Genomic DNA, 72,089 nt, shown 5'->3' with positions numbered 1-72,089 from the left:
GTGAATTTTTAATATTAATTTTGAATTTTATATTTATGTTGTGTGAATTTAAAAACAAAAATTTACTTTATCTCATTAAGTTAAAAATATGATTTTAAAATTCGTCGTAAGTTGAAGACTAGGTCTTTGAACCGAAATTGCTTTACCCGAGGGAGGGACGAGAACTTTTATTATCATTATTTTTAATCTTATTGATTTAAAGTATGCCAAAAACATTAAAAAACCCAAAAATCTTAGCTTTTAAAACAATCGCTACAAAAAGACAAATTTTAAAATTTTGTCGAGGGACGGACTAGGACATCGATCCGAAACGACCTCGTCCTAAATAACAAGGGAAACAAAATTTTAAAATTAAATACTTGATTGTTTTATAAGTTAAAGATTATATAAAAAAAAAAAAAAAAAAAAAAAAGGGGTAAACTCCGCGACTCGCGGAGTTTACAGTGCAAACCTCCGCGACTCGCGGTGGTATGAAAATACAGAAAAAAAAAAATAAAAGGAACGAGCTGGAACAGAATAACACACACACACATACTGCACTTCGAAAAAACCCGAGAAAACCCACGAAAATCATCCCAAAAACTCGATTTTTCACCGTTAATCTTCAAATTTTTCACTACAATCATGTTGAGGAGGATCTTATCTAAGAATTACTCAAGAAAACAGGTACAATTACACCCCAAATCACCTTTAAATCCGAATTTTAGTGTGTTCTTGAGCATATTTTCATAATTTGAATTTTGTTAATTTTTATTGTAATTAGTGTTAAATTGTTAGTATATTATGCATGTATAACCTAGATTGATGCTTGTTAACATGATTTGAAGCCAAAAACTTCAAAATCTTTAGAATCTAGGGTTTGTGTTCTTGAGCAAATTTGGGGCTTTTTGATATAAACAGGTTATGGCCGATTTTTGTCATGAATTGTTGCTAAATTGAGTAGTGTAACATGTCTAGGTAGTTAAAAGATCCAAACTTTGAGCCTAAACATGATTTTGAGAATTAAAGTGGACTTTTTCAAGTCCAAAATTCATGAACTTGATTTTTGAAAGATAATGCCATTTGAGACTTGTTTATTTGCTAGTAATGATTATTTTGACATGTTATTTGAGTTGAATGCTTATGAACTTGGCGAAAATTTTCGTATATGCTTATTTGAAAAAGTGTAGATTTGATAAAAATGTGGAAATAAGCTTAAGTTTGATATAAATTGATAATGTCATTGTAATTATTTTGATTGATGATTTTGCTGACACTAATGCATATTTGGATGCACAAAATTTGTGTTTGATGTGTTTTGCAGAATGAAAGGGGTGAATCTTCATCCCAAGCCCGCCATGCTCCTGCTGAGAACTTGGAATAACAGGAGGTAGATAACTACTACAAGCAGGATGTACCTCATCCAGTCATGACCTTTTCAGATATGCACTTGGAACAGTTGCACCCGAACCTGAGATTTGACAGACTTTGGATAGATTATCCAAAATATCAACGGGGTTTGCATACTCTTCATTCCAAGGTTGTTGAGGTACCAAGGGTCATAGAATGGGGACCCTTGGAAGCTGTAGAATTGGCCGGGCCAATTAGGGAATTACTGGTACAGAGGTATGGTAATTCTTCTTTCAATGACTGGATATGTTTATTCACCATACGCAGACCTGCATATAAAGTATGGTGTGAAGAGTTGTTATGTAGTATAGAGTTGAATGATCGGGTAGCTAGTTTAACCGATCGTTCTTTTATTAGATTTTTGTTAGGCGGTTCGATGCGCCACATGTCTTTACTGGACATGGCTCAGGCTTTACGTATATATACGCCTGAGGAATTAGCGTCTGCCGATTGTAGAGGATTGATACTAAACGGTAGGAAAATAGATGAAAATTTTGATACACACGGTGTGTGGAGTCAAATGACAAGCCATCACCGTTTCAAAGGAGGAAACTACTCTTATTTGGATATAGATAGAGCCGAATTAAGAGTAATACATAGGTTTTTAGCTAACTCGATTACACAAAGGGGTAAAAACAAAGAAAAGGTAAATGAACAAGATTTGTTTTACCATATGTGTATTCGAGACCCACACAGCGCTGTAAGTATACCATATTGTGTGGGTTATTATTTATCAGCTATGGTTCGAGGGATGCGTCCACATAGCATAATAGGAGGTGGTATTTTTATTACTTTGATTGGTGAATATCTCGGTGTGGATATAAGTCGGGGGGATTATTAGTAGAAGAGCCGGAACCCCGCGACACTATAGGTTTAAATGTATACCATGGTGCGAAAGTGTTGAAGCGGCGAAATAACGCCGCAGTACGATACAATGGTAGACATCCACAGGTAGAGAGAAACCAGGAACAAGGTAATGTAGGAGGGGGGAATGAGATGCATAGGTTTATAGCTTCTCAGGAATACGAAAATGCTAGACAGAGAGCATTTGAAGATTGGCAAGTTCATCAGAACCAGATCATAGCGCATTGCCAACATATAGGTAGAAACTATATTCCTACACCGAAGCCCGTCTTCCCTCCTTGGTCGATAGAGATGCAGCCACCATATCCTACGTATGACCCTGCCGAAGCATTCTATAGCACTTATGGTTATGCGTGGAACCCCTATTGGTACCAATATCATCCTTAGTTTACTTATTTTTTTTTTATTATTATGTAATTTGTAATTATTGATGTATTTAATATTTTTGTTAATATTGTAATCATTTTTATAATTATCTAACTTTTATTCTTAGATTTTAATAATTTTTGAATGTGGGGTAATAAACCAAACTTCAAAAATATGTATATATGTTTGCAGTTTATCTTATGTAAACAACAGGGTAAAACAACGCATTTTCAAAGACTGGCATTAAGTTAAGCAAAAGCAAGTAATTTTGACGACAATGATGCAAAATATATGTGAAATAACAACAAGACGGAATGAACAAATGATGTGCACCATTTATCATTCAGCAAACAAACGCCAATATATTTGGAAACTTTGGTAAAAATTTACTCATTTTCACACAAATCACCCTCAATAATTTAAATTGTTACTGATTTCTTGCAAATGAGGGCATTGCAAGATCTTAAGTGTGGGAAGGGGTTAAATTCTTTCGGATTTTTTAAAAATTTTTATAAACACTTGGTTACCATTAAGAAAAAATACTAGTAAAGCAGTAGTTGTATTAGAATCTAGTGCTCTCTGATAAAAAAGAACAGCCCTAGTCTTATATACTGACTACCCAATTCTAGTAAAATTTTTCAAAATTTTCAATTAAATGAATTCAAATCATGTTTATACATATTTATGAACGATAAAACTAGGTTTTAACACCGAAATTATTGTTACCTAGGAAAGGACATAAATTGAGAAACAAACTAAAATGTTAAAATTCATTTAAAATGGAATAGAGGACGATAAAAAGAAAAATAAAAAGCCAAGTGTGGGAAAATTTACCAAGTTATTTTAAACATATGCCACATATATTTGTAACAAATAACTGAAAATACTTTTGCTTTGAACTAAACTAAACTGTTTTACCCAATGAAAGAAAAGAAGAGATGGATCTACACGATGAATCAATTCCATCATTAAAAGGAAGTAAAGTCTTCCGAAAAAGACACGCGCTTCTTGATTTAGGTCATGAAGTTGTCGTTCAGACCAGCTGTAGGTTGACGAAAAATCTAGAAAAATCATCACTAAAATCAGCAGGAAATCCACGGACCTCAGCATTAAACAGGGTCGTCAAGTGGTCAGATTTATCCTAACCATGAGAAGGATTTATCTCGTACAATGGGGAGGCACCGTGCAAATTAGCTGGATAAGACTAATGAATCAGATCCCCAGAAAGGATAATCTCCTTAAAGATTAAAAATCAGCTTTTAAGACTGATATTACTCAATCCTAGAGATTGACCTTAAAGATTGAGAATTCAAACTCATGGAATTCAATGATATCTAAACTCGAGCTTAAACGAAAAAATATTTTGATCAAAATTATAAACCGATTTGTTTTCTGAAAACCCTATTTTCAATGCGTTCATTACCATTGAACGTAAAATCCTAGGAATTCACCTGGAATTCATTAGGTCACCTGAATCAAATCGGGTGTCAACCGTAAGAACGGTGGTTGCATAGCATGGTCAAAGACAGGACCTTGTGCCAGACCGACAAATTATAAGGGTGAGCTTTACTATTGCTCCTACCAAGGATAGTAATTGCGTCCGACACGTTATAGACCATAATCAAAAGCATGTCACGGGACATTGCCTTAAACAGTTGCTTGTTCAACGCTTTCCTTTACAACCGGACGGTAGTTTGCCGAAAGGTAATATACGGAACAAGTAAACTGGACGTGTTGCTTTCCAAATACAAGGTTAGCAAGTGGGTGACACAAAACCGCAAGTTTTGAGCTAAAATTTTCAAATCTGAAACCCACCAAACCCACAAAAATATTTTGCAAACACCGGTAAAGGGTTATTCCGGAAAATTTATCTAGGGTAAAAACTAGATTTAATTTTCAAAAGATCAAATGTTTTCATAAAGATCCAATTTCCTTAATGGATCTAAATTTTTATAGTCATGTGGGACTGTAAACCATATCGTTACTACCATTGTTTATACCGCCGTATAGAAATCACTGATGTACAAAGTGTGAAGAATAAAAAAGTGATTCTAGTATTTCAAGACGATATTGCTTGAGGACAAGCAACGCTCAAGTGTGGGAATATTTGATAATGCTAAAAACGAACATATATTTCATAGCATTATTCCTCAAGAAAGACAAGCTTTTAGTTGCAATTGTTCTATTTACAAGTGATATTCGTTTAAATAATAAAAGGTGAAGACAAAAGACAGATTCGACGATTTGAAGACGCAAACGACCAAAAAGCTCAAAAGAACAAAAGACAATCAAAAAGGTTCCAATTATTGATAAGAAACGTCTCGAAATCACAAGAGTACAAGATTCAAAACGCAAAGTACAAGATATTAAATTGTACGCGAGGACGTTCGAAAATCCGGAACCGGGACTAGAGTCAACTCTTAACGCTCGACGCAACGGACTAAAAATTACAAGTTAACTATGTATATAAATATAATATAATATATAATTAATTATATTAATTATATATATATTATATATATATATTAAAAACTGTCGGCAGCCAGAAACTCCAAGGGTGTGAATTGAAAATACCTCTCCGCGACTCGCGGAGTTTGAAGGGCTTTTTGCCGCGAGTCGCGGAGCCCCAAATTTCACTTCTGGCTATAAAGCCAACCGAATTCTGATCGAATTTATCATCAATTTTTTTTTCTCTTCCTCTTCATACGTAAATATATTTATATTTATAATTTATATTTTAATTTTAATTATAATTCTAATAATAAGGGTATGTTAGCGAATGTTGTAAGGGTGTAAGTCGAAATTCTGCCCGTGTAACGCTACGCTATTTTTAATCATTGTAAGTTATGTTCAACCTTTTTATATTAATGTCTCGTAGCTAAGTTATTATTATGCTTATTTAAAACGAAGTAATCATGATGTTGGGCTAATTACTAAAATTGGGTAATTGGGCTTTGTACCATAATTGGGGTTTGGACAAAAGAACGACACTTGTGGAAACTAGACTATGGGTTATTAATGGGCTTTATATTTGTTTAACTAAATGAAAGTTTGTTAATGTTAATATAAAGATTTACAATTGGGCGTCCCTATAAATTACCATATACACTCGATCGGACACGATGGGCAGGGTATTTATATGTACGAATAATCGTTCATTTAACCGGACACGGGAATGGATTAATAGCCACTAGAATAATTAAAACAGGGGTGAAATTACATTCAAGGGTAATTGGTGTAATTGTTAACAAAGTAGTAAAACCTTGGTTTACACGCAGTCGATAACCTGGTGTATTCATTAAACAAAGTATTAAAACCTTGTTACAATTCGAATCCCCAATTAGTCGGAATATTTATCTTCGGGTATAATAATAATTTGACAAGGACACTTGCAATTTATATTTATGACTGATGGACTGTTATGGACAAAAACCAGACGGACATATTGAATAATCCAGGACAAAGGACAATTAACCCATGGGCATAAAACTAAAACCAACACGTCAAACATCATGATTACGGAAGTTTAAATAAGCATAATTCTTTTATATCATATTTTATTTCCTTTATTTTATATTTAATTGCACTTCTAATTATCGCACTTTTATTTATTGTTATTTCATTTTATCGCACTTTTAATTATCGTACTTTTTAATTATCGCAATTTAATTTTTATCGCATTTTTATTATTCGCAATTTCATTATCGTTATTTACTTTACGCTTTAATTTAAAGTCTTGTATTTATTTTATATTTTACATTAGGTTTTAACTGCGACTAAAGTTTTAAAATCGACAAACCGGTCATTAAACGGTAAAAACCCCTCTTTATAATAATAATATTACTTATATATATATTTGTATTTTTATAAAAGTAAACTAATATAGCGTTGAGCTTTGCTTAAAGATCTCCCTGTGGAACGAACCGGACTTACTAAAAACTACACTACTGTACGATTAGGTACACTGCCTATAAGTGTTGTAGCAAGGTTTAAGTATATCCATTCTATAAATAAATAAATATCTTGTGTAAAATTGTATCGTATTTAATAGTATTTTCTAGTAAAATAATAACTATTTTATATACTACCCCGCTGCACATCAGTTTTGTTGACAATGTTTTATGTCAACTTTGGGTATTAATATGTTGGGTTGTTTAAACTACATATTTTGGTATGTTTCTTTTTTGGAAAACTTTTGAAATAAAAGAATGCAATGTCATTTGTTAAATTCATTTAAGTTCGATCAAGCTGTGGGACCAAGTGACCGAGCCGTTAATTGTATTGACGGGGCCATCACAGTTGGTGAGTTCATAGGTTTATCATAAACAATAAAATTCATAATTTTGATAGACCACAAGATTTAAATGTGCATGGTACAAATGGGCCCGAATCCTACACTCACATGTAATGTACATGCGATTTCCTTTAAATACAGTACACATATCTCGTGTACGAAATCATTTTTCAAAATGCTTAATAACCGTACACATATCTCGTGTACAAAATATCATAACATAACATGTGTATAAAAATCATTCTCTCGATACATAACATTCACTTTGCTTTCTTTGCTTGGTAACCGACCTTAACATTTAATGCGCATCATAAATATCCCCAAAATAAACAGAACTTTCAGTCTGTAATAAATATATAAACCTCGAAGTACTAAACACCACGTCCACTAGCTCTTCTGTCTAGTGAACATTCTGGGTGGGGGTGTTAAACCCGGTAGCTACCTTTAGGATTCGCGTGAATTAGGGGCCATACCTGTTTCCTAATTCTTAGGTTACCAAGCTATAATAATCAAGGGGAAATATTCACATCAATTAGAAGCAATTATAACGTCAAACTAATTCAACAATAATCAACAGAACTTCTGTCTGTATAATAATTCATTCGAGGAATGTTTTGCTTGTGTCTATCTCGTCAAACATTTATAAAAGCATCTGATGTATTCTCAGTCCAAAAATATAGATTTCAAAGGCATTTAATAAAACAGTTGTAAAAATAGCGCATGTATTCTCAGTCCCAAAAATATAAAGAGTAAAAGGGAATCAAATGAACTCATGATACTGTATTTTGTAGTAAAAATACATATGACGACATTGAACAAATGTAGGGTTGGCCTTGGATTCACGAACCTATATCATTTGTACATATATATTAAAACATATACTTGTAATTTGAACAAATATATATATTATTATTAATGATATACTTGTTATATTATAGGTTATATAAATAAATTTAATATATTTAATTCATACATTTTATGTAATTTATACTTATCATTTCAATATAGTTTTAATTAATAACATTTTATGGATAAAATATAGTAATAAGTAATATTAATATATTTGTAATGTGTTTTCATATAAAGTTTTTATTTGTAATAATAACAATAATAATAATAATAATAATAATAATAATAATAATAATAATAATAATAATAATAATAATAATAATAATAATAATAATAATAATAATAATAATAATAATAATAATAATAATAATAATAATAATGATAATGATATTTCATTTTAACCCTATATTTAATTTTCATAGTAAAATTTATATTTATAGTTTTATATTTATAATCTTTATAACATTTTAAAAATTTTACTTTCATAATCATAATAGTTTGAATATTAATGATTTTGATAGTAATAATAATATAGTTGTAATAATTGTAGTGACCCGAACTTTTCCATGTTTATATATATTAATTGAGATTGATGTTTACATGATTAAATGTTTCCAACATGTTAAGCAATCAAACTTGTTAAGACTTGATTAATTGAAATAGGTTTCATATAGACAATTGACCACCCAAGTTGACCGGTGATTCACGAACGTTAAAACTTGTAAAAAAACTATATGATGACATATATATGGTTATATATATAGTTAACATGATATTATGATAAGTAAACATATCATTAATTATATTAACAATGAACTACATATGTAAAAACAAGACTACTAACTTAATGATTTTGAAACGAGACATATATGTAACGTTTATCGTTGTAACGACATTTAATGTATATATATCATATTAAGAGATATTCGTACATCATAATATCATGATAATATAATAATTTAAAATCTCTTTTGTTATTATAAACATTGGGTTAACAACATTTAACAAGATCGTTAACCTAAAGGTTTCAAAACAACACTTACATGTAACGACTAACGATGACTTAACGACTCAGTTAAAATGTATATACATGTAGTGTTTTAATATGTATTTATACACTTTTGAAAGACTTCAATACACTTATCAAAATACTTCTACTTAACAAAAATGCTTACAATTACATTCTCGTTCAGTTTCATCAACAATTCTACTCGTATGCACCCGTATTCGTACTCGTACAATACACAGCTTTTAGATGTATGTACTATTGGTATATACACTCCAATGATCAGCTCTTAGCAGCCCATGTGAGTCACCTAACACATGTGGGAACCATCATTGGGCAACTAGCATGAAATATCTCATAAGATTACAAAAATATGAGTAATCATTCATGACTTATTTACATGAAAACAAAATTACATATCCTTTATATCTAATCCATACACCAACGACCAAAAACACCTACAAACACTTTCATTCTTCAATTTTCTTCATCTAATTGAACTCTCTCAAGTTCTATCTTCAAGTTCTAAGTGTTCTTCATAAATTCCAAAAGTTCTAGTTTCATAAAATCAAGAATACTTTCAAGTTTGCTAGCTCACTTCCAATCTTGTAAGGTGATCATCCAACCTCAAGAAATCTTTGTTTCTTACAGTAGGTTATCATTCTAATACAAGGTAATAATCATATTCAAACTTTGGTTCAATTTCTATAACTATAACAATCTTATTTCAAGTGATGATCTTACTTGAACTTGTTTTCGTGTCATGATTTTGCTTCAAGAACTTTGAGCCATCCAAGGATCCATTGAAGCTAGATCCATTTTTTCTCTTTTCCAGTAGGTTCATCCAAGGAACTTAAGGTAGTAATGATGTTCATAACATCATTCGATTCATACATATAAAGCTATCTTATTCGAAGGTTTAAACTTGTAATCACTAGAACATAGTTTAGTTAATTCTAAACTTGTTCGCAAACAAAAGTTAATCCTTCTAACTTGACTTTTAAAATCAACTAAACACATGTTCTATATCTATATGATATGCTAACTTAATGATTTAAAACCTGGAAACACGAAAAACACCGTAAAACCGGATTTACGCCGTCGTAGTAACACCGCGGGCTGTTTTGGGTTAGTTAATTAAAAACTATGATAAACTTTGATTTAAAAGTTGTTATTCTGAGAAAATGATTTTTATTATGAACATGAAACTATATCCAAAAATTATGGTTAAACTCAAAGTGGAAGTATGTTTTCTAAAATGGTCATCTAGACGTCGTTCTTTCGACTGAAATGACTACCTTTACAAAAACGACTTGTAACTTATTTTTCCGACTAGAAACCTATACTTTTTTTGTTTAGATTCATAAAATAGAGTTCAATATGAAACCATAGCAATTTGATTCACTCAAAACGGATTTAAAATGAAGAAGTTATGGGTAAAACAAGATTGGATAATTTTTCTCATTTTAGCTACGTGAAAATTGGTAACAAATCTATTCCAACCATAACTTAATCAACTTGTATTATATATTATGTAATCTTGAGATACCATAGACACGTATACAATGTTTCGACCTATCATGTCGACACATCTATATATATTTCGGAACAACCATAGACACTCTATATGTGAATGTTGGAGTTAGCTATACAGGGTTGAGGTTGATTCCAAAATATATATAGTTTGAGTTGTGATCAATACTGAGATACGTATACACTGGGTCGTGGATTGATTCAAGATAATATTTATCGATTTATTTCTGTACATCTAACTATGGACAACTAGTTGTAGGTTACTAACGAGGACAGCTGACTTAATAAACTTAAAACATCAAAATATATTAAAAGTGTTGTAAATATATTTTGAACATACTTTGATATATATGTATATATTGTTATAGGTTCGTGAATCAACCAGTGGCCAAGTCTTACTTCCCGACGAAGTAAAAATCTGTGAAAGTGAGTTATAGTCCCACTTTTAAAATCTAATATTTTTGGGATGAGAATACATGCAGGTTTTATAAATGATTTACAAAATAGACACAAGTACGTGAAACTACATTCTATGGTTGAATTATCGAAATCGAATATGCCCCTTTTTATTAAGTCTGGTAATCTAAGAATTAGGGAACAGACACCCTAATTGACGCGAATCCTAAAGATAGATCTATTGGGCCTAACAAACCCCATCCAAAGTACCGGATGCTTTAGTACTTCGAAATTTATATCATATCCGAAGGGTGTCCCGGAATGATGGGGATATTCTTATATATGCATCTTGTTATTGTCGGTTACCAGGTGTTCACCATATGAATGATTTTTATCTCTATGTATGGGATGTGTATTGAAATATGAAATCTTGTGGTCTATTGTTACGATTTGATATATATAGGTTAAACCTATAACTCACCAACATTTTTGTTGACGTTTTAAGCATGTTTATTCTCAGGTGATTATTAAGAGCTTCCGCTGTCGCATACTTAAATAAGGACAAGATTTGGAGTCCATGCTTGTATGATATTGTGTAAAAACTGCATTCAAGAAACTTATTTTGTTGTAACATATTTGTATTGTAAACCATTATGTAATGGTCGTGTGTAAACAGGATATTTTAGATTATCATTATTTGATAATCTACGTAAAGCTTTTTAAACCTTTATTGATGAAATAAAGGTTATGGTTTGTTTAAAAATGAATGCAGTCTTTGAAAAACGTCTCATATAGAGGTCAAAACCTCGCAACGAAATCAATTAATATGGAACGTTTTTAATCAATAAGAACGGGACATTTCAGTTGGTATCAGAGCGTTGGTCTTAGAGAACCAGAAAATTTGCATTAGTGTGTCTTATCGAGTTTGTTAGGATGCATTAGTGAGTCTGGACTTCGACCGTGTTTTCTTTAAAAATGATTGCTTAACATTTTTGTTGGAAACTATATATTTTTAACATATGAATATTATGTGATATATTAATCTCTTAACGTGTTTGATATTATGTGATAGATGTCTACCTCTAGAACAAGTCCCATTGACTCACCTAATAATAATGAAGAGTCAAATGTAAATTGGAATGATTTGTGGACTGATTCACAAGTTCCCGAAGAGGAACCGGAAGAAGAGTCGGAACCGGAAGAAGAATCGGAACCGGATGAAGAAATAGAACCGGTGGGGGAAATAATAAAACGGTTAAGTAAAAGAAAATCCTCAACCAACCGACCAAAGTTAATTATGGTCAATGGTGTTTCCGCCAAGGAAGCAAAATATTGGGAGGATTACCAATTCTCCAATGAATCGGATTCCGACGAGAATTCCGATGATGTTATAGAAATTACCCCAACTGAATTTAAAAAGGCAAAAGAAAATAATAAGGGAAAGGGCATAAAAATAGAGAAATCTAATTCCAACCCCGATGAACTTTATATGTATCGTCAACCCCCGAAGTCCTTAAGTTGTAACAATGACCCGGGAACCTCTAAACCACCAGGTTTTTCTAAACCAATGTGGACAACGACGGCTCGTATTAGGGGAACATCATATATCCCTAGAAACTTGGCAAAACGAACCAAAACCGAAGAAGAAGAAACGAGCGAGTCGGAATAAGATAGTTGTATTCGTGTGGTGTAATATATGGAATATAGTGTTCTTATGCTTTATGATATATGTAAAAATTGCTTGTATTAATAAGTATTTTTTTTTATGAATCTAACTCTTGTCTATTTTACAGTTTAAAAACACAAAATGGATAGACAACCCAATATTTTAAGAGACCTACCCGGAGACATGATTGATGAAATCTTGTCTAGAGTCGGTCAGAATTCCTCGGCACAACTATTTAAGGCGAGATCAGTTTGTAAGACATTCGAAGAACGTTCCAAGAATGTCTTGGTTTATAAGAGACTTTCGTTTGAAAGATGGGGGATATCACATTGGGAAACCCATAAGTTACGATGTGTTTACTTTGACGCATATATTGCGGGGAACCCAAATGCTATTTTACGCAATGGGTTAAGAAATTATTTTGACTCAATATATCCGAATATTGGACTTCGTGATTTAGAAAAAGCGGCTAACATGCAACATAAAGAAGCATGTTATGCTTACGGATTAGTAATGTTCGCTTCTCACCAAAGTGAGAACAAGAACATCGGGCTACAACTATTAACCAAAACGTTCCCACAAGTGACGGAGTCGGTAATTGGGGTAAGAAATGAGGTTTTTAGATTGTTACGGGACTGTTGGACATTACGTAACCCTCGTCCCTTTGATGACGTTACAACACGCTGTCTTATCAACGGCCATAACGGTTATGTTGCACAAGACCAAGGATGGGAAGTAGTCCTAGTAAAACCAGAATGCATGACTTGTTTCTGGACGTATGAATTACGTGTCTTTATTGCCTTTGCTGAACGACTTGTGTACTAGCTAGAATTGTCTTCACAACTATCTTGTATCAAAGTTATTGTGTGCTATATTTCATGCTTTATGTAAAATAAGCGGTATTGTAAGTTTGTAAAATATTGTATAAAAGTTTGAACGCGAAATATTATTATAATCAGTTTTTCATATAGAATTGTAGTAGTTGAATTGTATATTAGCTACTAAGTATAAACTTAATGGGTAGGTACTACCCGAATTTAAACTTATAAAACGCTAATATGAAGAAAAAGCTTTTATAAATGAGTTCATATTATGCTACGAAATACTATTAACTACTCTTAATATTCTGTATGATTAACTTGTTCCATTTAACTATTTTGAAGGAAATGGCACCGACTACTCGACACACCGTGAATATGAATGAAGAGGAATTTCGTACTTTTCTAGCTTCAAACATAGCCGCAGTACAGGCTGCGCTACATACCAACAATAACCTTGGATCTAGCAGTACAGGAAATCGTGTAGGATGCACCTACAAAGAATTCACTGCCTGCAAACCTTTGGAATTTGATGGAACCGAAGGACCGATCGGATTGAAACGGTGGACCGAGAAGGTTGAATCGGTGTTTGCCATAAGTAAGTGTACTGAAGAGGACAAAGTGAAGTACGCTACGCATACCTTCACAGGTTCTGCGTTAACATGGTGGAATACCTATCTAGAGCAAGTGGGACAAGATGATGCGTACGCACTACCGTGGTCAGCATTCAAGCACTTGATGAACGAGAAGTACCGTCCCAGAACCGAGGTCAATAAGCTCAAGACAGAACTTAGAGGGTTACGAACCCAAGGATTTGATATTACCACGTACGAAAGACGATTCACAGAATTGTGCTTATTGTGTCCGGGAGCATTCGAAGATGAGGAAGAGAAGATCGACGCGTTTGTGAAAGGATTACCGGAAAGAATCCAAGAAGATATAAGTTCACACGAGCCCGCCTCCATACAACAGGCATGTAGAATGGCTCACAAACTAGTGAACCAGATTGAAGAAAGAATTAAAGAACAGACTGCTGAAGAGGCCAATGTGAAGCAAGTCAAAAGAAAGTGGGAGGAAAACGGTGATAAGAATCACCAATACAACAACAACAGCAATTACAACAATAATCGCAACAATTATCCCAACAATCGCAACATCAATCGCAACTACAACAAACGGCCCAACAACAACAACAACAACAACAGCAACTACAACAATCATCCCAACAACAATAATAACCGCAACAACAACAACAATCAGAAGCAGCTATGCCAAAGGTGTGAAAAGAATCACTCGGGGTTCTGCACCAAATTTTGCAACAAGTGTAAAAGAAATGGTCATAGCGCGGCGAAGTGTGAGGTCTACGGACCAGGGGTTAATAGATCGAAAGGAACAAATGGTGTCGGAACGAGTAATGGAGGAGCAAGTAGTGTCGGAGCAAGTTATGCCAATGTAGTTTGTTATAAATGTGGAAAACCAGGCCACATTATTAGAAATTGCCCGAACCAGGAGAACACGAATGGACAAGGCCGTGGAAGAGTTTTCAATATTAATGCGGTAGAGGCACAGGAAGACCCGGAGCTTGTTACGGGTACGTTTCTTATTGACAATAAATCTGCTTACGTTTTATTTGATTCGGGTGCGGATAGAAGCTATATGAGTAGAGATTTTTGTGCTAAATTAAGTTGTCCATTGACGCCTTTGGATAGTAAATTTTTACTCGAATTAGCAAATGGTAAATTAATTTCAGCAGATAATATATGTCGGAATCGAGAAATTAAACTGGTTAGCGAAACATTTAAGATTGATTTGATACCAGTAGAGTTAGGGAGTTTTGATGTGATAATCGGTATGGACTGGTTGAAAGAAGTGAAAGCGGAGATCGTTTGTTACAAAAATGCAATTCGCATTATACGAGAAAAAGGAAAACCCTTAATGGTGTACGGAGAAAAGGGCAACACGAAGCTACATCTTATTAGTAATTTGAAGGCACAAAAACTAATAAGAAAAGGTTGCTATGCTGTTCTAGCACACGTCGAGAAAGTACAAACTGAAGAAAAGAGCATCAATGATGTTCCCATTGCAAAAGAATTTCCCGATGTATTTCCGAAAGAATTACCGGGATTACCCCCACATCGATCCGTTGAATTTCAAATAGATCTTGTACCAGGAGCTGCACCAATAGCTCGTGCTCCTTACAGACTCGCACCCAGCGAGATGAAAGAACTGCAAAGCCAATTACAAGAACTTTTAGAGCGTGGTTTCATTCGACCAAGCACATCACCGTGGGGAGCTCCTGTTTTGTTTGTCAAGAAGAAAGATGGTACATTCAGGTTGTGTATCGACTACCGAGAGTTGAACAAACTTACCATCAAGAACCGCTACCCACTACCGAGAATCGACGACTTATTTGATCAACTACAAGGCTCGTCTGTTTATTCAAAGATTGACTTACGTTCCGGGTATCATCAAATGCGGGTGAAAGAAGATGATATTCCAAAGACTGCTTTCAGAACACGTTACGGTCATTACGAGTTTATGGTCATGCCGTTTGGTTTAACTAATGCACCAGCTGTGTTCATGGACCTTATGAACCGAGTGTGTGGACCATACCTTGACAAGTTTGTCATTGTTTTCATTGATGACATACTTATTTACTCAAAGAATGACCAAGAACACGGTGAACATTTGAGAAAGGTGTTAGAAGTATTGAGGAAGGAAGAATTGTACGCTAAGTTTTCAAAGTGTGCATTTTGGTTGGAAGAAGTTCAATTCCTCGGTCACATAGTGAACAAAGAAGGTATTAAGGTGGATCCGGCAAAGATAGAAACTGTTGAAAAGTGGGAAACCCCGAAAACTCCGAAACACATACGCCAGTTTTTAGGACTAGCTGGTTACTACAGAAGGTTCATCCAAGACTTTTCCAGAATAGCAAAACCCTTGACTGCATTAACGCATAAAGGGAAGAAATTTGAATGGAATGATGAACAAGAGAAAGCGTTTCAGTTATTGAAGAAAAAGCTAACTACGGCACCTATATTGTCATTGCCTGAAGGGAATGATGATTTTGTGATTTATTGTGACGCATCAAAGCAAGGTCTCGGTTGTGTATTAATGCAACGAACGAAGGTGATTGCTTATGCGTCTAGACAATTGAAGATTCACGAACAAAATTATACGACGCATGATTTGGAATTAGGCGCGGTTGTTTTTGCATTAAAGACTTGGAGGCACTACTTATATGGGGTCAAAAGTATTATATATACCGACCACAAAAGTCTTCAACACATATTTAATCAGAAACAACTGAATATGAGGCAGCGTAGGTGGATTGAATTATTGAATGATTACGATTTTGAGATTCGTTACCACCCGGGGAAGGCAAATGTGGTAGCCAATGCCTTGAGCAGGAAGGATAGAGAACCCATTCGAGTAAAATCTATGAATATAATGATTCATAATAACATTACTACTCAAATAAAGGAGGCGCAACAAGGAGTTTTAAAAGAGGGAAATTTAAAGGATGAAATACCCAAAGGATCGGAGAAGCATCTTAATATTCGGGAAGACGGAACCCGGTATAGGGCTGAAAGGATTTGGGTACCAAAATTTGGAGATATGAGAGAAATGGTACTTAGAGAAGCTCATAAAACCAGATACTCAATACATCCTGGAACGGGGAAGATGTACAAGGATCTCAAGAAACATTTTTGGTGGCCGGGTATGAAAGCCGATGTTGCTAAATACGTAGGAGAATGTTTGACGTGTTCTAAGGTCAAAGCTGAGCATCAGAAACCATCAGGTCTACTTCAACAACCCGAAATCCCGGAATGGAAATGGGAAAACATTACCATGGATTTCATCACTAAATTGCCAAGGACTGCAAGTGGTTTTGATACTATTTGGGTAATAGTTGATCGTCTCACCAAATCAGCACACTTCCTACCAATAAGAGAAGATGACAAGATGGAGAAGTTAGCACGACTGTATTTGAAGGAAGTCGTCTCCAGACATGGAATACCAATCTCTATTATCTCTGATAGGGATGGCAGATTTATTTCAAGATTCTGGCAGACATTACAGCAAGCATTAGGAACTCGTCTAGACATGAGTACTGCCTATCATCCACAAACTGATGGGCAGAGCGAAAGGACGATACAAACGCTTGAAGACATGCTACGAGCATGTGTTATTGATTTCGGAAACAGTTGGGATCGACATCTACCGTTAGCAGAATTTTCCTACAACAACAGCTACCATTCAAGCATTGAGATGGCGCCGTTTGAAGCACTTTATGGTAGAAAGTGCAGGTCTCCGATTTGTTGGAGTGAGGTGGGGGATAGACAGATTACGGGTCCGGAAATTATACAAGAAACTACCGAGAAGATCATCCAAATTCAACAACGGTTGAAAACTGCCCAAAGTCGACAAAAGAGCTACGCTGACATTAAAAGAAAAGATATAGAATTTGAAATTGGAGAGATGGTCATGCTTAAAGTTTCACCTTGGAAAGGCGTTGTTCGATTTGGTAAACGAGGGAAATTAAATCCAAGGTATATTGGACCATTCAAGATTATTGATCGTGTCGGACCAGTAGCTTACCGACTTGAGTTACCTCAACAACTCGCGGCTGTACATAACACTTTCCACGTCTCGAATTTGAAGAAATGTTTTGCTAAAGAAGATCTCACTATTCCGTTAGATGAAATCCAAATCAACGAAAAACTCCAATTCATCGAAGAACCCGTCGAAATAATGGATCGTGAGGTTAAAAGACTTAAGCAAAACAAGATACCAATTGTTAAGGTTCGATGGAATGCTCGTAGAGGACCCGAGTTCACCTGGGAGCGTGAAGATCAGATGAAGAAGAAATACCCGCACCTATTTCCAGAAGATTCGTCAACACCTTCAACAGCTTAAAATTTCGGGACGAAATTTATTTAACGGGTAGGTACTGTAGTGACCCGAACTTTTCCATGTTTATATATATTAATTGAGATTGATGTTTACATGATTAAATGTTTCCAACATGTTAAGCAATCAAACTTGTTAAGACTTGATTAATTGAAATAGGTTTCATATAGACAATTGACCACCCAAGTTGACCGGTGATTCACGAACGTTAAAACTTGTAAAAAAACTATATGATGACATATATATGGTTATATATATAGTTAACATGATATTATGATAAGTAAACATATCATTAATTATATTAACAATGAACTACATATGTAAAAACAAGACTACTAACTTAATGATTTTGAAACGAGACATATATGTAACGTTTATCGTTGTAACGACATTTAATGTATATATATCATATTAAGAGATATTCGTACATCATAATATCATGATAATATAATAATTTAAAATCTCTTTTGTTATTATAAACATTGGGTTAACAACATTTAACAAGATCGTTAACCTAAAGGTTTCAAAACAACACTTACATGTAACGACTAACGATGACTTAACGACTCAGTTAAAATGTATATACATGTAGTGTTTTAATATGTATTTATACACTTTTGAAAGACTTCAATACACTTATCAAAATACTTCTACTTAACAAAAATGCTTACAATTACATTCTCGTTCAGTTTCATCAACAATTCTACTCGTATGCACCCGTATTCGTACTCGTACAATACACAGCTTTTAGATGTATGTACTATTGGTATATACACTCCAATGATCAGCTCTTAGCAGCCCATGTGAGTCACCTAACACATGTGGGAACCATCATTTGGCAACTAGCATGAAATATCTCATAAGATTACAAAAATATGAGTAATCATTCATGACTTATTTACATGAAAACAAAATTACATATCCTTTATATCTAATCCATACACCAACGACCAAAAACACCTACAAACACTTTCATTCTTCAATTTTCTTCATCTAATTGAACTCTCTCAAGTTCTATCTTCAAGTTCTAAGTGTTCTTCATAAATTCCAAAAGTTCTAGTTTCATAAAATCAAGAATACTTTCAAGTTTGCTAGCTCACTTCCAATCTTGTAAGGTGATCATCCAACCTCAAGAAATCTTTGTTTCTTACAGTAGGTTATCATTCTAATACAAGGTAATAATCATATTCAAACTTTAGTTCAATTTCTATAACTATAACAATCTTATTTCAAGTGATGATCTTACTTGAACTTGTTTTCGTGTCATGATTTTGCTTCAAGAACTTTGAGCCATCCAAGGATCCATTGAAGCTAGATCCATTTTTCTCTTTTCCAGTAGGTTCATCCAAGGAACTTAAGGTAGTAATGATGTTCATAACATCATTCGATTCATACATATAAAGCTATCTTATTCGAAGGTTTAAACTTGTAATCACTAGAACATAGTTTAGTTAATTCTAAACTTGTTCGCAAACAAAAGTTAATCCTTCTAACTTGACTTTTAAAATCAACTAAACACATGTTCTATATCTATATGATATGCTAACTTAATGATTTAAAACCTGGAAACACGAAAAACACCGTAAAACCGGATTTACGCCGTCGTAGTAACACCGCGGGCTGTTTTGGGTTAGTTAATTAAAAACTATGATAAACTTTGATTTAAAAGTTGTTATTCTGAGAAAATGATTTTTATTATGAACATGAAACTATATCCAAAAATTATGGTTAAACTCAAAGTGGAAGTATGTTTTCTAAAATGGTCATCTAGACGTCGTTCTTTCGACTGAAATGACTACCTTTACAAAAACGACTTGTAACTTATTTTTCCGACTAGAAACCTATACTTTTTTTGTTTAGATTCATAAAATAGAGTTCAATATGAAACCATAGCAATTTGATTCACTCAAAACGGATTTAAAATGAAGAAGTTATGGGTAAAACAAGATTGGATAATTTTTCTCATTTTAGCTACGTGAAAATTGGTAACAAATCTATTCCAACCATAACTTAATCAACTTGTATTATATATTATGTAATCTTGAGATACCATAGACACGTATACAATGTTTCGACCTATCATGTCGACACATCTATATATATTTCGGAACAACCATAGACACTCTATATGTGAATGTTGGAGTTAGCTATACAGGGTTGAGGTTGATTCCAAAATATATATAGTTTGAGTTGTGATCAATACTGAGATACGTATACACTGGGTCGTGGATTGATTCAAGATAATATTTATCGATTTATTTCTGTACATCTAACTATGGACAACTAGTTGTAGGTTACTAACGAGGACAGCTGACTTAATAAACTTAAAACATCAAAATATATTAAAAGTGTTGTAAATATATTTTGAACATACTTTGATATATATGTATATATTGTTATAGGTTCGTGAATCAACCAGTGGCCAAGTCTTACTTCCCGACGAAGTAAAAATCTGTGAAAGTGAGTTATAGTCCCACTTTTAAAATCTAATATTTTTGGGATGAGAATACATGCAGGTTTTATAAATGATTTACAAAATAGACACAAGTACGTGAAACTACATTCTATGGTTGAATTATCGAAATCGAATATGCCCCTTTTTATTAAGTCTGGTAATCTAAGAATTAGGGAACAGACACCCTAATTGACGCGAATCCTAAAGATAGATCTATTGGGCCTAACAAACCCCATCCAAAGTACCGGATGCTTTAGTACTTCGAAATTTATATCATATCCGAAGGGTGTCCCGGAATGATGGGGATATTCTTATATATGCATCTTGTTATTGTCGGTTACCAGGTGTTCACCATATGAATGATTTTTATCTCTATGTATGGGATGTGTATTGAAATATGAAATCTTGTGGTCTATTGTTACGATTTGATATATATAGGTTAAACCTATAACTCACCAACATTTTTGTTGACGTTTTAAGCATGTTTATTCTCAGGTGATTATTAAGAGCTTCCGCTGTCGCATACTTAAATAAGGACAAGATTTGGAGTCCATGCTTGTATGATATTGTGTAAAAACTGCATTCAAGAAACTTATTTTGTTGTAACATATTTGTATTGTAAACCATTATGTAATGGTCGTGTGTAAACAGGATATTTTAGATTATCATTATTTGATAATCTACGTAAAGCTTTTTAAACCTTTATTGATGAAATAAAGGTTATGGTTTGTTTAAAAATGAATGCAGTCTTTGAAAAACGTCTCATATAGAGGTCAAAACCTCGCAACGAAATCAATTAATATGGAACGTTTTTAATCAATAAGAACGGGACATTTCAATAATGATAATGGTAAAAGTAATAATAATGATACTAATAATTATAAAATGGTTCAAATATTCATATAAATGATAATAATGATCACAATCATAACACTTATTAATAATAATAATTCTAATACTTAATAATAATAATTGTAATAATATTAGTAATCCTAATACTTATATTAATATTAGTAATAATAGTAATCATAATATTAAATGATAATACTTAGTAATGGTAATAATATTAGTAATAACAATATTAATAATAATTATACTTTCTATAATTATAATAATAATAATAAATAATAATAATAATTATAATACTAATAATAATAATAGTAATAATAATAATAATAATTTTGGTAATGATATATACCTTCCAAAGCTTATATAAAAAGAAACGTCTCAAACCGGGCTCAAACTCGCGACCTCCCAATTATACGCAAACCCTCTAAACCATTCTTCCATTTCATTATTTCCTGAAATTATTACATTCGATTTATATTTATCCCCTATTATTTATTCTTCTTCTTCTTCTTTAATTTATTATTCAATCAGGGATCAATACCCTCTCAACTCGTTTATTTAACTTATTTTGATTATTCTTTAGGATATATAAATAACCATTGATATGTATTTACAGAAAAACAATTTTTAAAAGAAAAAAATAACAGTAGCACAGCTTGCTGTACGAAGAAAAAAAATAAAACTCAAAAATTTATTTCGGGTTTAAGGTTGTTTTAGAGAATGCTCATAACATAAATTGTGTTACAAATGATTCATATAAACATTATAAATTATCAATTCGACTTCATTTGTAATAGATATTTCAAATTTAATCAAAGAACAAATTTTGACTTTTTGATTTATAAACTTTGACTCAAAAATTACAACTCAACAAAATGAATTGAAACTTAAATTTTTGCAGAAAGTTTGAGTGAAAGATTCTCAACAACACTACATTAGTAGATTCTTAAAATTCATTCGAATTGAAGTAAATGCTTTTCACAGTTAAGAACACAATAAACTTGAAATTAAATTTTGAGTTTTTGAACGTTTTAGATAATAATTATAACATGAAATATGCTCTAATTCATTCCTAGAAACTTTTTGAATCCTTAATTGATCCAGAAACATCAATATGAATTCGAATTTTAAGATGTGTGACGACCCGGAAATTTTCAACTAAATTTAAACTTTATCTTTATATTATTCTGACACGATAAGCAATGTTTGTTAAGTTAAATCTCAAGGATTTTAAACTATGTTTATACATTCATTTAAACCTCGACCAAATTCTAATGATTCACGAACCATTAAATGAACATATATGAATATGTATGTATATGTGTATATGTTATAAATTGAAAATGTCAACAAAGTATTTAAACGTATAATGCTTTATATGAACGTATTTATTTCAATATGATTATCGACGAAATTAAAAAAAATATATATATAAAATGATTGAATTATCAGAAACATTGAATTATGATTACAAGTCTCTGTTGAGAGGTCCACTATGATTTGAGAAAATCTATTCCTCTTAACGATATTCGGAATAATTTGTAAAGATATTTATAAATAAAAATAAAAAGTGTCATTTACGAAAGTTAGACAAAAGCTAGTGGAGAATTGGTTTCCATAATATTCTATTAATCTATTTTCAAACGTACAAAAACGTTTTCAGTTTAAAAAGAACTTTATTATTAAAACGTATATAACTTTTATAAATATCTAGAATCACTTTTGATAACTCATTATTTAACCAGTATAATAAATATAACGATATTTATATTTTATTTCATTAAATATATATAACGATTTAAATTAATATTATATATATTTATACGCGTATTATACATACATACTTTTTATACTTTTACTATACTTTAACTTTACCTTTACTTTACTTTAACTTTAATAATTCACTTTAATAATTCATACTTTAATAATTCACTTTAATAATTCATACTTTAATAATTCACTTTAATAATTCATACTTTAATAATTCACTTTAATAATTCATACTTTAATAATTCATACTTTAATAATTCACTTTAATAATTCATACTTTAATAGTTCACTTTAATAATTCAAAAATATATTATAAATAGAATTCAATAGGTTTCATTATTTCATAGAAACTTGAAAATATATTTCTCTAAACTCTCTCAATCGATTTACATATATATATATATATATATATATATATATATATATATATATATATATATATATATATATATATATATATATATATATATATTTGCTCTGTATTATTTCAAGATATTATTAGTATACATAAAATATTACGACGGAGTGATGTCCGAGTGATTTCAAAATAGTTTTTTTTTTTAATGAGTCGAAGCTAAGGAAATTATGGGTTATAGCTATGGAGGTGATGGGTATGGTTCATGGGTATGCTCGTGAGGTCAATCTAGTGTTTATCATCTCCGTTGCGTCTACGTACTTTCCTGCAATATTGAATCTCAATATTGATACGTGAGCACTCATAACTTAACTTTTATATATCAATAGTGTATCCCTGACTAGTGCTCGAGTATATAGGATTATGCATGCTTGTACATTTGATATTGTCCTTAGATAGGTTTGTTGAATCCTGAATTAGATACATATGCTACTGAGATAGGGTATATGATATGCATGTCATTGGAAAGCTAGCGAAAAATTAAGAACTTTTCATTTAGATATCGAATGGTTTCGATGAACGGATTAGAAGTTATAGTCAACTGAATTTTAGTATTATTGTTAAAATGATTATTATTACTATCGTCGTTATTATTTTAATAGAAATATCATTGTTATTATAAAATATCATTATTACTATTATGTTAGTATTATCATTTTATCATAATACCATTTTTAGTAAATATAAATATTGTTATTTTTTTTATAAAATAATAATAATTATTATTACAAAATAATAAAACTTTTACTTATTATTATTATGATCAATATTATTTTATCAAATAAATAGGGGATACAAAGATATTTTTCACCACGCGTAATATAATTACATTAATAATACTTACCACTGTAGTTTTACAATATTAAGTGAACTTTATAAATTTTAATACTTAAGATATATAAAAGTATATTTTATCATATATAAACGTTAATATAAATTTTTATTAATAAATGACTTTTATTATTATAAAATCTAATAAATATATTTAAATATATAAAACGACTATAGTTAAGTTATATAATAAACACGTATAAATTTTAGAAGTCATTTTGGGTTAAGTTGACTTTTGTTGACTTTTGCATATTAGTCTCGAGCATTAGGATTGTGGTACACTATGACTTGACCAAAAATTGTTAGACAAATATTGACCAACATATAAATATATATAATTAATATAGGTTCGTGAATCCGAGGCCAACCTTGCACTTGTTAAATGACGTTATATGTATTTTTACTATGAAATACAGTATGGTGAGTTTCATTTGCTCCCTTTTACTCTTTACATTTTTGGGCTGAGAATACATGCAAATGCTTTATTAACTGTTTTACAATAATTATATGTGTGAGTTTCATTTGCTCCCTTTTACTCTTTACATTTTTGGGCTGAGAATACATGCAAATGCTTTATTAACTGTTTTACAATAATTATATGTGTGAGTTTCATTTGCTCCCTTTTACTCTTTACATTTTTGGGCTGAGAATACATGCAAATGCTTTATTAACTGTTTTACAATAATTATATGTGTGAGTTTCATTTGCTCCCTTTTATATATATTTTTGGGACTGAGAATACATGCGCTGTTTTTATAAATGTTTTACGAAATAGGCACAAGTACTAAAACTAATTCTACGTGGGTTTAAACCAGTAATATACCCTTAGCTTGGTAACATTAAACTACTTGTCTATGTACAGTAGGCGCGAATCCTAAAGATAGATCTATTGGGCCTAACAAACCCCATCCTGACTATGGGATGCTTTAGTACTTCGAGGTTATTTTAAACACACCTGATCTGGTGTACTTCAGAGGGTAAAACATGAACGTTAAGGCTTGTTACCGGGTGCCTACAACTTATAGAATACTTTTATACACTTGCGAGTGTACATATATTTATAAACGGAAATCTTGTGATCTATTAATATATTGAAATGATTGATATGATAAACCTATGAACTCACCAACCTTTTGGTTGACACTTTAAAGCATGTTTATTCTCAGGTATTAAAGAAATCTTCCGCTGTGCATTAGCTCATTTTAAGGATATTACTTGGAGTCATTCATGGCATATTTTGAAAGACGTTGCATTCGAGTCATTGAGTTCATCAAGATTATTATTATGTCAATTATAGTTGGATGTATTATGAAATGGTGTGCATGCCGTCAACTTTCGTTGTAAAGAAAGTTTGTCTTTTAAAAACGAATGAAATGTTTGTAAAATGTATCATATAAAGGTCAAATACCTCGCGATGTAATCAACTTTTGTGAATCGTTTATAATGTATATGAACGAGTCCTTTCAGTTGGTATCAGAGCGGTGGTCTTAGCGAACCAGGTCTGCATTAGTGTGTCTAACTGATAGTCATTAGAATGCATTAGTGAGCCTGGACTTCGACCGTGTCTGCATGTCAAAAGTTTTGCTTATCATTTTTGTCGGAAATTGCCTGCTTATCATTCTTAGTCTAGACACGTCTTACTGCATTGATTGCATGAATAGTGTATAGACAAAATTCATATCTTAGCGTATCTGCTAATCCATATCTAAGCGTATCTGTTACTGTAAACTTTGCCTGACATATCCCGTAAATTCCTCCGTAATCTATGAAATCTTTTGCGCTATATATATATAGATATTCTATGTAATTAGAATACCACCCGATAGCCGAAAAATCATTTCATATAAAAAATCCTTTATTCAATCGAACGAAATGGAATTCGTCATTAGTTCAAGTCCCTCGAATTCCGATATGGAATCCCACTCAAGCTCCGAAAGCAGTGTGACCAGAATGGATCAACCAATTAGCCATCATCTATTCTGGATGAATTGGGGATAGGTTCGTAGCATCCTCAATAATTGGAGACAAGAAGAAGGTGATCTCTTCCATCCACCACATTGCCCTCTTGGCGATGAACCTGAAAGCACTTACCGGCGAACCGGTCCGAAACACCATTTTCTCTCCCATTTCCAGAGTATCTCGTCACGATTATATACTACATCAAATTCTAGATTTTATTTATCCGTTCGTCCGAACCGACAATCACCCCGGTGTAATAGAAGAAGTCAACGCGCTTCACGCTCGAGTAGTGACTTTAGAGAATATGGTGCAAGGGTTACAAACACCAACAAATAACGAAGTATTAATTCATAATTTCAATTTTATTGAATAAATACTCCGTAAAAGTTATGTAATTTCTAAAGTCTTTAGGGATTATTCAGTTCTAGTTTCAACCGTAAATCAAATGAGTTTAATTTAATATTAACTCATTAAATCTATGTTACATCTGAAGAAAATATGCACATATATATTTTCATAAAGACTGTAATAAAACTCCGTTGTACAAAATATTAATTGTGAAAAAAAAAATTTAACGGGTAGGTAATACCCGAGAGATATATAAATTCACAATTAATATGTTACATTTTTCGAATCTGATTAAGCAAATCATCAACTATACTCCCAAAATCTCACAACAATATACATTCTTGTATAGTAATCAAAGCAACCATTCTCACCCAAATTTGATTACGCATTCTGATTTTGACAAATCAAAATCCAAGTCATGATTTAACAGAAGACATCACTCTTAGATTCCTACATCTTTCAAAGCTATACTTTGACTTCAAAACTGTGTTAGAACATCATATGTATATTAACGATTACAAACTGTGTTCAAACTCTCCGAAGTTTTCGAAGATACTTCAAACAATGAACAATCGAGATGATGATCCAACCACATATTACCCACATTTATGTACCTAAAAAGCTCTCGAAGCCAAAGTCATAGTTCGATGCGTATCCGTGTCAGACCCTTTGGCATTTATTAGCTAAAATGACTTTTCAATTCCTTTTCAAAGTAGACAGTTTTGTCACAGCTCCAGCAAGTCAACTTCGACTTTTCAGTTAGACTAGTCTTATTATAACCTCGATAGATACATTGCCCTTTCGTCATCGTTACTGGGGACCTTTCATATCTCGCCACCTTAGAAATAAACTTACCAACAACTTCAATTATCTTTGACTTTTCGAAAAATCATTATATTTATTGAAATCACATCATTTACTCATTCGCATCTTGTAACGAGAATTGTCATACGAATCATCGGAAAACAGTAACCAATATTTTGAAATCTCACAGCATGTCTACGCCAACAGTTATATGTGTACGTAAAACGTCTATCTCCTGGACTTACATAATTTGAATGTGAAGTTCTGAAAAATATTTTGAACTGCAAACTAGTTCTTGAAATGCTGATGAAGCATCAAAAACTGTAAACGATCTTAACAGTAAAAAGTTTGATGACAAAGAATAGTAAGGTGGTAAAGCTGAGAAAAAGAGAAGGTTTGGAACTGGAAAATGGATTGAACAGACTATGAAGGAGGCTGTGGACAAATCACAAAGACTAAATCTGACTTCAAAGAATCCAAATGATTCAGTGCCTGCTAAAGTCATTAACGAATACCTTACTCTTTATTCTAAACCTTTACAGACAAATCTTCATCATCATCCATCAATATTAGAAATTCTAAGATATTATCATATCTTTCATTATAAATATTCGCGATATTTCTGAAGATATTTTCACAACTAATCTTATCTGAAGTCATTTATCTCTTTGCGCTATCAGTGTTACATCATATAAGAAACTATTAGTTTTTATATTCTATAAACTTTCGAGTTTAAATTATGAATGTTTTGAAGTAGTGTTGGGAACTGAAGCATAAGTTAGTATAATATAATGACACTTGATCAACGTGATTATATTACAGTAAGTCATGCTGAGTTTCTAATGGGACATGACGATTCACAGATCATGCCGTCATCATGTTCCATGTTACACGACTCTTGTATTCTATTTAATCTCTAAAAATATCAAGAATATATTTTCTTGATGATTCAGTCTTTTCAGGGTATTCTGGTAAATTAACAAATCAAGATCGTGCCATTACCATTTCCTTCTTAGAACATTAACTATGTTCATTCTGAAATTCATATCTGCGAATACTGGACCATTACAAACGTTGCTTAATCGCAAGAAGAAGAAACGAACGGACAAAACTCCAAAATAGAAATTGGAGTATAAATCGCAGCAAATAGAAGGGAGCATTAACTATGGATGTCAATGATTATAGAAGACAAAAGCAGGGGCTTTGAAATATAAGGGAATATATAAAACCCAATAACCACCCAAAAATTATAAACCGTATATATCGATGCATATAGCAATATAAAGACACGGAAGAACTAAAAACACTATAAACCCGAGAGTATAGTAGAAGTAAATAGATTCTTCCAGAGACAGATGAAAAAGAAGAATGACAGATATGAAAGTGAGGAGTATATCGAGAATCAGTACTGGATGAAGCATATTGACAAATACTTTAAAATATGAGTTGAGGGAGTAAGAATAGAAGGTGTGAGTTGTAAGGAAACGAAGGAGGTGGATTTATAGTGAAATACCCGATAGAGAAATCAAGATGGATTATCGTATTAATTCCAAGAGAATCATAATCTCCTTAATCACCGAAGCATCAAATCCAACATAGATTACAAAGATTTTCTTTAAATTCGGAGATCAATTGTGATGACGTCAAAAGATATGACGAATCACTATAATCTTATTTCCTTCATGTACGATAACTTCCCTCATACGCTTCGAGTAATCGAATTATTTTATCCATACTTCTTAGACATGATAAAACTTCATAATCGTTACGTCATAATAACATTCTCATTGTTAGCCATAACGACCTCTATCAAATTTCGGGGACGAAATTTCTTTAACGGGTAGGTACTGTGACGACCCGGAAATTTTCAACTAAATTTAAACTTTATCTTTATATTATTCTGACACGATAAGCAATGTTTGTTAAGTTAAATCTCAAGGATTTTAAACTATGTTTATACATTCATTTAAACCTCGACCAAATTCTAATGATTCACGAACCATTAAATGAACATATATGAATATGTATGTATATGTTATAAATTGAAAATGTCAACAAAGTATTTAAACGTATAATGCTTTATATGAACGTATTTGTTTCAATATGATTATCGACGAAATTAAAAAAAAATATATTAAATGATTGAATTATTAGAAACATTGAATTATGATTACAAGTCTCTGTTGAGAGGTCCACTATGATTTGAGAAAATCTATTCCTCTTAACGATATTCGGAATAATTTGTAAAGATATTTATAAATAAAAATAAAAGTGTCATTTACGAAAGTTAGACAAAAGCTAGTGGAGAATTGGTTTCCATAATATTCTATTAATCTATTTTCAAACGTACAAAAACGTTTTCAGTTTAAAAAGAACTTTATTATTAAAACGTATATAACTTTTATAAATATCTAGAATCACTTTTGATAACTCATTATTTAACCAGTATAATAAATATAACGATATTTATATTTTATTTCATTAAATATATATAACGATTTAAATTAATATTATATATATTTATACGCGTATTATACATACATAGTTTTTATACTTTTACTATACTTTAACTTTACCTTTACTTTACTTTTACTTTACTTTAACTTTAATAATTCACTTTAATAATTCATACTTTAATAATTCACTTTAATAATTCATACTTTAATAATTCACTTTAATAATTCATACTTTAATAATTCACTTTAATAATTCATACTTTAATAATTCATACTTTAATAATTCACTTTAATAATTCATACTTTAATAGTTCACTTTAATAATTCAAAAATATATTATAAATAGAATTCAATAGGTTTCATTATTTCATAGAAACTTGAAAATATATTTCTCTAAACTCTCTCAATCGATTTACATATATATATATATATATATATATATATATATATATATATATATATATATATATATATATATATATATATATATATATATATATATATATATATATATATATATATATATATATATATATATATTTGCTCTGTATTATTTCAAGATATTATTAGTATACATAAAATATTACGACGGAGTGATGTCCGAGTGATTTCAAAATAGTTTTTTTTTTTAATGAGTCGAAGCTAAGGAAATTATGGGTTATAGCTATGGAGGTGATGGGTATGGTTCATGGGTATGCTCGTGAGGTCAATCTAGTGTTTATCATCTCCGTTGCGTCTACGTACTTTCCTGCAATATTGAATCTCAATATTGATACGTGAGCACTCATAACTTAACTTTTATATATCAATAGTGTATCCCTGACTAGTGCTCGAGTATATAGGATTATGCATGCTTGTACATTTGATATTGTCCTTAGATAGGTTTGTTGAATCCTGAATTAGATACATATGCTACTGAGATAGGGTATATGATATGCATGTCATTGGAAAGCTAGCGAAAAATTAAGAACTTTTCATTTAGATATCGAATGGTTTCGATGAACGGATTAGAAGTTATAGTCAACTGAATTTTAGTATTATTGTTAAAATGATTATTATTACTATCGTCGTTATTATTTTAATAGAAATATCATTGTTATTATAAAATATCATTATTACTATTATGTTAGTATTATCATTTTATCATAATACCATTTTTAGTAAATATAAATATTGTTATTTTTTTTATAGAATAATAATAATTATTATTACAAAATAATAAAACTTTTACTTATTATTATTATGATCAATATTATTTTATCAAATAAATAGGGGATACAAAGATATTTTTCACCACGCGTAATATAATTACATTAATAATACTTACCACTATAGTTTTACAATATTAAGTGAACTTTATAAATTTTAATACTTAAGATATATAAAAGTATATTTTATCATATATAAACGTTAATATAAATTTTTATTAATAAATGACTTTTATTATTATAAAATCTAATAAATATATTTAAATATATAAAACGACTATAGTTAAGTTATATAATAAACACGTATAAATTTTAGAAGTCATTTTGGGTCAAGTTGACTTTTGTTGACTTTTGCATATTAGTCTCGAGCATTAGGATTGTGGTACACTATGACTTGACCAAAAATTGTTAGACAAATATTGACCAACATATAAATATATATAATTAATATAGGTTCGTGAATCCGAGGCCAACCTTGCACTTGTTAAATGACGTTATATGTATTTTTACTATGAAATACAGTATGGTGAGTTTCATTTGCTCCCTTTTACTCTTTACATTTTTGGGCTGAGAATACATGCAAATGCTTTATTAACTGTTTTACAATAATTATATGTGTGAGTTTCATTTGCTCCCTTTTACTCTTTACATTTTTGGGCTGAGAATACATGCAAATGCTTTATTAACTGTTTTACAATAATTATATGTGTGAGTTTCATTTGCTCCCTTTTACTCTTTACATTTTTGGGCTGAGAATACATGCAAATGCTTTATTAACTGTTTTACAATAATTATATGTGTGAGTTTCATTTGCTCCCTTTTACTCTTTACATTTTTGGGCTGAGAATACATGCAAATGCTTTATTAACTGTTTTACAATAATTATATGTGTGAGTTTCATTTGCTCCCTTTTATATATATTTTTGGGACTGAGAATACATGCGCTGTTTTTATAAATGTTTTACGAAATAGGCACAAGTACTAAAACTAATTCTACGTGGGTTTAAACCAGTAATATACCCTTAGCTTGGTAACATTAAACTACTTGTCTATGTACAGTAGGCGCGAATCCTAAAGATAGATCTATTGGGCCTAACAAACCCCATCCTGACTATGGGATGCTTTAGTACTTCGAGGTTATTTTAAACACACCTGATCTGGTGTACTTCAGAGGGTAAAACATGAACGTTAAGGCTTGTTACCGGGTGCCTACAACTTATAGAATACTTTTATACACTTGCGAGTGTACATATATTTATAAACGGAAATCTTGTGATCTATTAATATATTGAAATGATTGATATGATAAACCTATGAACTCACCAACCTTTTGGTTGACACTTTAAAGCATGTTTATTCTCAGGTATTAAAGAAATCTTTCGCTGTGCATTAGCTCATTTTAAGGATATTACTTGGAGTCATTCATGGCATATTTTGAAAGACGTTGCATTCGAGTCATTGAGTTCATCAAGATTATTATTATGTCAATTATAGTTGGATGTATTATGAAATGGTGTGCATGCCGTCAACTTTCGTTTTAAAGAAAGTTTGTCTTTTAAAAACGAATGAAATATTTGTAAAATGTATCATATAAAGGTCAAATACCTCGCGATGTAATCAACTATTGTGAATCGTTTATAATGTATATGAACGAGTCCTTTCAAGATGAACAATTTAGTTGACTTTTTGGAATTAAACTATGACTTCCAAATTCGAAATAATTAGAAAGAATTGACGATTAGAAACTTACAGATAGTTTAATTAGATGATTCCTAACATCCTTGCATTTATAGATTTTGAAATGGAATTCGAATTTGAGGTTTTGATAATATTACCCAAGAACAGAGAAGTGGTGATGTGTTCTTCAAATGAATTTTTGATTTTGCTGTTTTTAATCTCGAATTGTATAAATAGAGGATTATATAGAGGTTGAGTAATATTATTACAGTTATATTCGCTCAATTATAGATTGTTTTGTAGCTTAACAGACTCGACAAGAAATCAATCAGAAACAGAAACATGAATAAAAAAAATAAAACGGAATAAGATGGGTAACTGAATTTGGATACATCTGTGTTTGATTTCGAATCTTATTACAGAATTGGAGACAAGAAACAAGTTAGAAAAAAGTGTGATGGTGAGATGAAACAGAATACGTACTATATATCTGTGTTTATATTTATATATAATCAATATTTATGTATATATATATTATGTATATGTATTTATATATGTATACTTGTACTTCGTATATGTATGTGTATATATCTGTATCTGCATCATCATATATCGCTATATATATATATATATATATATATATATATATATATATATATATATATATATATATATATATATATATATATATTTTTGTATATTAATTATATAAAGGAACAAAATAATATTAATTATATAAACATTAGTATTTATTATTAATTTTATTAATAATAAAGAAACTAATAATAATAATAATAACAATAGAGATAATAGTGATAATAATATCAATAATATTAACAATACTTGTACATATCAAATATTTATATATATATTTTATATTAAAAATATTAATATCAATAATAAAAATATTAATATTATCATTTATAATGAAAGTATTGTTAATAATATTAATATAACAACTTTATTCAAACTTGTAATTAAATTTAATTATTAATATTATATGATAACATATATTATTTATTTATTATTTATACATTTTATATATATTACATTATATATAATATTACTTATGCATATTATTCATATGTATGTGTGTGTGTATATATATATATATATATATATATATATATATATATATATATATATAATATCCTTTATTTATATATTCAATTTAAATAATAACTTAATTATTCTGTTTATTATTTTACATTTTTAATTTCAAATTGATTAAAGTGTATTTTATTAATTCAAAATATTATATATACACTTATATATATATATATATATATATATATATATATATATATATATATATATATATATATATAATATCCTTTATTTATATATTCAATTTAAATAATAACTTAATTATTCTGTTTATTATTTTACATTTTTAATTTCAAATTGATTAAAGTGTATTTTATTAATTCAAAATATTATATATATATATATATATATATATATATATATATATATATATATATATATATATATATATATATATATATATATATATATATATATATATATATATATATATATATTTACATATTTATTTACACACAACAGTTCGTGAATCGTCGGGGATGGTCAAAGGTTAAATGTATCCATAAAAAATAGTTCAAATATTTTGGGACTCGGTTTAATAGACTTTGCTTATCGTGTCAGAATCTTATAAAGATCAAGTTTAAATTTGGTCGAAAATTTCCGGGTCGTCACAATTGTGACGAAATTTGAAGAAGGTCATTGGAGAATAAATGTGGTTTATTTATTCTGACCAAGTTAAGTATATCAATATATTTATAGAAATAACGATAAGTTTCTAAGTCAGAATCCGTGGTTCCTAGGCTCATTAAGCTAAATGAATTTAGTATTTAAGTTCACTAAATATCTAAAACTTATCGTTAAACTGTTTCATTAAAACAAACTCGTGGTTTCACGGGTTATTTCACTAATGTGATTGTAAAACCCTATTACATGTGATTCTGCATGTGAAATGACATGCTAAATTTAAAAAAAACAAAAAAAAAATTGGAAAAAAAATAAAAAAAACAAAAAAAAATTTAAATTTTTTTTCAATCACATGTGATTGTCGCGTCACATTGCGCGCTCTGATTGATCCGTTGGATTTTAAGCAAATTATTGGATTCAAGGGATTACAACTGACAAATCAAACTAGAATATTTTCTCTCAATGTAAAACTGAGTGAATAAATAATGGCTTAAGAAATATTTGAAAATAAGTTTGTACTAACATAACTGAATCGTTCAATTACATAATTCTTATGTTTTTAAGAGTTTCCAGAAAAGAAATTGTTTTCTACGTAATAGCTACATACGTGAAAACCATTTTTCAAGATTGTCTCGTTAGTTTTAGATGCTCCTATTTAAAACATAAAAAGTGGATCCTTATAGATTTATTTAAAAAACTTTTATCTGGGGAATATTATTAAAAAAATAATGAAAGTATAAATAATAATAACGATTACAAGCGCGCCTTGCGACTTCACAAACAACCGAAGACCAAGCTAGAACCTACACATATAACTAGGACTATCAAAACCAAAAAATCTAACGACCCATCTAAATAAGGACAAAAAACTACAACCAGTCCCACTTCATTCCAAACGAAGTCGATGCCTTAGTAACCCTTTTCCCCTCCGTAAACTCGACCGTTTCCTCTTTATCAAATTTCACATCGCCCGATTCATCAACTAGGTTATTGATTCATTATGTAGTGCTCCGAATGAATTTGAGTCTTAACTTGTGAACCCTTACTTGTCCCATCTTCTAACCTTCTTTTATCCACCTGTACAACCTTCGACAAGCCATTATTTTTAATTCTTTGGGCCAATTCTTCTTGAGATTATATACCAATTTTTGCTTTTCTCTTCCCACATTAAACCCATTTGTCCGCCTTCTCGTTTGATCATGACTCGACGTCTTTCCTTTAGTTTAACTATTTGAAAACCATAACTATCCATTATTATTGTGACCACTCGAGTAATATGCATTGTACTTAGTTCATGTTGGTGATCAAAAAAATTACTTCCCGAGTAACGTGAAGGTTTCCATTTATACTCTATCTTAACCGTATCTACCATGCTTCGTTAACCATAAATTCCAAGAGTTGCTACCCTGCGACTTCAGCTCATGTTCTGCCATTATTTTGATCATTACACGAGCTTAGTTTGGCCAACTTCATGCCTCAACACACATGTGATGGTACTAGTATAAGAATCTAACATAATAGAATTTTCAATGTTGGATGCAATCATACTCAGACCATCAGTTGTGTAACTTGTTAATGATGTTTTGAATGAAATTTTAAGCAATGGTAATATTCAAATCAATAGTTAAAAATATGAGATAGACAATATTACATCATTACCCAAATTAATGATAAAAAAATACGAGTATGATTTAAAATGATAATATAACGGTTGTCGTTGAATACGTTTACCTAATTACTAATTTCTTTTTTTATATAGTTAGATTAGATATATTAGATTAGATTAAATTAGATAAATTAAATGGATTAAATTAGAAAGAAATAGAGATAATTGAATTTGTTACAAATTAATAATTGAAAATCAAATTAATTGTTAGATTTCAAATCAATTAATGATCAATGGTTGATATGAAAAATGGAGACAATTATAACATCATCTCAATGAATGATTAATAATCATAGTGATATAAAGGCCATTTTTTTAATTTTTTGATGAAAGATCACACAATTGTAACTTTCCTTAAAAGAAGATTCAACAAGTTTTTTAATATTAAAATAATCAATGATCACTCACATTAGTACCCGGTAGAATTAAAAACATAATACTCCATATATAATTATGTAATAATTAATCATATAATATCATAATTAATGGAATAATCAGTAATTACAGAATTAAAACATAAGGAATAATCAGTAATTAATCATATAATATCATAATTAATGATTGATTGATTCTTTATTAATTAATTACCATTACATTACATTACAATAGTAATTCAATCACATTCTAAAATATTTGTGATTGAATATATATTTCAATTTCAAATTATTATTTTAGTTTCAAGAAATAGAGCATGCATTTGGATTCTCATCAGAGAACAATTGAGGTGGTGGGATTCTTTCCATAACATACAAAGGTGGATACTGATGATAATACATCATTCTTTGCATCTCCATCAACTCCATTCTTTCTACTCCAACTTCCTTCCTTACTTCCTCTTTTGCCACTTCATCACTTTCGCCTTCTTTCTTCTCTTCTTCCGCGGCTGCTGATTTCTCTTCGGGTTTTGGTTCTTCTGCGGGCTTCTCTTCGGGTTTTGCCTCTTCTTCTTTGGGCTTCTCGGCCGATTCCGGTTCCGGTGCTGGTGCTGGTTCAGGCTCGGGCTGTGGCACAATCTTGGCCTGCTTTTTTGTACGCCTATACACGTACTCTACGAGCTTCTCGCCATCCATACTTCCTGTTACTATAACTTTACTTGCATTTACTTCTGTTTCCACTGTTCTTACCCCTACAAATTGTACATATACATTCCACATTATTTATTAAATGTTCACACTTGTAAACTTGTAAATGATGTATTTTTCCTTCTTTTTTATAGAAAAGATGTATGTATGTATGTGTGTATTCATAATTACAATTACAAATATAATGTATAAAATAATATATATATATATATATATATATAATATGGGAGATGATTCTAATACACCCTTTTTTGATCCTCACACACCTATTTTAACCTTTTACTCCTCTAATAATACTCCATTTCTTTAAATTGGTGTGTGAGAATCAAAAAAGTGTGTGTGAGAATCATCCCCATATAATATATATTACTCCGTAGTAAAATAATATTACTATAAAAATGTCACTAGAGTTATGATGCTTATAGTGATGCATAATATGTCCATACCTATAAACATGCAAGAAAGATAAATAATAAATAATTACATTATTAGAGATCACATAATTTGCCTCCTTTTGTATTTAAGTGTAAAATATTTTGTGACTTTTACTGTTATCAGTACGCATCATTTTCTGTGTACTTTTGAACAGTGTCATTTTTTTCGCCGAGGATAAAATGTTAAAAAATGGAAAGAAAAAAAAAAACAATTTGAGAGATTAAGATGTCGAACTTTAACAAATAAATATAGAAATGATCATTCGTTTGGGGCGGCTGACGCAGTTGCTCTACAATAGATCCACCCCTTAGTGTAAAACTGTAATCGTCATTTACAATTTGATAGAAAATGACACAGTTCTTTCAAAAGTGTTGAAAACTTGTGTAAATCATAGTGAGATTGGATGTATATGTATTGTATACCTTTCATTCGAAGGATTTTGCGTTTGAGTTGTAGAGCACAGGCTTCACAGTGCATATTAACGTTTAACTCGACCGTAATAACTCCAGGAACATCGGAGGTGACAATTTGAGGGATGGGTTCTCCTTCAGCAGCAGGAAGAGGTGACAAAACTTTAGCAACTCTTTTTGTTTTCTTTGTTATTTTGTCACAAACTGCTTGTGGTTCCACCACTCCTTTTATTGTCACTTGGTTCTTTCCCATATCAAAGTCCACTCCTACAACCCCTATGAAAATATCACACAACTCATCAAATGATATGACAATGTATATATTATAATATTATATACTTTTTGTTAACAACTAATTATAAGATGCTTTATTTTCTTACTATCAATTACAATGTATGTATCATATTTACTTATAAGTACTCTATATTTTTATCATTATCATGATCACATTGAACTAGAAAAAAGTGAATATATAGATTAATATATATATACCTGGAATTCTCATAAGTGATTTCTCAATTTTTTTGGCACAACCAACACAATGCAAATCTATAAACAAAACAAATGGAGGTGGTGGTGGTGGTGGTGGTTGTGGTTCTTCTTTTTTCTCTTCAACAGGAGGTTTCTCTTCACCATTTTCTGTCTTTTCTTCTTCTGGTATAACTTCCTCTGCTTTTGGTTCTTCCTATAAAAAAAATAAATAAATAATAAGACAATTTTTAAAAAGGACTAAACAAAAACCACATTAAACATCAAAGATCACACACTCACACACACACTGTCCCATCCAATAAATATGACTAAAACAAAAAGTTAATTCTAAATTAGTAATAGTTACCACTTTCTGTTCTTCACCCATTGTGAATAATTAAAATAAAGAGAAGGGAAGTTGGTGTAACAAGAGAGAAATATAAAGAGAGAGTATAAGGGAATGAGAGTTAGAAAATAAAAGAGTTGAAATATATAAGAAAATAATATTGAGAATCTTAAGGATGGACGGTGAGTTATTATCCTATAAAGGCAAAACATTGACATGGCAGAGCACATGCAGAGCCACTAACTTCTATTTTTTATATAAAAATAATATCATCTTTTTGGGTTTGGATCCATGGCCACAAAACTTAACCAAACGGAATTCCAAAGATTCAGGGTACACTAGTTTATTGGGAATACTAACTGAATTATGATCAGCGCACAAGGTTTACTTTAAGGCTTGGTATTTTCTTAAGTGTTAGTTAATCACAGGTCTATCTGGACGTGTTTTATCTTAAACAGGTCAAAGAGTAATATCAAATTAATTTAATTAGTAATACTAAAACGGGTCAAATGGCTACCAACGTATTTTGGCGTGAATACTAAGTGTTATCTTAGAAGTCCAGACCCATTATGTGGAAGGGTAAATGTGATCAGCGTGAGTTCAAGCCTCATTTGTGTCAATAATTTGCACCTCTTACCACAGTACGCGGGTCTAGTCTCGTTCCCATCACACATGCATGGGCGAAATTAGAGTGGTAGAGCGGGCCAGGGGCACCGGACCCTTGGATTTGAAATTTTTAAGTTTGAATTTTGAACTTTTTTTTTTTATTTTGACCCAACCCAAAAGTTCATGACCCAAAATCACCCATCTTTTTCATTCTTGGACTCTTTAAGGAAATGCAAAATAGTTCCACGTCAGAAACTGATATAAAGAAATGTATGCATATAAACTTAGACAAACCTCTCTCTATCACCAATTGGATTTTGAGTACTGTGGAACTCATGAACTTATATGTTATAAATGTTGGTGGACCTGAAACGATCCTACACGTGGTATCAGAGCCGCAAACGGGATGCAAGATGGTGATATTCGGTGATCGATAGCATTAAACAAGTAGCATGTAGAAAGAAGTAGCAAGTAGTAAGAGCAAGGATGATCACTGATGTTCGTCAAGCAGCATGGATTAACCGATTAAGGGGTGATTGTTGGAGATAATCGGTTATGAAATGCAAATAATACCACATCGGAAACTGATAGAATGAAATGTATGCATATAAGCTTAGGGGAATCTCTCTATCACAAGCTGGTTTTAGAGTACTTTGGTGGGTTCTCATACGAACCACGTTTTGGTGTTTTGCTGATCTACACATTTTTTTTTAAAAAAAAACGGGTCAAATGGGTTAAAAATCATTTACGATTGTACCAAAACTGTCTTATTAAAAGATTTGGATTATTATTGTAACTATGATTAACGTACTTACTAATTATGTTAAAAAAATATTGATTAACATAATTAACCAAATGAATGTATGTGATTTTGACCCGTTATTCAACATGTCATGCTCCTATCTCTAGACAACTCTGAACAATGTACATTAGAATCATGATAGATTTTATCATTCTTGAAGCTTTTTTCAGATTTTGTGTTAGTTAGTGGTTCCTGAAGAGTCTTGTCTTCTATTCTTTACGTATACCGCTCAAAAAACGACAAACTTTGTAACTGTTTATGATCAAAAAAGCTCGGTATGACCACGAAGCTAGTCGAACCATTCTGAAAAACCGATGGTTGATGTATATATGAATAGATTAGTCAGGCAAAAGTTAAAAACTTTAGTTTGAGTTTTGGGAGTATGCAAAAAGGAATAAAAGTTTACGTGTAAAGATCTGCGTACTAGAAACTTGGTATCACATGCCTCAATATTCAATATTTCTTTTTAAGCTTTTTCATTTTGTAATTACCTAACCTGTCATGCATCTATTCTTTGTTTTTTGGTTTTTTTCATTCATGTAACTAACTTGATTGAATCTCTACATGACCAAAATAGTGATAAAAGATGAGGCTCTGCATCAAAATTTCAACTTTGTTACGTGGGGATGAATGTTAAACACATAGACATTGCATTTGGATCTATATAACTAATTATGTAACTTAGTCTATAAGAGCAAGTAAAGTTTATTTGGGCTTAAAAGGGCCAGATCAAGTACCAAATATAGAAACATTTAAACATGTGGACATGAGTCAGCATGGGCCCATAAGGTTTCCTCTCATACAAGTTTTATTTGTAATTTTCTAACCTAGCTTTCATACTTTATAAACTGTAAAAACTACTAAACTGAAAAATATACAAATATGATTAAATTATTTAGTGTAACTTCTATACTTTCTAGTGAGAATATTCTTGTTAATAATGTTGATTATAAAGATTGTGTGTGAGATTAGTGTGGGGGCCATAAAATTGGAATAAGAGGTTAGTATTAGCGTAATGTATGTAGGCATTATTGCTTTGTTTAGTTGTTAAGCAATCAAACTTGACCCAACCACCATACACTAAACTTTTTGGCTAATGTATATGGGTCCAAGTGTACAGTTTTTAAGGTTAACATGATCAACTAACTACTTATGGTTGTTTGGTTTTGAGTCAAGAAAGCTAACAAATCATCAAGAAGACATAATAAAGCAATAATCAAAGTATATAATTATAAAAATCATAATTAACAAAATGAGAAAATAGAAACATTAATTGAACCACCACATAAACTTTGCCAAATAGCACCTGCCAGATTGTAAAGCTACAATGGTATGGTCATCAAAAAAAGTTTCTATATACATTTACATATGTAGAAATTGTAAAACCATCTTTTATCTTTATACAAGTACTTTTGCTAAATATATACATTTACATCGTCACAATACATAGAAAAGTGAGTGTTTTTTAAACGTAAATCATTGTTTTGCGAAAAAAACGTAATAACATTAAATGGATCCGAAGATCAATAAGTACAACTGTTGCAAAAGAAAATTCAAACCTAGCCAAACAAGTGCCAAATCTACGGACCTAAACCAAACGGTTCCACAAACTGGGTGAAAACATGCCTAACACACTAACAAAGGATAAATTATTTTTTATTACATGTCACAATTGAAAGTATGGTTAATTGCATAAACATGTAACCAATTTTGGCATAATTTCTAATTCAGGTAACCAACTTTGTTTTAAACTCAAACTTTCCAAAGGACACGATTTATTACACGTACGAAAACAAAGTAAACATTGCCACAAGTAACCACGCATCATCCACCACATTAGAAATCCTGCCGGGTTAAGTTAATAATATTGACGTTTAGAGGGTTTTTACGTACGAAAAATGAAAACAAAATTGGCTATACGAAATACAAAATGGACCTCACTAGTTACCTTTTTATGCAATTAACCATTAAAAGTATGTTGTACCTTTTTTAAACTGTGAAAGAAGGTTGATGCTGATTAAGATATAATTCTGCAATAGCGGTGTGTAACGCCGCACCAATAGGAAGAACATCTTCATCAAGAAAGAAATAAGGAGAGTGTGGTGAGTGAACCGCACCAACGTCTTCATTACGTATTCCGATTCCAAACATGACTCCAGGGATCACTTGCTGATAGAACGCAAAATCTTCACCAGCCATCACCTTTTCGGAAATTTTAACTGCCTGTGGACCGAGCAACATTGAACCCACTTGATCCACATGATCATTCATGGTCTTGTCGTTAATCGTAGCTGGATAAGCTGGGAATTCATCGTCTTTCATGTCAACTGAACCTGTACATCTATGAACAGCTGCCTGTCCTTCAACCACCTGATAAAAATGAAGTTAATATAAATTTATTTAAGATTAATGAGATAAAATTCTTCTAGTTACTATTAAGTCTCTCAACAAATTTGCGTTGCGATTTCACAGTCCCCTTATATTGAAATCTAGAATTTGAAACCTAAGGTGGTTTAGAGGGGCATTTGATTGTGTCTTTTTAATTTAACTAGTTTTAACCCGCGACTTCGCAGAATAAATGATCCGTAGTAATAATTAATAATTAATTTTAATTATTATTAATTGATATATAATATATAATAGTAATGAATAAGAGTAGTTTTTATTTGAATCATCAAATTAATGGTTGAAATTCAAGATAATGGTTGAACTCGAAATCAATCAATGGTAAAAACATAGAGACAATTATGACATCATCCTTTAAATCAATGGTTGAAATTCAAAGTTATAAACTCGCCTAAAGGTTGAAATCCCATCATTTAAAAAAAGATGACATAATTATCACTTTCTTTTATCTATAATATAGGACGAAAGAAGATTTTAAATGTTAATTGTTAATATGACATGATTAATGAGAACCAGCAGTTGTTATACAAATGGGCTGTAAAAATAGTCTTTAAATAGACATAAGCTGTTAGTGTTATGCAAATTCTGAATGTTTAAGGAATCAATGGATAATATGACCAAACAAGACAGTATTGTAAAGAACTAAAGATGGTTTGTGAATGGACATAAAAGTGTCACAAATTCAATTAAACTATAGGGGGTTCATAATAATCATATTTTGTTAGGCCTCAGACGTGGCAACTCTTCAATTTCCTTAGCCAATATGGCAAATTTGGTAGTTTCTTAACTAGGGGTCTTTTATGTAAGTATAGCAGGAGATACTATGCCAATATGCTTGATTTACTAATGAATTTTGGTCCATTATGGATTGTTAGGAGAGAACCTACAGCTCAAATTTAGGCAAGTTTGGCGAGACACCAGACCTCTAAAACGTCATCCAACCATTTTCTTCGTACTCTATCTTAAATATAAGTGAACGTTCCTATCATTTTAAATTTTTATAATCAGTTTTATTGCACATGCAGATGGTATGAAACTGATTATCCAAACAGAAGTCATCATCTCCCATCATAATGATAACAATGAGAGTTTAGCGTTCAAACTATGGGTCAGGAATTTGACACGACTAGTCGGTCTAGAAAAAAATGAATTAAATAAATTAAAGTACTTCTTTTGGCCTATTTATCGATTAGAAGATTTAGCTTGTATGAATCGCTATTGGTTTGCTAACAATAATGGGAGACGCTTAAGTATGTTAAGGATATATATGTATCCCTGATTAAAAATTAGAGTTTCCTATATATAATATTCTATATTCTATTCTATATTTCTATTTTATGCTCTATCAATGATATTTTTTATTTTTTTTCTTCTATCCGTGACCATGTTATATGCAAGCAACCTGATGCGAATATGCGATGTCTTACACCCCAGTCTAGGATACGTGAATATTAAGTAGTCAGGGTTGAGTCCGGGGACTAGCCGGATGTTGACTAACATTGACTTTTAGTAATATATATTACACACATAAATCAAACATAAATATTTCAAACGTAAAATTTTCAAACATATGTATATGGCACAAAATATCTGAGTATAAAATTTATTTTTAATTTTGACCCGACTTTGAACAACACTGACTTTGACCGACTCACACCGACTTTGACTGACTTTGATCTTATTTTTTTACAGTTGCTCGACTAATTAGACGCTTTGGACGAAACGGGTCGGGCTAGTCAACAAACCGACTAGTCGGTCGAGACGGCTGCCGTTTACAACATTGCTAAGGGTTGTCATATTTTTTCATCTATTTATTTACTTTTATTATTTAGAGCAGCAGAGAGGGTCATCATACTACAACAGGCTTTATAATGATAAGCAAACGAAGTGAAAATAGAATAAATGAATAGAAGATACCTCTTTTACCCTCTGCTGAAGACGCTGCAATCCTTGAGTGGTAAGACTCCTAAGGGTTCCCCCTATTTCAACATATGATGGAATAACATTTAACGCGCTTCCGCCCTTAACATAAGTCACTGATAGCACCTTCATACAATAACAAGTATTAGCATCGCCAAACAAATAACTATAAACAGGTCATACATCATGAAATCAACTTGGCGTCAAGTATCTGATAAAGTACAGTAACATATCCAAATTTTCTTATTGCTTACTTGTTCTATTCTATTAGTTAGTAATTGAAGATGGTGAGCAACAAACTTCACCACTCCATAATTATTAAGTGCCATCATGTTTAGTCTTGAGGAATATCCAAAATGAGTACGGGCAGGCCCGGCCCGAAGAGGGATCAACGTGATCACCCGCTCAGGGCCCAATATTTTAAGGGGCCATTATCCATTACTACTGCTCTGGCCCAATATTTTTAGAAGGGAGGAGATATATCAGGCCCTAAGGAGTCAGGTACAAATTCTTTTTTATTCTATTACTACCAAGAGCTTTGGCATTTATAGAGTATAATTCCTTTAATTTGTACTTTACCGATGTGGGTTAAAAACTAATGTTTCCTCTTTGTTTTTTTCTCAGGGAAAATCACTCTGCATTTCACACATGTTCTTTAAAGAACACGTATCTCATTTGTATTAAAATTATATCATATATACTTGGACTTCAGGATATATTTCGGTAAAAATCCTAAAACTTTGACATATTCAACGTTTGAAGTTTTTTTAATCTAATATTAATAAATTTAAACTTACACGATGTACATCTTTTAACTCTGATATTAACTTTCTTATATTATTTTTTAGCATGTTACTCGTTATAAGAATAGATGTGGTAGTTTATTATAAGTGGTTGAATTATTCTTAGATAAATAAATGGGATGAATGCATAAGTGTCAAGTCTACTACTTTCTTAGAATATTAGTTTTCATGTTTGATAGAAGTCGTAGTTGTTTCTTTCCAATTGCTATAATTATGTAATCCTATGTCCACTAGTGATATGAATGAAAAAGTTTGTCACAAAAGACTCTTCTTAACCTATTATTCTTGAGAGTCTTGAATCGACCTATTAAAAGCCTTTTTTTCCGACTCGCTCAGGGCACTAAAAATGTAGGACCGGCCTGAGTACGGGTCAAACAGGTTATAAGTGCCCAAAGTTTTTTCTGGAATGCATAAAACCTCCTAGGTTGTAATTCGAAGAATTAGGTCATTAGTGTAAAAAAAAGTGTGTTTATAATTACAAATAACATGCTAGTTATTCTTAACAAAGTATTTTTTTAAAAATGCTTGCAGGTTAAACCAACCAACTCCACAAATAAAAGACCCCTTTCAACCTAACCATGTTGACCCATAACGAAACTTGTGAAACCCACCCATCCTGCCACCTGTACTTTTAGATACAACGACTGCTAGACTCTATTTTATTTTACATTTCATGAAACATAGATGTTACATTAGACATTGTTCTTTTATATATAAGTTTGTATATATACAACAACACCAACAACAAAACCCAATAACACATAGATGGTGTATGGGGGAGGTGAGATGTAGACAATCCTTCCCCTATCCGAGAATAAAGACAAGTCATTTCTCCACCCAAAGTGGAAACACTCTCAAAAGTAGAGAAAGTCATCCCTCTCCCTATTCGACGGATAGAGAGATTGCTTCCGAGTGGACCTCCGGCCAATAAGTAGGGAAAAAAATTTTAAAAAATAAATAAAATTCAGACGCCATGAAAATGGTAAAATCAAATTTTCATGGGTTTTAAATCCTGCCTGAAATTTACTTTAGGCTCTAAGGGTCAGTCAAGTCGTCAATAAATCGACGCTTGCTGTCGACTCAATAACTAGAGCCCACAGTTTTAATATATACTTGTTTTTATATCCTTTACCTACATAGCTTTAATTCTGTTCAATACCTACATTTATTATTCTGTACTTTTTACTATTTCTTGTGGTGTATTTGCTTAATATATTAACTAATTACAGTTTTAAAGTTTAACATCATTCAATTTAACGTGTTAAAATATCTTTTCGCTTATGAAAACAAGAAATCATAGTGAGACATACTTGACTCTGTAAGGGATCTAGTTCTCTTGAGATCAGTTGTTGCAAAGCCAATATTGTAGATGATGCAGCAAGTACAGGGTCCACACTATTGTGCGGTTCAGCCGCATGACCACCTTTTCCTTCAATTCGAGCCACAAAAAAGCAAACGGCAGCCAACATAGGTCCAGGAAGGGTTGCAATGGTTCCTGTTGGAATTCCAAAATCAACATGCATTCCAAATATAGCCTCTGCACCACCTAGTGCACCTTGTTTTATCATATACGATGCACCCGCACCTCCCTCCTCAGCTGGTTGGAAAATCAGTCGAACCGTACCCTTAATGAAAAACAAAATATGTTTATCAGAATACTAAAAACTGGCTATTGCAACATCAGATTACCGTTTCGAAACACAAATCGAAAAACCGGATTCAGTAACAATAGTGAATTTTTACTTAAAAACATACCTTGAGGTTATCCTTTCTCTGATTAAGCAACTTAGCAGCACCAAGAAGCATAGATGTATGAGCATCATGCCCACATCCATGCATAACACCATCACTTTTACTCTTGTGTTCCCATTCAACTAACTCCTATATTTTCACCCCAAAAGTAGTTAACTTTTCAAACATCTCAAAGTAACTTCGGAAATAAAATTACACCAGAATGTATCCAACTACATAAGTGATAAGTGATGAAGTTTTCCCTGTTTGGGTTATCTCGGAGAACGAGTGTGTTTACTCTTGTGTATGCAGCCTATCTGGATTAATCCGTGACCGTTTTCAAACCCTTTCTTGACCACCACAAGATTTGAGTCCAAGGTTGGGGCCCTAAGATCCTTGCAAGAGATCTCCAGTTTAAATCTTGTGGCGGCCAGAAAAGGGTTTGGAAACGGTCACGTATTAATCCGGATAGGCCACGTAAACTAGAGTAAAAATACTCGTCCTCCCGAGTAACCCAAACCTTATCACTAATAATGTATCCAGCTGTAGTACTATAACAAAGTGTTACTTTCCCAACACGTGCTATTGTATGTATCTTAACTCCTTGAGAAGAAGTGAAGTCGCTATCACAGTAGCACGGGACTAGTCGGTGGGGACCTTGTAAGGACCACTCGACAATATTAAGAGATTAGTCGGACTAGTTGGACATTGACCACTGTGACTGCATTTGACTTACTTAGACCGATTTGGACCAAATATATCCGAACTAATAAATCTGACTTTGACGGAATAACTTTCACTTTTGATTTTTTTTAGAACGGCTTGGTTGGTCCCCCTCCCATTACCCCCCACTGGAAACCCACTTTCGAAACATCGCACTTACGTGAACCCGCTCGATTTTATTGTGTACTGCTCCCGCCATAGGACAACTTACGTGAACCCGCTCGATTTTATTGTGTACTGCTCCCGCCATAGGACAAGGACACAGGACCCCACCAACATGACGGCTAATGGGTTTATGCACAATATGTGGGAAAACCAGCCCCATTCGAGAATCAAACCTGTGACCAGGCGGATCTCTACTAAGGAATTGTACCACTCAGCCAGAGAAGCTCGGTGGTAACTTTCACTTTTGATACATACCATATAACCATTTCATAGAAAAGAATTTAAAGTTGAAAACTTTATGATGTTTTTTTAGCCCTAAAAATTTTTACCTGCAAAGGAAGGGCATCCATGTCAGCTCTAAGAGCAACAATAGGAGGTGATCCAGTACCAATTTCAGCAACAAAACCAGTATGTGCAATTGGGTATGTGTAAGAAATATTAAGCTTCTGAAGCTCATATCTAATAAGGTCACTGGTTTTAAATTCTTGAAAACGAAGTTCAGGGTACTCATGAATTTGCCTTCTGATTGAAATTAACCAATCTTTATCTTGTTTTGCTGAGCTTAAAAGCTGTGTTTTGTAGTCATCTTCTTCATTCTTGTATGCAATTTCAGTTGATGAAGGAAGTGAAATGCATAAAAAGAAGAGAATTAACGAAAGTTTGATCATTTTGAATAGCAGTTGTTTAGGGTTTATTACTTAAGTGCTAAAAGTCCCAAATTTGATACTCTTGGTACATATTTATTTATAAAAAGGAAATTTAATTTATTAGTGTTAAAGAAATCAAAACTACTTGATTTCATATTTTTATTACCTCCTTCCACTAGCATTTTCTTGTTTGTAACGAACCTTCCAGTTATAAGTTCTTCTCTGGTGTCCTCAGTTAAGTTGACTTTGATGGAGCTACTTAAAAGTCAAAACAGATAAAGTTTAGCTACTTAAAAAAATAATGCAGTACTATTAACGAAAAACATGTTTATTTTCCTATTCGCTTATTAAAATTAATTTTATATTAATTTAGTATTAAGGGATCAAAGTCAAGCTTGTGAACTTATGATGTTGACGCTCTAAGTGTCTGTTCACGGTTTATTTTTGGGGAGAAAAAAAGTAGGTGAGGGAAAAATAAAACGATTAGGCGTTCCAGAGTACTTTTGTGGAAGGGAAGCGAAGGGAAGGAAAGGAATTAGAAGGATGCCTTTCCTTCCTCTTCATCCACTTTCTTTTCATTTCTTTTCTTTTATAAACAAACTCTGGAACAAATCCTAACGATTTTTCCTTTAAAGTATATAGTTCTGATATAATATGTAGCTTTGAACTTTATTAGAAATGGAGGAAATGGATATTGTCATGTTTTCAATCGGCTTCTATTTCAATCCTGGTTAATGGATCACCAACAAGTGAATTCAAATTAGAACGTGGGGTACGACAAAGGGATCAACTCTCCCCGTTTCCTTTTTTTTTGCTGCGGAAGGGTTGAATGTGCTAACGAAAAAAGCCGTGAGAAATAGGTGCTTCTCGGGGGTGGAAATTGGTCGTGATAAAATTCCCATTTTACATCTTCAATACGCGGACGACACAATCTTCCTTGGGTCTTGGAGTGAAAGGAATATTCGAAATCTTATGAAGCTTCTAAAATGTTTTGAATTAACGTCGGGTCTTAAGGTTAACTTTCACAAAAGTAACCTTATTGGGATTGGGGTAGATAGGAGTGAACTGGAGAACTCGTTTGTTTGGTTGTAATATTGGTACTACACCGTTTACTTATCTTGAATTACTGGTTGGTGGTAACATGAATAAGGAAGAATCTTGGAAATCGATCGTAAACAAGTTTGAAAAGAGACTTTCGGATTGGAGGGCTAGATCGATTTCATTTGGTGAACGCTTGACCCTTGTTAAATCGGTGCTAAATAGTCTTCCGTGTGAGTTTCATTTGCTCCCTTTTTAAATGCTTTTGCAATTATATATTTTTGGGACTGAGAATACATGCGATGCTTTTATAAATGTTTTACGAAATAGACACAAGTAATCGGAAACTACATTCTATGATTGGATTATCGAATCGAATATCACCCTTTTTAGTCGGGTAATCTAAGAATTAGGGAATAGAAACCCTAATTGACGCGAATCCTAAAGATAGATCTATTGGGCCTAACAAACCCCATCCGGGTTACGGATGCTTTAGTACTTCGATTTTATCATGTCCGATGAGAGTCCCGGAATGATGGGGATATTCTAGACGCGTTTTGTTAATATCGATTACCAGGTGTTCACCATATGAATGATTTTTATCTCTATGCAGTTTGTGCGAAATGCCTGATATGAGATGATGTTTATGAAAAATGAAAATTGAAATCTTGTGGTCTATTAAAATTATGGAAATGATTGATTACGATAAACTAATGAACTCACCAACCTTTTGGTTGACACTTGAAAGCATGTTTATTCTCATGTATTAAAGAAATCTTCCGCTGTGCATTTGCTCATTTTAAAGATATTACTTGGAATCATTCATGGCATATTTCAAAAGACTTTGCATTCAAGTCGTTGAGTTCAATCAGGATTATTATTAAGTAAATGACAGATTAGGTCATTTATAGTTTGAATATTATGAAATGGTATGCATGCCTGTCAACTTTCGATGTAATGAAAGTTTGTCTTTTAAAAACGAATGCAATGTTTGTAAAATGTATCATATAGAGGTCAAATACCTCGTAATGAAATCAGCTATTATGTAACGTTTATAATCGATATGAACGGAGCATTTCAGTTGGTATCAGAGCGGTGGTCTTAGCGAACCAGGTCTGCATTAGTGTGTCTAACTGATAGTCGTTAGGATGCATTAGTGAGTCTGGACTTCGACCTTAGTTGCATGTCAAAATTTTTGTTTATCATTTCTTGTCAGAAATTACATGCTTATCATTCTTAGTCTAGACACATCTTATTGCATTGACTGCATGAATAGTGTATAGACAAAATTCATATCTTAACGTATCTGCTAATTCATATCTTAGCGTATCTGTTACTGTAAATTTTGCCTGACATATCCCACAAATTCCTCCGTAATCTACGAAATCTTTTGTTCTATATATATTGATATTCTATGTAATTAGAATACCATCTGATAACCGGAAATCATTTCATATCGAAAACCCTTTACTAAATCGTACGAAATGGAACTCGCCACTAGTTCAAGTTCTTCGGAATCCGACAGCTATTCCGACATGGATGTTCACCTAAGCTCCGAAAGCAGTGTGACCGGAATGGATCAACCAATTAGCCATCATCTATTCTGGATGAATTGGGGATGAGTTCGTAGTTTACTGAGTCATTGGAGACAAGAAGAAGGTGATCCCTTCCATCCACCACATTGCCCTCTTGGCGAAGAACCTGAAGCACTTACCGACGAACCTGTTCGTAATACCATTTTCTCTCTCATTTCCAGAGTAGCTCGTCATGATTATATCCTATCTCAAATTCTAGATCTTATTCATCCGTTCGTCCGAACTGACAATCACCCCGGTGTAATAGAAGAAATTAACGAACTTCGCGCTCGAATAGTGACTCTGGAGAATATGGTGCAATATCCACGAGCATCAGCAGCACCAGCAGCATAACCAGTACCACCAACAACCCAAGTTTCAACATCACATGCCTCAACATCTCATTCTGTACCTCGAGTATAATCATCGTTCTACATGACGTTCTACATCATTTATCTTCGTTCGACATGATGATTATGTAATCTCTAATGTTTTAGAGATTATGTGTTCTAGTTCTAACGATAAATCAAATGAGATTAATATCATATTAACTCATTAAATCCATGATTACATCTGAAGAAAATATATATGTATATATGTTTTCATAAAGATTGTAATTAAAAAAATTCTTTCATACAAACTGTTAATGGTGAAAATATTTTAACGGGTAGGTAATACCCGAGGAATATTTAGATTTCACATTAATAAGTTACACTGTACATTTTTCGAATCTGATTTAACAGTCATTTACTATCCTACTTACATCCACAGATATACGAATCCGTTCAAAGCAGATTACCCATTTTCATTCAATTTCATATTTGGATTTTGACCTATCAGAATCCAACAAGTGGCATAATGAAGAAAACATTGGACAAAAATAAAATTTGTTAGAAACAAACAAATTAACTATGAGAAATTTTGTTAAGAATCCACGCTAACAAAATCCTAGCTAACTGTTAATTCCTTATTACATTTAATTATCGTAATTTATTTATCGCAATTTATTTATCGCAATTTTAATTCTCGCAATTTTATTTATCGTCATTTAATTTCTGTTATTTATTTTACGCACTTTAAATATCCTCGGATAAATCGGGACACGTATACAATGTTTTGACATATCATGTCGACGTCATCTATATATATTATTTGGAATAACCATAGACACTCTATATGCGGTAATGCTCGAGTTAGCTATACAAGGTTGAGGTTGATTCTCAAATAATATATATACTTTGAGTTGTGATCGAGTCTGGGACTTGTATACAATGGGTCACGACACGTATTAATTAATTCGAATATACCATATTAAACTATATATGAATTATTACTAACTGTGGACTACTAACTGTGGACAACCAATATTGGACAATTAAAAATGAATTAAAATATTGATTATAACATATGAAACTAAACATTTCTTCAAGTTTGCCACTTGATTTCATCTTAAACCTCATTTATATCTTGACGATTACAATCAGCGTTCAAAATTTTCATGATTCTTGAAAACACCTCAATCGAGAGGATGAACCAACCGCACTTCATCTACGGAAGAAAAGATTGATGCATATAGTCATGTACCTGAAAACACTTGGAACCTGAGTAAACGTTTAACACGTATCTGTGCTAGCTCCTTTGGCATTATTATTACTGAAAATAACATTGCAATTCCTTTTCAAAATAGCCAATTTTGTCACAGCTCCAACAAATCAACTTCGACTTTTCATTCGAATAAACTCTATTATAACTTTGATATATAAGTTTGTCCTTTGTCATCATTATCAGAGAACCTTTTATATCCCACCACATTAGTAGTAAGCTTACCAACAACTTTATTTCTCATTGGCTAAAGTCTCTCAGCAGAACCATTATATTTGTTCGTTAAAACCTATTCATATACTCATCCACATCTTATAACGAGAATTACCACATCAATTACCGGGAATTAGCAATCAGTATTTTGAAATCTCGCAGCATGTCTACATAAACAGTTATATGTATACATATAACCTTTATCTCTTAGAATTATGATCTTCCATTCTGAAATTTTGAAAAGCACCCAGTCCACGAATCAATACCCTGAATTTTGAAAACGCTTAATGAAGCAGCAGAAACTATAGATAACTGTAAACGACCTTAACCGTCAGAATATTGATGATAAAGAATAATATGTTGGCAAAGCTCAGAAAAGTTGGAACTGGAAAACAGATTGAGCAAACCATGAAGGAGGCTGTAGACAAATCCCAAAGACTAAACCTGCCTCCAAAGAATCCAAATGACTCAGTGTCTGCTGAAGTTATTAACGAATACCTTACTTCTGACTCTTCACTTTACGGACAAAACTTCCTCATCCCTCTTGAAATCAGAAATTCTAAAATATCATCGTATCTTTCATTATAAATATCCTCGATATTTCTGAAGATATTTTCATAACTATTCTTACCTGAAATCATTAATCTCTTCGCACTATCAGTGTTACATCAGAAAGGAAACTGTTTTAGTTCATAAATTCTGCAAAATTCGAACTTAAAATATGAATGTTATTGAAGTAGTATTGGGAACTGAAGCATAAGTGTAACAACCTAAACCAAACCACGTTCGAACCCACTTAAAGTATCACAAAAATTTTTTTATTTTTGTTGCACAGCTATTGGCGCGGCGTGCCAACCTTCTGCGCGGCGCGCAAAAAGGCCTGGACAGGCTGCTGTCCCAAAAAGTCAAAAACATGAAAATGTTTGACCACTTCCCGACGTATTTAGACAAAACGCTTTTCACAACATATTATATTAGTTAAAACTAACACGTTCCAATAATAAAACGAGTTTTATGAGACCGGGCCCACATCGGCCGTTTTACGACTTTCGTACAAAATTCAAGTTTTCAACCACATGATTTTTAACACAAAATAAAGCCGAGCATGGCGATTGGGGATACGCTACCCAATCCTAATCAAATCCAAAAGCAAGCCTTCTAAAGTAACTACGCAAGTCCACTAGTCCCCGCACTTACCCGAGCCACCTCATCCAAGCAAATCTATAAAAAAAAATAAACAACGAGAGGGTAAGCTAACGCTTAGTGAGTGAGAATATACTACATACATATATATGCATAAAATGGACACGCCACACAAATAATCAAATACCGCATATCGGAGCATCCAAGCATAAAGGCAAGCTAAGCTAAGCATACCGTATAATCACTAAGCAACAAGCTAGTAACAACAACCATAAAGTAAGTCACCAACGACGATGTGAACAACGCCAATAAGCTACACCCGGAGGGTTAGCTACATCACAACAATACATTAATATATATATATAACAGAGCGTAAAACCGCGCAAGGTTAACCAATCGTACAAAGGAATGGTACTCGAATTTCCCATCGGTGTTCATAACAACCGTTAGTGTACAACACATATATCACTAACCCTTGGACAACACATATCCGTTCATGAAACCGTTAACGTACAATGCATATATCACTAACTTGGACAACATATATCCTTTCATAAAACCGTTAGCGTACAACACATATATCATGAACTTGGACAACACATATCCATTCATAAAGTCGTTAGCGTACAACACATATATCACTAACTTGGACACAACATATCCATTCGTAAAGTTGTTAGCATACAACACATATATCACTAACTTGGACAACACATATCCATTCATAAAGTCGTTAGCGTAGAACACATATATCACTAACTTGGACAGCACATATCCATTCATAAAAATAAACACATCACAATTCAATATCAACCCTTCGCCATTGGGGTTATCCAATTCACAATCACGTGTGATAATGTACACACAAAATGTGTACCTCGCCAAAGGTGGTCAACCAAAACGCACATTCGTGCTAATTGGACCTATACACAAGTCCATCAAATCCACCTATATGTGAAGTGAGCTCTATAACCGAGAACCACTTCACCCGACCCGCACCCATCCTACATATAAATATGCACATAGGATATTAACACTCACCTTGTCGCCTTGATGAATGCTTCCAAGTAATCCGCGACTCGTCAATGGAAAGTACCTATTCCATTATTACGAAACAAGCAACACAATTAGGGTTGACTTACAAACCAACCCAATTCGACACTTAGTGCCATTTTGACCCAAATGCACTTCCAAGTACAAATCGCGCCCAAAATTAACCAATAATCACTAACACAAGTGAGAATGGTCCTAATACGCCAATTAAACCCAATCATAGGTGTTAAACAACTATCTTGCCCAAAATGACACTTAAACCCTAATTTGACCCATAAGAAGTCAATATCACGCCATTAGCAAGTTTTGACACCAAAACATATTTAACTCAGTTTTATACTTCAACTTAATCCATTTTGAGTTTATAAACCTTATTAAATCGACAATTGGGTCATAATCATCACCAAACCCTAATTTTGACTCTAGTCAAAATTAGTCAACCCAAATTCACCTAAAGTGGTTCCAACACTTCCGTAATCACTAAACCTAGTGATTAAACTCAAGATTAAAGCCTAATCAAGGCCAAATCATCAACCAACCCAAAACCCGCCAAGTGACAAGAATAACTAGTCACCATAAACTCATTTCATCATCTAAGAGGGTTTCACTACAAATCAACTCAAACCCTAACTTGAATATCAAATCTAACAAATGTAATTCGGAGTTTGAACTTACCAATACCACCAAAATGATGTCGTTGACGAGTAGAACAACTTTAAAACCCGAGCTTTGGTAAGAATCCAACTCCTTCTTCTCCAATTCAAGCTCTCTCACTTTAGAACCCTTCCTCTCTCTCTAGATATGGATGAGAGTGTTTGTGTGGGTGAGAAATGAGCTCCAATGGAGTTCTAGATCAGTTTTGGTGACCCTAAACCGACCCTAAATGAAAAGACCAAAGTACCCCTCATTTAAACCTTTTAAAAAAAGCTGAAAATTGCATCAGACGGGATCGGAGCGCCGCTCCAAATGGTGGAGCGCCGCTCCAACCTACAGGTCAGTTTTCAGAAACTTGTTTTGGCCATAACTTTTTGACCGTAGCTCCGTTTTCGATGAATCAAATATCGTTGGAAACGTAATAAGATTTTCTTTCCAATGGTAAGACTTTGAAACATCAACACAAACTTTATTTGGGGTTAAAAAGATACGTACACACCTTGTCACTTCAGACAATGTCCAGTTTCCTTCGACGTTCGAACAAGCAACACGTACATGCTGCGTACACTTCATACACGCATCGTACACCATAAATACATTATGTACAATAAATATTTGGGTCTTACAACTCTCCCCCACTTAAACTCGATCACGTCCTCGTGATCTTCTCCACTTAACCAATCCGGAACTACTCAACGGCCCTCAATCATAAGTTCCAATCCGAACTTTCCTAGACAATTCTTCCCAATGAATCGCCTTTAACAACTAAAATTGCCACCCACGATTTATCAAAACCGCTATCCGAGCACTAAAACCTGCTCTTTTCCCCATACCGGGAAAAAATCAACCAGTCTCGAACCGAGATATCAACCCCTAGCATACCATACCAAGTACATCGCTAGTAACCACCGCACATCAAAATAAAGTCAACCATCTAAACCGACGAAGACCGAAAAGAAGCGAATCCTTACGGATTACCCTTAACACTAAACATCTCTTGTAGTGCGCAATACGACCAATACGCAACTACCGTAACATCATAATCCAACGGTTAAAACCGATAGCGCCCAGAACGATTATGGCAACGCTAGATCCCAAGGTGTACAAAATCGACTATTATCACACCCGTAACAACATGTGAGCGAAACACGGCTATCGCATCACTAAACATACAACATGGTCCTCACGATCCCACCATTGGTGTATAAAACAACCGATAGATCACACCGCACGGTCCTTACGACCCCAACATCGGTGTATAAGACAACCGATAGATCACTCAACACCGGATGAAGTCAGCGGACCCCGTCAACGGTCATGCTTCACCGATATATCACTACTCCCATGATGAAGTTAGCGAACCCCGAAGGTCATGCTCCACCAATCAACGATCCCATGATGAAGTCAGCGGACCCCGAAGGTCATGCTCCACCAATCAACGATCCCATGATGAAATCAGCGGACCCCGAAGGTCATGCTCCACCAATCAACGATCCCATGATGAAGTCAGCGGACCCTGAAAGTCATGCTTCATCAAACACATACGCACTTTTGGCCTCAAACAACGAGTAGTGCAACATCGCGCTCTGCTACGCCATAGTGAATCCTAACGGACGCCACTAACCATTCACACAATTGAGCAAGAACCACCTATATCGAACATATGCACAAAACAACAATTCCCCAAGAGAGAACCTGACACGCACATCCCTTAACCGAGGGATTTCACCTTGCTCGCCATACCCGTCCATTATCTCTCAACGAGATTTACCACTTTACCACCTTGGTGATAATTCAAATCCAAAATCATAGGTACAATTTAACCGAAATTGTACCTACCACTAATCGACCAAATCTAGGTCCCGACACAAATTTCGGATCTACCAAAAGCATTGTCCAAAATCCCACACTAAAACCTCCTCGTGCGGGAGTGTAACTCCCCCACTTGGAACTACGTTCCATAACCGCATCTCGTACACCCGCACAATGCTACCAAATGTAGACTTTACCAATAATTGGGTTCACACGGCCCATCACCACGTCTTGCTTCAACTTTGAGCATACCAAGGATCCTAACCTATCCTTAAACACTTCGAACGAAAAGTGTACAAATTACACGAACTATACACTCGCAATCATCCAATTTCTTTAGTTTGTCGAATTTCACCCGATCACTCATGAACCTAAGGGTTTCACTTCGGTACCCTAAGTACAATGTAACCGCAACACAATCGGAGTCGAACACCACGTTAGTAGGTATAAAAAGGCACCTAATGTCGCGTCACGTAGACTCCTTTACCAACATGCATCGAGATCAACACTCGATTTCAAGAATTTCAATCCACCCGACGAACCTCATGGTTCATAAACTTCTACGCGAAAGCGAACACGCGCTTAACGACCTAACACCAAAACCCATTTCCATGATTTGGTAGAAACATTTCCCAAATACTAAGGGATGCTTGGTTGCACCAAGTCTTACGCCCTTCGCCCGACAATCCAAAGTCACCATAGGGTACTTCCATTAGGAACGTCACCCATATCAATAACATGCACAACACAATTGAGACCTTAAGGGTCTCACTCGAACGAGCTTAACAACCCGGTACCAACCAAAATGCCTAAGCGCCCAAGGATTCGCACCATAGATTCAAGGCACAACACACCACTTATACGCTCTACTGAGAGCAAACCGGAGCCATAAACGTAAACCCTTCGCTCGCTACGAATTATCTCCAACGGAGAATAAAGTTTAGCTAAGACTTACGCACTTACCGCATGTTATTACAAGCGAACAACATATAATTTCATACTAAAAGTACCTGATGTAGCACTGTTGGGCTTCCGTGCTCCACTTCCCATCATGTATTCACGCTCTAACCTCCTAACCCGATCATCATGCGATTCGGAACACTCTGACTTCCGGTGTCCCTCCATTCGGCAAATGAAACACCTGATTGAGCCTAAAGGCACCACCGTACAATCTTGTGCCAAATGATCCCGTTCCCCACACTTAAAGCACGTGAGCTTGTAACCCTTCTTACTCTTCTTCTTCACATTCCCGACGCCTTCAGGCGTACTTCGTGCCCTCTTACCATGAGCACCATGTAATCCTAACCGTGCAAGTACATCTTCATCATCGCTACCTCGAGGTTTGGGAAACCTCTTTTCAAACTCTTCCTTTACAACTTTAGTCACTTGGTCTCGGACCATTTCCGTCATTTGTCCTTCGACCAACTCCTTGGTTACTTCTCTAACTTTGCCGGTGAAAACCGAGACATATTGTTCAAACACGGCCTCAATCTTTAACGTTAACCCATCCTTCCCTTTGTGAATAGGCTCACTCGTTCTGCATCCATCTTCCGTTTTCATTCTAAGGGATGCAAACGATTAGATCACGAACGTATAGACTACACGCACAACACCGTTCCATCTTGCTAAACACTCATCGTACATCACTTGTTAGACATGATTTGCATCCGTAATAAGGTTTGCAAGTCCTTATTACGCATACACGCCGTATCAACTTGTTAGTACAATGATCGCCTCGCTTGATGATATAAACAAACACAAACAAAATTCTACGTGATATAAACACACGCGAGAATTATTATCACAACACAAAAGTATATTAATAATATCCGCATTACTAATATAAACGTTAGTCCGCCTACAAACAAGGCACTAACTATAACCTATTCCGACCAGTAATCCTACAAGTCCCGCAACAATTAAGCACACACAAAAGTCTAAGTTTAGGCACCTATCTCAAGTCACCTAAATCACTTAGACCATGCTCTGATACCACTTGTAACAACCCAAACCAAACCACGTTCGAACCCGCTTAAAGTATCACAAAAAAAATTTTATTTTTGTTGCACAGCTATTGGCGCGGCGCGCCAACGTTCTGCGCGGCGCGCAAAAAGGCCTGGACAGGCTGCTGTCCCAAAAAGTCAAAAACATGAAAATGTTTGACCACTTCCCGACGTATTTAGACAAAACGCTTTTCACAACATATTATATTAGTTAAAACTAACACGTTCCAATAATAAAACGAGTTTTATGAGACCGGGCCCACATCGGCCGTTTTACGACTTTCGTACAAAATTCAAGTTTTCAACCACATGATTTTTAACACAAAATAAAGCCGAGCATGGTGATTGGGGATACGCTACCCAATCCAAATCAAATCCAAAAGCAAGCCTTCTAAAGCAACTACGCAAGTCCACTAGTCCCCGCACTTACCCGAGCTACCTCATCCAAGCAAATCTATAAAAAAAAATAAACAACGAGAGGGTAAGCTAACGCTTAGTGAGTGAGAATATACTACATACATATATATGCATAAAATGGACACGCCACACAAATAATCAAATACCGCATACCGGAGCATCCAAGCATAAAGACAAGCTAAGCTAAGCATACCGTATAATCACTAAGCAACAAGCTTGTAACAATAACCATAAAGTAAGTCACCAACGACGATGTGAACAATGCCAATAAGCTACACCCGAAGGGTTAGCTACATCACAACAATACATTAATATATATATAACAGAGCGTAAAACCGCCCAAGGTTAACCAATCGTACAAAGGAATGGTACTCTAATTTCCCATCGGTGTTCATAACAACCGTTAGTGTACAACACATATATCACTAACCCTTGGACAACACATATCCGTTCATGAAACCGTTAGCGTACAACGCATATATCACTAACTTGGACAACACATATCCTTTCATAAAACCGTTAGCGTACAACACATATATCACTAACTTGGACAACACATATCCATTCATAAAGTCGTTAACGTACAACACATATATCAGTAACTTGGACAACACATATCCATTCGTAAAGTCATTAGCGTACAACACATATATCACTAACTTGGACAACACATATCCATTCATAAAAATAAACACATCACAATTCAATATCAACCCTTCGCCATTGGGGTTATCCAATTCACAATCACGTGTGATAATGTACACACAAAACGTGTACCTCGCCAAAGGTAGTCAACCAAAACGCACATTCGTGCTAATTGGACCTATACACAAGTCCATCAAATTCACCTATATGTGAAGTGAGCTCTATAACCAAGAACCACTTCACCCTACCCGCACCCATCCTACACATACATATGCACATAGGATATTAACACTCACCTTGTCGCCTTGATGAATGCTTCCAAGTAATCCGCGACTCGTCAATGGAAAGTACCTATTCCATTATCACGAAACACGCAACACAATTAGGGTTGACTTACAAACCAACCCAATTCGACACTTAGTGCCATTTTGACCCAAATGCACTTCCAAGTACAAACCGCGCCCAAAATTAACCAATAATCACTAACACAAGTGAGAATGGTCTTAATACGCCAATTAAACCCAATCATAGGTGTTAAACACCTATCTTGCCCAAAATGACACTTAAACCCTAATTTGACCCATAAGAAGTCAATATCACGCCATTAGCAAGTTTTGACACCAAAACATATTTAACTCGGTTTTATACTTCAACTTAATCCATTTTGAGTTTATAAACCTTATTAAATCGACGATTGAGTCATAATCATCACCAAACCCTAATTTTGACTCTAGTCAAAATTAGTCAACCCAAATTCACCTAAAGTGGTTCCAACACTTCCATAATCACTAAACCTAGTGATTAAACTCAAGATTAAAGCCTAATCAAGGCCAAATCGTCAACCAACCCAAAACCCGCCAAGTGACAAGAATAACTAGTCACCATAAACCCATTTCATCATTTAAGAGGGTTTCACTACAAATCAAACTCAAACCCTAACTTGAATATCAAATCTAACAAATGTAATTCGGAGTTTGAACTTACCAATACCACCAAAATGATGTCGTTGACGAGTAGAACAACTTTAAAACCCGAGCTTTGGTGAGAATCCAACTCCTTCTTCTCCAATTCAAGCTCTCTCACTCTAGAACCCTTCCTCTCTCTCTAGATATGGATGGGAGTGTTTGTGTGGGTGAGAAATGAGCTCCAATGGAGTTCTAGATCAGTTTTGGTGACCCTAAACCGACCATAAATGAAAAGACCAAAGTACCCCTCATTTAAACCTTTTAAAAAAAGCTGAAAATTGTATCAGACGGGATCGGAGCGCCGCTCCAAATGGTGGAGCGCCGCACAACCTACAGGTCAGTTTTCAGATGAAATGTCCCGTTCTTATTGATTAAAAACGTTCCATATTAATTGATTTCGTTGCGAGGTTTTGACCTCTATATGAGACGTTTTTCAAAGACTGCATTCATTTTTAAAACAAACCATAACCTTTATTTCATAAATAAAGGTTTAAAAAGCTTTACGTAGATTATCAAATAATGATAATCTAAAATATCCTGTTTACACACGACCATTACATAATGGTTTACAATACAAATATGTTACATCGAAATCAGTTTCTTGAATGCAGTTTTTACACAATATCATACAAACATGGACTCCAAATCTTGTCCTTATTTTAGTATGCAATAGCGGAAGCTCTTAGTATTCACCTGAGAATAAACATGCTTTAAACGTCAACAAAAATGTTGGTGAGTTATAGGTTTAACCTATATATATCAAATCGTAACAATAGACCACAAGATTTCATATTTCAATACACATCCCATACATAGAGATAAAAAATCATTCATATGGTGAACACCTGGTAACCGACATTAACAAGATGCATATATATAAGAATATCCCCATCATTCCGGGACACCCTTCGGATTTGATATAAATTTCGAAGTACTAAAGCATCCGGTACTTTGGATGGGGTTTGTTAGGCCCAATAGATCTATCTTTAGGATTCGCGTCAATTAGGGTGTCTGTTCCCTAATTCTTAGATTACCAGACTTAATAAAAAGGGGCATATTCGATTTCGATAATTCAACCATAGAATGTAGTTTTACGTACTTGTGTCTATTTTGTAAATCATTTATAAAACCTGCATGTATTCTCATCCCAAAAATATTAGATTTTAAAAGTGGGACTATAACTCACTTTCACAGATTTTTTACTTCGTCGGGAAGTAAGACTTGGCCACTGGTTGATTCACGAACCTATAACAATATATACATATATATCAAAGTATGTTTAAAATATATTTACAACACTTTTAATATATTTTGATGTTTTAAGTTTATTAAGTCAGCTGTCCTCGTTAGTAACATACAACTAGTTGTCCACAGTTAGATGTACAGAAATAAATCGATAAATATTATCTTGAATCAATCCACGACCCAGTGTATACGTATCTCAGTATTGATCACAACTCAAACTATATATATTTTGGAATCAACCTCAACCCTGTATAGCTAACTCCAACATTCACATATAGAGTGTCTATGGTTGTTCCGAAATATATATAGATGTGTCGACATGATAGGTCGAAACATTGTATACGTGTCTATGGTATCTCAAGATTACATAATATACAATACAAGTTGATTGTAACATCCCGTGTTTTTCCGTTAAATTTAATTTTAACACCGTCTTTGTTTTTTAAACAAAATCTTTCGTATTTAAATTAATAGTTTCCGTGAGTAACGTTCATTATATTCCCGCTATTTAATTTTGACATCACCCGTTTACTCGAGCGTTTTAAAAATATTCGTTTGGTTAATTCCCGCACCCGCTTTGAAACTTGAGGGACTAAACTTGCCAAGAGGGCAAAGAGATGACTAGGTCAACTAGTCAACCTTCACCCTCCTCCATTCAATCACCTCCACCTCTCTCTCTTTCTCTCTATCAAGAACACACACACAAACACCCAATTCAATCATTCATCATCTAAATTCAATCTTGGAAGCTCACAACAAATCCGATTACATTTTCGTGATCCTCTCTTCATCCTCTACATTTTGATACAAACTTCATCTCGTTTGGGTAACATTTCTAAAACTCTAGATTTCTTTAAATTCGTGTTTTTGACTTGAAATTGTGTTAGTTAGTGTCTATGGCTCGTGTATAACATGAATATATGTTTTGTTTGCTCGATTCGTTGTTTTGAGTAACTAGTTTGAACATTTGAAATGGGTTAGCTTAATCCTTGATTTTGGATGAGTTAATGTTGTTAGATTGTTAAAGTGCATGTTTTAATTGTGTTACTAGTATCACTAGCTTCGTTTTGATGCGTAGGTTGATTAAGGAAACTTCAAAAACATGAATATTGATTTTTGCGGATTTTGGTTAGGGTTTGATAGACTTAAAACGAGCTTTTGATGTTTCGAATGCCATGAAATGTTATTAGTAAGTGCTTAGTTGTAATATATGCTTCATTACCTTCAAAACGGCATATCGTATGTGTAAATTGGATTCCCGAATCATAAAATACGTTTTACGAACTTGAAACTTTGAAAATAAACCTTTCTTGATAAATTGACGAGTTTTCGGTTATTGTAAATGATGTTTTTGATTAATGATATGTGGTTAGTTGTATTCCTTGTCGAAATAGCTTTCCGATGATATAAAATACATGTTCTAATTGTTTGCGGATCATAAAATGTGAATGTTTGTGTTTTGGTTCGTGCATACTTTGAAAACTGACCAGAATTCTCTGGCCAGGTAGTGGCGCGGCGCGCCACATCCCCGCGCGGCGCGCAGAATCGCCTGGCCAGATTCTGCTCACTTTGGCGCATTTCACGCGAAATGTTTGACTAGCTATCGACCTCCGATTCACATGAAACTTGTTCTAATATGCTTATATATGAATAAAAACCTCAGAAAAATAGTTCGGGACCGAACCCGAACGTGTTGACTTTTTCGTTGACTTTGACCAAGTTTGACTTTTAGTCAAACTTAACCAAACTTTTATACAATCATTCTAACATGCTTTTATACTTGTTTCTTGTATGAAACTTGACAACGTGATTCACATGCTATACTTAATCGAGTCGTAACGAGCCATAGGACTAATTGAACACATTTCACCCGACCTTGTATCGTAACCGGTTAATTGACACAACTTACTTGTTAGGGTCAAGGCTAAGCAACTTTCATGCATACGTTACTTTGTGAAGTACTTTTATACTCGTGCACTCGAGGTGAGATCATAGTCCCACCTTTTCAACAACTTTTATACTTTAAATTGTGGGCTGAGAAACATATACTTTGTTACATTTGGTGCTACTTACTTTTATACTTTGAACACAAGTACAAGGAAAACAAACATTCCACAGCGAGTTAGAACAAAAATCCTCAATTCGATTATCATTAGTTACACTTGCAGGGTGTAAGCGAGAACTTATATTGTGTGGCCATACGGGTTTGACAAACCCTCACTACGGACGGTTCGCTACCGTCTACGGGTGAAATATATTTTTGAGAAACAGTGTATGTTCTAACACTATAGTGATGGGGTTCAATGGAAGGAAACGTTAAGTCTTGATAATTGGGTGCTCGCGAACAATACTTTTGGAATGCAAACGATTTTGATAATCAACTATGGGAATACTAAATCTTGTGGTTCAAAAACAACGTTTACAAATACATCTATGATTTCACCAACGTTTTTCGTTGACAGTTTTCTATATGTTTCTCAGGTTCATACTTGGCTATTTGATACATGCTTCCGCGTACACTCATACTTGCTTGGAGTCGAGCATACATGCATACACTCTGATTTCTTGCTTGGGGTCAAGCATACTTACATACATACGCTAGGGATAGCACTTTTGGATTCAAACTTTTGTTTACATACTTACGCTATTTATAGCAACGGTGTTTTTCAACTTATATCATGTCGCAAGTTATTTCATTTATACTTTATGACTTTTGTAAACTTAGACTTGTTGTCGAACGGTTTTGTAAACTAAACTTGCAAGTCTTGTACCTTTCAAATGAATGCGACATAATTTTGGTCAAACGAGTCTCATATAGGGACTACGACCACGCAACGGGACCTAAGTTAACGACGCCGTCAATAACGGTTTTGGTCGGGTCGTTACAGATGGTATCAGAGCGTTGGTTGTAGGGAACTAGGACGTACATTAGTGTGTCTAACAGAGTCGTTAGGACGCATTAGTGAGTCTAGACTACAACCGGATAGTTAGCATTTGCATTCTGACATACATTTGCTATAGATAGCACTTACTTGACTACTTGTGCATTATACTTGAATCATTCTTAGGCAACTTTTTTAATGGTACCCAACCTTCATCATACGAACTCGTATTCCGCCACTTTTTGGTAACACACGTAAATTCATGATTCATACACGTATGGATGACGACGACTTCATTAGTCACACTTGTTCGGGAACTCTGTCTCCCGGATTGTTATTTGCCACCGTTTCAACTTACTATCGGTTTCCCACTGGTGTTTCTTACTATCTACTTTTTGGTGTTACTACCATCACTACTCTAGGTGAGTATCGTCATCAACATTTATCACTACGGTTGCGTACTACTCGTTATCATGACTCGTTACTCCTTTCATACCTGAATACATTATTGTTTGAATCGAACCGATTTGACGTTAACAATCATTTATACTCTTCCCGCGGGGAAACGCTTCTTTAGAGTTGTAGAAACTATTTCGATTTAATACGAGTCACGTTTGAGACGTCGTTACATTTTGTTCATTTTAGATTTTCGCGATGACACGAACTTTAGTCTATGGAGTGATGTGGGAATGGAGGTATGAGTTAGCATAATATAACTACACTCGATCAACGTAGTTATATTACGGTAAGACATACCAAAGTTCTAGTGACGCGTGATGGTGGTTAGACTCGATCAACCTAAACACCACCATGTGCCATGTACATGACTTCATCCTTTCATGTTTGGACATCCGAAAACTCCGAGAATATTGATAACAACCATACCGGGGACACCCCTTCGACTTTTGTCGAACTATACTTATGCTTCCGAATGAATTACCGATTCCTCTCGACTTCAACCGTATGTTACACGTGTATACTATCTCGTCCTCGCACAGTCTTATTGACTAATTACAATTTACTCGTTATGCTCGCACCGAGGCGGAAACTTCTTTTGCATCACCCTCGTACTTCCGGTTCAGGAGGTCCTTATTCTAAATTCCCAATGGAGAGAGACTCTCCACGTTATACTAGTATTCACCTCGAGGGTGAATAGTTCCGACGAACGTTTTTCTTTCAGAAACCGATGAGGACTTGCCCCGACGAACGTTTTTGGAAACTGATAAATCTTTCGCTACGCGAATTTTCTTGAAAAACTTGTCCTAACAAACTTGTCTAAATATACCTTACGGAATGTACTCCGTAGACTTCGGAGTGCCTCACAAAAAGCCTCGGGACCACGTTTAGACATGGGTACCGCGTACCATCCACAACCCGACGGACCGAACAAACATACGATTTAAGTCTTGAAAACCATAATACGAATTTGTATTACCAACTTCAAATTTACTTGAGAAAAGTATTTTCCTTAACCGAATCCTCATACTACAATGATTTTCATTCGAGTGTTAACGTCACTCCTTTTGAAACCACATGTGACCGGAAACGTCATTCTCCTTTGTCGAACCAAGTAAACGATGACCAATTCACCGGGGCCGAGGTTATTCATGAGCAACCGAGAAAATTTATTCATATTCAGGCAAAACCCTACGCGACTCGTAATCACCAAGAGCTACGCCGATGTTAGACGTAAACATTTCAAATTCCGCGTGGGAAACCGCGTCACGTTAAGAGTCGCACCTTGGAAAGGTACAATCCATTTCGGGAAACGTAGGAAGCTAAGTCCGCGATACTTTGATCCTTTAAATTCTTGGGGTGTTTTGGACCCGTCGCTAACCGTTTAGATTTTCCGACCCATTTTGAGCCTCCGTTTATCCTACATTCGATGTATCAACTCAAAGACGTGTTTTGCGAAACGAGAACTTGTTATCTCCTTTGATGAACTCACTATCGACGATAACCCTCACTTCCTAGGAGGACCGGTTGAAACCATAAATCGTGAAGCCAAACCTTAAAACAACACATGATCCCGACCGTCAAAATTCGTTGAAATACCTTAGAACGTACTTCTCCCTCATTCGTAGAATTGGCAACACAAGATCTCGAGGAAGATTCAACGACTACTACTTCCAACTAAATTTCGGGACGAAATTTCTTTTGAGGTGTGGATAATGTAACATCCCGTGTTTTTCCGTTAAATTTAATTTTAACACCGTCTTTGTTTTTTAAACAAAATCTTTCGTATTTAAATTAATAGTTTCCGTGAGTAACGTTCATTATATTCCCGCTATTTAATTTTGACATCACCCGTTTACTCGAGCGTTTTAAAAATATTCGTTTGGTTAATTCCCGCACCCGCTTTGAAACTTGAGGGACTAAACTTGCCAAGAGGGCAAAGAGATGACTAGGTCAACTAGTCAACCTTCACCCTCCTCCATTCAATCACCTCCACCTCTCTCTCTTTCTCTCTATCAAGAACACACACACAAACACCCAATTCAATCATTCATCATCTAAATTCAATCTTGGAAGCTCACAACAAATCCGATTACATTTTCGTGATCCTCTCTTCATCCTCTACATTTTGATACAAACTTCATCTTGTTTGGGTAACATTTCTAAAACTCTAGATTTCTTTAAATTCGTGTTTTTGACTTGAAATTGTGTTAGTTAGTGTCTATGGCTCGTGTATAACATGAATATATGTTTTGTTTGCTCGATTCGTTGTTTTGAGTAACTAGTTTGAACATTTGAAATGGGTTAGCTTAATCCTTGATTTTGGATGAGTTAATGTTGTTAGATTGTTAAAGTGCATGTTTTAATTGTGTTACTAGTATCACTAGCTTCGTTTTGATGCGTAGGTTGATTAAGGAAACTTCAAAAACATGAATATTGATTTTTGCGGATTTTGGTTAGGGTTTGATAGACTTAAAACGAGCTTTTGATGTTTCGAATGCCATGAAATGTTATTAGTAAGTGCTTAGTTGTAATGTATGCTTCATTACCTTCAAAACGGCATATCGTATGTGTAAATTGGATTCCCGAATCATAAAATACGTTTTACGAACTTGAAACTTTGAAAATAAACCTTTCTTGATAAATTGACGAGTTTTCGGTTATTGTAAATGATGTTTTTGATTAATGATATGTGGTTAGTTGTATTCCTTGTCGAAATAGCTTTCCGATGATATAAAATACATGTTCTAATTGTTTGCGGATCATAAAATGTGAATGTTTGTGTTTTGGTTCGTGCATACTTTGAAAACTGACCAGAATTCTCTGGCCAGGTAGTGGCGCGGCGCGCCACATCCCCGCGCGGCGCGCAGAATCGCCTGGCCAGATTCTGCTCACTTTGGCGCATTTCACGCGAAATGTTTGACTAGCTATCGACCTCCGATTCACATGAAACTTGTTCTAATATGCTTATATATGAATAAAAACCTCAGAAAAATAGTTCGGGACCGAACCCGAACGTGTTGACTTTTTCGTTGACTTTGACCAAGTTTGACTTTTAGTCAAACTTAACCAAACTTTTATACAATCATTCTAACATGCTTTTATACTTGTTTCTTGTATGAAACTTGACAACGTGATTCACATGCTATACTTAATCGAGTCGTAACGAGCCATAGGACTAATTGAACACATTTCACCCGACCTTGTATCGTAACCGGTTAATTGACACAACTTACTTGTTAGGGTCAAGGCTAAGCAACTTTCATGCATACGTTACTTTGTGAAGTACTTTTATACTCGTGCACTCGAGGTGAGATCATAGTCCCACCTTTTCAACAACTTTTATACTTTAAATTGTGGGCTGAGAAACATATACTTTGTTACATTTGGTGCTACTTACTTTTATACTTTGAACACAAGTACAAGGAAAACAAACATTCCACAGCGAGTTAGAACAAAAATCCTCAATTCGATTATCATTAGTTACACTTGCAGGGTGTAAGCGAGAACTTATATTGTGTGGCCATACGGGTTTGACAAACCCTCACTACGGACGGTTCGCTACCGTCTACGGGTGAAATATATTTTTGAGAAACAGTGTATGTTCTAACACTATAGTGATGGGGTTCAATGGAAGGAAACGTTAAGTCTTGATAATTGGGTGCTCGCGAACAATACTTTTGGAATGCAAACGATTTTGATAATCAACTATGGGAATACTAAATCTTGTGGTTCAAAAACAACGTTTACAAATACATCTATGATTTCACCAACGTTTTTCGTTGACAGTTTTCTATATGTTTCTCAGGTTCATACTTGGCTATTTGATACATGCTTCCGCGTACACTCATACTTGCTTGGAGTCGAGCATACATGCATACACTCTGATTTCTTGCTTGGGGTCAAGCATACTTACATACATACGCTAGGGATAGCACTTTTGGATTCAAACTTTTGTTTACATACTTACGCTATTTATAGCAACGGTGTTTTTCAACTTATATCATGTCGCAAGTTATTTCATTTATACTTTATGACTTTTGTAAACTTAGACTTGTTGTCGAACGGTTTTGTAAACTAAACTTGCAAGTCTTGTACCTTTCAAATGAATGCGACATAATTTTGGTCAAACGAGTCTCATATAGGGACTACGACCACGCAACGGGACCTAAGTTAACGACGCCGTCAATAACGGTTTTGGTCGGGTCGTTACATTGATTAAGTTATGGTTGGAATAGATTTGTTACCAATTTTCACGTAGCTAAAATGAGAAAAATTATCCAATCTTGTTTTACCCATAACTTCTTCATTTTAAATCCGTTTTGAGTGAATCAAATTGCTATGATTTCATATTAAAATCTATTTTATGAATCTAAACAGAAAAAGTATAGGTTTATAGTCAGAAAAATAAGTTACAAGTCGTTTTTGTAAAGGTAGTCATTTTAGTCGAAAGAACGACGTCTAGATGACCATTTTAGAAAACATACTTCCACTTTGAGTTTAACCATAATTTTTGGATATAGTTTCATGTTCATAATAAAAATCATTTTCCCAGAATAACAACTTTTAAATCAAAGTTTATCATAATTTTTAATTAACTAACCCAAAACAGCCCGCGGTGTTACTACGACGGCGTAAATCCGGTTTTACGGTGTTTTTTGTGTTTCCATGTTTTAAATCATTAAGTTAGCATATCATATAGATATAGAACATGTGTTTAGTTGATTTTAAAAGTCAAGTTAGAAGGATTAACTTTTATTTGCGAACAAGTTTAGAATTAACTAAACTATGTTCTAGTGATTACAAGTTTATAACGTTGAATAAGACAGCTTTTTATGTATGAATCGAATGATGTTATGAACATCATTACTACCTCAAGTTCCTTGGATAAACCTACTGGAAATGAGAAAAATGGATCTAGCTTCAAAGGATCCTTGGATGGCTTGAAAGTTCTTGAAGCAGAATCATGACACGAAAACAATTTCAAGTAAGATTTCCACTCGAAATAAGATTGTTATAGTTATAGAAATTGAATTAAAGTTTGAATATGATTATTACCTTGTATTAGAAAGATAACCTACTGTAAGTAACAAAGGTTTCTTGATCTTGGATGATTACTTGGAATGGATTTAGAAAACTTGGAAGTAAACTTGCAATCTTGGAAGTATTCTTGATTTTATGAAACTAGAACTTTTGGAATTTATGAAGAACACTTAGAACTTAAAGATAGAAATTGAGAGAGATCAATTAGATGAATAAAATTGAAGAATGAAAGTGTTTGTAGGTGTTTTTGGTCGTTGGTGTATGGATTAGATATAAAGGATATGTAATTTTGTTTTCATGTAAATAAGTCATGAATGATTACTCATATTTTTGTAATTTTATGAGATATTTCATGCTAGTTGCCAAATGATGGTTCTCACATGTGTTAGGTGACTCACATGGGCTGCTAAGAGCTGATCATTGGAGTGTATATACCAATAGTACATACATCTAAAAGCTGTGTATTGTACGAGTACGAATACGGGTGCATACGAGTAGAATTGTTGATGAAACTGAACGAAGATGTAATTGTA

At 33.5% G+C, this 72,089-nt stretch overlaps 2 protein-coding genes across 2 annotated transcripts; both read right to left on the bottom strand.

Annotated features, from left to right (window-relative positions):
- Positions 1 to 36,941: 36,941 nt before the first annotated feature.
- Positions 36,942 to 39,238, bottom strand: LOC139893317 (heavy metal-associated isoprenylated plant protein 9). The gene is given in 5 exon segments (XM_071876473.1): positions 36,942 to 37,390; positions 38,204 to 38,467; positions 38,684 to 38,876; positions 39,030 to 39,167; positions 39,170 to 39,238. Coding segments are annotated over 5 exon segments (1,113 nt in total).
- A 2,655-nt stretch (positions 39,239 to 41,893) lies between these two features.
- LOC139893316 (IAA-amino acid hydrolase ILR1-like 5) lies at positions 41,894 to 49,128 on the bottom strand. Its single transcript, XM_071876472.1, has 6 exons — positions 48,494 to 49,128; positions 47,301 to 47,426; positions 46,856 to 47,170; positions 44,740 to 44,868; positions 42,401 to 42,786; positions 41,894 to 42,261 (listed from the first exon to the last, which is right to left on the bottom strand). The coding sequence occupies exons 1-5, from the start codon at positions 48,830 to 48,832 to the stop codon at positions 42,406 to 42,408; spliced, it is 1,290 nt and encodes a 429-aa protein (XP_071732573.1). The 5' UTR covers positions 48,833 to 49,128; the 3' UTR covers positions 41,894 to 42,261; positions 42,401 to 42,405.
- Positions 49,129 to 72,089: the final 22,961 nt, after the last annotated feature.

The sequence above is a fragment of the Rutidosis leptorrhynchoides genome, chromosome 2 (genome assembly GCF_046630445.1).
Source record: "Rutidosis leptorrhynchoides isolate AG116_Rl617_1_P2 chromosome 2, CSIRO_AGI_Rlap_v1, whole genome shotgun sequence".
NCBI classification, from domain to species: domain Eukaryota; kingdom Viridiplantae; phylum Streptophyta; class Magnoliopsida; order Asterales; family Asteraceae; genus Rutidosis; species Rutidosis leptorrhynchoides.
This window is presented reverse-complemented; position numbering and strand designations above follow the sequence as displayed.

Coding starts and splice junctions, on each gene's coding strand:
- LOC139893316 (XM_071876472.1), bottom strand. CDS start 48,832: ATGATCAAACTTTCGTTAATTCTCTTCTTTTTATGCATTTCACTTCCT. Junction 44,869..46,855: donor TAGATCCCTTACAGAGTCAA/GTATGTCTCACT, acceptor TATTGTATGAAG/GTGCTATCAGTGACTTATGT. Junction 42,787..44,739: donor TTCAGCAGAGGGTAAAAGAG/GTATCTTCTATT, acceptor CATTTTTATCAG/GTGGTTGAAGGACAGGCAGC.